This window comes from Apium graveolens, chromosome 11 (genome assembly GCF_009905375.1).
Source record: "Apium graveolens cultivar Ventura chromosome 11, ASM990537v1, whole genome shotgun sequence".
In the NCBI taxonomy this organism is placed as follows: Eukaryota; Viridiplantae; Streptophyta; class Magnoliopsida; order Apiales; family Apiaceae; genus Apium; species Apium graveolens.
Genome location: NC_133657.1, coordinates 153,059,267 through 153,131,355, shown reverse-complemented (window position 1 = coordinate 153,131,355; position 72,089 = coordinate 153,059,267).

Genomic DNA, 72,089 nt, shown 5'->3' with positions numbered 1-72,089 from the left:
GTTGGGAGTTGTTCCTAGCATTGAGGAGCCTATTGTGTTGTATTGTGATAACAACACAACAATAGCACAAGCCAAGGAACCTAGGTCTCATAAAAATTCCAAACATGTTTTGCGACGCTTTCATTTGATTAGGGAAATCATTGAAAGAGGAGATGTCAAGATTGAGAGAGTTGACACACATAACAACGTAGCAGACCCACTCACAAAGTCATTGTCTCAGATTCACTTTGATCGTCATAAAGAGAAGATGGGTATTAGATACCAGGGTGATTGGCTTTAGTTCAAGTGGAAGATTAAAAGTGTTTATCCTAAATCCAATCATGTATGATGAGTTAGGAAGAACTTTCTTGTATTCTTATTTGATATCATTGAAATTAATAAAAGACTTGTTTTGGTTTTATTATGGGCTTTATCTATTTAAAGTGTTTTAAATTAGATGCTCCATAGTTTAGAGTAAAGCTTCTAGAATTATAATGGTTTTATTATGGGCTTTATCTATTTAAAGTGTTTTAAATTAGATGCTCCATAGTTTAGAGTAAAGCTTCTAGAATTATAATGAGATTATAATAGTGAGATCTAGAAGATGATAACTCTAGACTTAAACAGTTCCTGATCATAGGATAACTAATCGGATGTTAGTAGATCTGCAAAGATTGTTACATACTATGCTTGCTCCCTTCAGGAGGATGTTTGTTCTCATAGGCATTTGTGTGGTGACACTATAGCTAGCATGCAGGTGCTTATTAGGGAATAAGTTCACTGAACATGACTCGATAAGTTGAACAACTAATGGAGATTACTCACGTGTCAATAGTTATTCACTCAGTGATAGTTGCACAGGTGTCCTTAGACTTGAGATCGTTAAAGTTATCTTGTATATAATGAACTGTGCTTTGGTTTAGTCCTTAGTCTCAAGGACATCCATTAGGTCTATTCTGGGCATAGGGATTTGTGTATAGAGATAGTTAACGTTAATAGAGGATCTACCCCTTCCAGTATAGGAAGAGAATATCCTATGGTATTCTTAGTATGCGAATTCTGGAATCTCTGGCCAGAGTGTATGAAATTAGAAAGGAGTTTCTAATTTGCATTAATATGAACTTTGCATTATGAATAAGAAATCATAAGATTAAATTTGATAGGCCTGACACGAGATCCATGCCTTGTATTTAATCAGGATATTATAAGGGTAGAAGGAGTTCATTGTACGGTAACTAGTCACTGACAGGTTCTTGGTATTCTAAGCAGTGAATTCATATTATTCGGATAGTCGCGATATGTTGAGAAGCATCACTCACAATGTAGAATAAATATAATTAGTCAGTTAATTATATTTAGTGAATTTTAGTATTCATGTAAATAATTAATAAAAGTTTATTATTATTTATTTCTACTACCGGCATAATATTGAACCTACAGGGTCACACTATAGAAGAATATTTTCTTTGATAAAATAATGTGAGAGAGGATTATTTTCTAAATAGTTTAGAAAAAGAAATAATGATTAAAATAGTTTTAATTATTATTAAAGCATTTTATAAAGATAAAATGTGGGGCTAATATGTATATATATATTGATATATTATAAAAACCCTAGAAGAGCCCTATAAATAGAATGAGATGGCTCATTCTAAATATACACTTGGTTTTTGTGAAAAACTTAAGAAGAAGCTAGCCTCCATCTTCTCTTCCTCTCTCTCTCTCTCTCCCAAAACTCGATTTTTATAAAAGCTTGGTTTTATAAAAAGCTTCATCGAAGAGGATTATTCTTGGTGGATACCGGTAGAGTGCTTCACACACTGAGAAGCAACTGCTAGCAACCATTTTATAAAGCTCCGATTTTAAGGTATGGTTACGGTTCCTCCGTTATTTTAATTTATACATTTTTCAATATGTGCGATACATGGTTTTTACGGAATAATTGTTATATCACGCTTCCGCTCATCCGTAAATTCCAACATAATTAACCCCTTGAATCTGGATCGTTTACACGTTATGGTATGAACCAAGAACCTAACCTTCTACAATTCACAACAACTACCATACCAGTGTAAATGCCTTTATGCTAATGCTCTTGTCTCATTTTTCTAACATCTCCATCCTCTCGCAGCGGAGATCTCTCTAACTTCTGCTGTCTACCAAAAGCTATTTACTTTTATCATTATCTGCTTCTGGAAGAAATAAGAGTTACAAAGCAAGAGTGAGCCAAAAATGCCCGGCAAGTATATAATTTGAGTTTCAAATATTAATAACAAAGGAAAATTTCAGGACAAAATCTTTAAACAATTTTATTTATTTGAGTGAGTTGAGCGGATAAACGTCGGTTGTCACCAGCCTTTAATTATAAATTCAAAAGTGACAAGCGATTCCCCGATTCATCTCCTGAATCAGGGTTTTGTCCGGTTTTGGAATCATAAAGTTTTCGAGAGAGAATGCCATTAATGGCGATCAACAATAAATTAGGCTGGACACTAGTTCGCACCTATATCCTGCTGATCAGCCAGGATATAGTGTAGATCTATACCTACCTGTATAGATCCAGTCGAGTACCCAGGCTTTACGGCCCATCTCAAGGATCCGGTTATGTCCTGGTCCTTAGAATTAAGAACACTTAATCCCACACATCACTATCCAGCCCGTGGAGTATTTTGATGTCAAATCATTTTGAATTCAAAACATCCCAATTCAGGGTTCGCAAATAACCCGAAAGAATAGGTATTTGCTCAAGAGAGCAATCGATAATATAGGAACAATAATGAAAAGAACATGCATAACAAGAGTAATTGCCGCGAAATATAAAACATTTAACTATTCTAAACTTAGAATAGGAACGAGGAAATAATTGCAGTATTTTAAAAGAAAGTTCAGGAATACTTGCTTCAATAAGCTTTAATCGTTATTACTGGTTGACTTTGGTTCGACTTGAACGTTCGGCTTTATCGTCAAACTAATATCGTCAAATTACTTTAAAAATGAATTAAATTCATATAGCTCGATAATTAATTATAAAATTAATCTTCGCATCCAACAAATCACAAACAATTAATAATACAGTAAAACATAGCTGACAGAACCATCACATATTTTATTTATATAATAATTCAGTAATTACATTTATATATCGGATCCGAAAATAGGTTACTTAGCCGCCAAGTAACTATATAACGATACAATTTTAATACCAGATTTGGATAATTATCAAAACAGGGCTTCATATAAAACACTTTACACGAAAATAAGGTAATAATATCTCGCCTTTTGGGAATACGGATTTTTATCGATCTATAAAATGATTTGCGTATCAAAAATTTCACGTCGGGATTCGTACAGGTCAAACTGTACCCCGGATCGAGAAAGTCAAAACACAAAAAGTGTTCAGAACTATCATATTAGGTTAGGAAGGAGTTTTTGAAATAGTTTCGGGCTGTAAAATGCAAAAACGGTTGAAGTGGGACGATTTCTGGTTCTAAAAAGTAATTTTATAATTACGTGAAATAATCATTATTAATTCTATAAATCCTTATAAAATTATACGATAATCCAAAAATTACCAGAAAAATACCAAAATTATCTAGATTTAATTCTGGATAATTAAAAATTAAAATATCGTAATTTTATCAGATATCAACACCCAAATATTAATACCAATCATCAAATAATTCACCAAAATTCACATAATAATCACATAATAATTATTTATTAATACAAATAATTACATAATATTTCCCGGACGTTACACTTCCCTTCACACTCCCCTCTTGGTTTTTAGTGGATTTTACAACTAGCTTCTGTTGAGAGAAACTAGAGGGGGAATTCTTTGACCTTTATTTTGAAACTTTTGGTTTTGTGGCTTGGGTAGGCATCTGTTTGGTCACATTCACAGATGCCATTGCCACAATTGATGGAAAAGAAACAGGTGGTTGAGAAATAGTGGTAGAGACATCAACATTTACCTCACTTATTTGAGGCAACTCCATGATTGGCATGTACACAAGTGTAACATCCTTGTGATAATTTGCCCTATTCAAGTCAGCAATAATTCTCCTCTCTTGTACCCAACAAGCTAACTTGTTTGTTGGGTTCTCGATGGTGAGATTCTCAGAAACAAAATTAGCTAGCATCATGAAAAATCTAGCATAATAGATATTCTTAGACCTCTTCTTAATATCCCCTAATTTGCTCCCTAACTCATATATAACAGAAGTACTGAAATTAAACTACTTATCACTAAGAAGCATGTATAGCATGTGAACAAGTGAATAAGATACAGCATCAAAATTACTAATCTTTCCAGAAAACACTTTGATAAATGAATCACACAGAAAACTCCATTCTTTTCTAAGAGATTGTAACACCCCCAAATCCGGGGTCGGGAATTCGGGTTGTCATGAGTTCCATTTCCCTAAATAATACTTAACCTTAACAATCAACCAACTGCTGCGTACTGTGACCCCACATTATACACACACACACCACAAGTTATAGTCTCAGAGATGAATACCAAAATAACACAAGTCATTTTACTCCACAATTATAAACCATTTCACCTCAAAAGGGATTCTGAATAATTTACATATTCTTTGCCATTATTACAATTCATAATATACATAAGTCTGGTTCATCAATAGTTGAAAGCCTAGCCTATTGGTAGTTCCTACCTCAGCTACGGCGGCATCAACACTTCCAGAAAACTGCGGAACGTTTCCTAACCGCTTGCGAATTGGAAGCTTGGTCCTGTTCATCTTTTCTATCTGTTGTTGTATGATGAAAGAAGAAAGCAAGGGTGAGCAATAAGCCCACCGAAATAGTATGTATAATAATTAAAAATATTTGAGCATTCTCATAGTACTCATGAAAGTCTTGGTCAAGAAGAAATGAACTAAGTTGATATCTTAACGCGACCAAGTCGCAAAATATTCAGTATATATATACATATATACTTTTCACAATCTTTGAAATCCTCTGACATGTATAATATACACAGAGTTCCAGTTTATAACTGTATAAAAATATCGTTGCAAGGTGATCTCATATATCTAACTTTGTCTCAACGTTTTTTTGAAAATCTTTGTCATTCATAAGATAATCATTAACTGGATATAAGTTGAAAAGATGAAGTTACAAGATACTCCAATATACTTATATCTTTTCCGAATACTACTTGAACCACCACCGTTCAAGGTATAAACAGTTTCGAAAGTTCATCACATAGATGAGACTACAAGATAAGACTTGAATAGATTCAATCCTTGAAATGTTGTTTAAAAGAAATGAAGTTACGAGATACTTCATTTGAGGGAAACATCATTATAACCGTTTTACCCTATCATTGCCTCAGTAATCACCCATCCGTAGCCTTTCGATCGAATGCTCCGGGTAGTGTTGCAGAAATATCCAAACTGGATGATGAACTCATTACGGGAGTTTGTCGCGCCAGGAAGACCACTTACGATGATCAGTTGCAGTAGTGCAACCCCACCATTTTCTACATGTAGAGGAGAACCTGTCGGATTTACTTGTCAACCGAACACTGGACTCCTAAGGAATGGATCGTCTTAGCGGAACTTCCAGGCCATTTGGGCCAATATAATAAGGCTGGGCCGGCGCCACTCGACCACTTACGCCACTCCTAGTTCAGATGAAATCCATGACTCTGAAACATAAAGCTTGTCCCCCCTTTCCCCAAGTAGAAAATTGTTGATACGGCTCCAACAAGAAGTCGTATCTAGTTGGAAAGGAAAACTCACCGATATTTCCTAGGCGGTGCCTCTTAATGGATTAACTTGTTCTAAGAATTTTACTTCCCGAGTGTTGGGTAAGTAATCAAAACTCTTTTATCAAAACAACAACCTTGTTGCGAATATAAAACACACCACAGAGCCGGATCCCTCAGGTTTTGAGCGAGTATTTAAATCCCCTTCGAAAGGAGGATCTTAAATATAAAAATGAGTTTTGGGATCCGCCTTAACTTTTAAAATCATTTTGAAGACTCGAAAACATTTTAAAGAATGTTTAGAGTAACGCTGCTTTAATAAAATAAATCAGTCCCGATATGTTAGAAAGTATCTGAATATTATTATTTAAATAATATTCCCATAAGGATGATCCTTATAAAAATAATCGAGGTAGGAGTTTTAAAACTCATACTTGAAATGAATAATAAATAACCAAAGATATACTTATACGAAAGTATGATCTTTATTTGAATAATCGAAAATAAGTTTGATTATCGACACATTATTCTTTAATAAAATAAAGAATATTATTTAGTAAATAAGCAGAGTCATAAGTCCTCGAATGAATATTCAAAATAGTATTCATTAAATAGAATAAACGGAGTCATAAGCCCTCGAATGAATATTCAAATTAATATTCATTATTCGATTAATAGTTTTGAAAACTATATATATATATATATAAATATATATAATACTCGGGAACATCGAATCCCGGTTTTAGAAAATGTTCACCTTTGGGTCCCCTATACTAAGGGTATACACAATTACTGCTTATCTCTAACATAGGTATTATGCAACTATAAGCATTGGAATCAACAGATAGATATCAAGATTACGAAACAGACATGCATATATCCCATATCAGCATGCTCCAATATATCACAAGATTTGCTAATTAACCATCATGCATCTATCACAAGATAATGCATATACATATATACATCACAACAACAGTATAACGGGTAGAAAACTTGCCTGAGTGTTCCCGGATAGACTTAAGCTTAGAGTGGGTCCGATAACCTATGAAAAATAACATAAGTTGGAATTAAACCCCGGTCGCTTAAGAATCTATACTTTAACCAACTAGACTCTAACGCTCGCTTTTACGCTTAACGATTTAGTTAAGTCGCTCGAGTACCCTCGGCTCCACCATTTTTAATAAATTAACCATTACGAATTTTAAGGCGATTCTTTCGTGAGTACTTTACCAACTTCATAATCCACATTAAATATTTGTTTTTTAATCCAATTAGTCTTTTAGGGGCCTTAACCAAGGTTTCAAAGTAAGGCGAGGGGTAATAGTCCGTTCGTGAAACACCGTTACTTAAAACGGTCGTTTCTCCTAAACCGTACATCGGATTCAAGCGAACCACATATCAAAATGAAGCTCGTAACATGAACTATCTAATCATGGAAATGGTCAAAACCTAACAGTGAGTTCACGGGTCCTGATGTTAAAAACAAAAGCAGTCTAAGATAAATCGGGCATTACGACGGCTATGTTTACGCGATTACCAAATTTAAACCATTCCAATCAATTCACAATTCAACCCACAATCACCACTACAACCAAACTTCATCCATTCTTTACTACAACAGACCCAACAACTCAAGATTTCCAATTTATACTACTTCTCAATCATGAACTAAGAGCTTACTTAAGTTCATTAACTAATAATCAAGATTTACCATTCCAAAAACATTACAAAACCAACCAATCTCTAAATATTCAATAACCATGCTTCTCATGAACTATACTACTCATAACAAGCTCTTAACATTCAATAACTATGCTAGGTTAAGAGATTATACCTTCCTTGTGAGTAGGAGTAAGTAATGAGCTTGGAACAACCTTGGAAAATCCTTACGAAAGCTTTATCTAAGCAAAAACACAAGATCAAAATTTCAAGTTCGTGAAAAACACTATTCACTCTCTTCTTCCATGAATTATTGGAAGAGATTGTGAAGGAATTGGAAGCTTAGATTTATAGGATATCTATATCTATGTACAAGGAACCTTAGATAATTACCTCACTAATTAACAAGGCTTGGAACTTGGTTTTTGAATTTTATTCTTCCTTGAAATGGAAAAGGCCGAGAGCTTCTTCATGAAATGGAGAAAGTCAACTTGTGTTTTGTGTTTTTGATTTGTTTTGCTTGGTTGTTTTCTTTTGTTTTGCTTAATTACCTTTTAACCATGGTAAAATTTGTATGGCTTGTTATCAACAAACAATCCCTCCATTTGTCATGCTTATGTCACCATGTCTATGTCATCCATTTGCCACATGTCTCTTCCTTGTGGTTTGATGATGTCACAATCATTGGCTTCTTGTACAAGCTTGTCTCTTGGTCACTTATTTGTTTTACGGTTCGCTTAACTTTCGTTCTCGTTTATCGTTTGAGAGATCATACCCGGGATCTTATTACTTGGGTTCCCCTAAACCCTTCTTAATAATATATATTCCTTTTATGATCCTCTCTTATAATCCTTGAATTTAAATCCTTTTAATCATGTTACCTTATACTCAATTCTTTCGGTATCTGGTGGATTTTCAGGAAAAATCAAAGTGTTCGGATTTGGATTCTGACGATCTTTACATACACTTATATACCATATAGAGTACTAATAAGACCTCTGAATATCAATAAAAGAACTGCTACATTGTGTGGCATGAAAAAGTTTCTTATTCAGCATAATCAGCAAAATCACTATTCATAAGGTTTACAAAAAGTCCAAAATTTTTGGGTTATTACAGAGATAGTCTCCTAACATTACCTAATTTAGTGGCATCAAGAGCATAGCCCATAGAAACTAACATGTTACTCACATCAGTGTCTGTATGTGAAGCAAGTGTGTTATTTTCAGGCAGTTTAAAACACTTTTCAATTGCATCACAGTTAACACAATGCTCAGTACCTTTGAGAGTGAAGGTAATGGTCTTGTCCCTTGAATTAAACACAGTTGTAGTCCAAATTTCCTTGACAACTTCACAGTAAATGGTTGGGGACTCAAGCATGGCATACCTCAATTTGCAGTTCAGTATGAAGTCCATCATCTTGTGATAGTCTTCTGATATATTCAGCTTCAGCTGAATATATTACAACAACTACCAGCTGTAATATATTCAGCTTCAGCTGTAAAAGTAGAAACTGAATTTTGCTTTTTACTCAACCAGGATAATAGCTTATTTCCTAGGTTCCTATTGTTAGGTCACACACACTGTAGAAGGGGGTTGAATACAGTGTTTACTACAATCAAATCGAATTAAAGAACACAAGTAACAGAACACAGATTTTATTCAACACAATAAACTCTGTTACAATATGGAACTGTCCTCTCTCAGTGATGAACAAATTATCACGAGAGCTGTCAGGGTTACAATGAATAATAACTTCGATAATGATAACACATATAGTGTAAACCCTATGTCTGTGTTTATATACTACACAGTTACAAGATAATATTTAATTGATATTAAATATAATTCTGCTTCCTAAAATATATCAATCAGTTAACTTTTCTTCCAAGTATTCTATTCTTCATAGAATTCTTTCTTCATGCATATCTCTTCTTGCATTTGTCTTGATCTTCTTTCCTTTCAATCAGACGCCTGCCTTATCTGAAAGTCTCCTTAAGTCCTGATATTATCTCCTGATAAATATCTCCTGATAACTTAAGTTCTGATAACTTAAGTTCTGATATCTTAAGTTCTGACTTCAGTATAAGCTCTGATTTCCAGTTAAGTCCTGATTTATCCTGTTAGTTAAGATCTGAAAACTAAACACAAATCATCATAGATATGACATCACAAATATATCTAGCAATCTCCCCCAACTTGTAAATTAGCATAATATACAAGGTTAACAAATATTAGATGATGTCAAAAACATTAAGTACAAATGCATCAGAATTTGACTAGATAACTACAACTTATAGTCATTTCAGCTTTACCATCCTTAAGATTTGATATCAGCTTCAGTCTGTATACACTTCAGAATTTAAGCAGTTGTAGATCTTCGACTTGGCTTCAATTTTTGATCTCTATGATGTCAGGAGTTGTTCTGAGATAGTTTTTCAACAAACATCTCTCAGCATATTCAAGTTCATTGACCATCCTCCTTTTAGCATTTTTCAATTCAGCTGTATCTTCACCAGTTTGAAAGATAGCTGCTCTGAGATCATTTATCTTAGCTTTCCTTATGTCCTGATCTAGTCTGATCAGATATTCCTTGTCAGACTCTAGATTGAATTCCATAGCCTTATAACCCAGAAAAATAGTTATGATCTTAGCAGTGTTAGGCTTCATTTCAACAATATCACCTTTGTGATCTCTGTACTTGGGACAATATGGGCTGTCAGACTTTACAGAGTAAAGCTTCTCCTGTCTTTGAATTTGTGACTTTAAATAACCTGCAGCACCATCTGTTAATCTATTTTTTACTTGAAGTAGGAATAGAACATGTTCCAGTTCTTCAAAATACTTCAATGGAATAGCATTTTTCCTGATATGGAATACCCTTCCATCTGTCATAAAATATAAAAAGATATGTTCTTTCAAAACATAATGGTAAACCATTTGTACAGATTCAAGTTGATTCAATCTTTCAGGAGTTGCTCCTACTCCTGGTTCACTTAAGGAAGTTGGATCATTTGTAGTGTTGTGTACTCTTCTTTCATTAGAACTACCCAATCCAGATTTATCTCTTGCTTCCTTTCCTGTAACAACTCTTGCTTCAAAACCACTTGATGTAGTCTTCAAAGGTTGAGTCTGTTGAGCTTTGGTGAATCCTGGTAGGAGTATCTTTGAAGGTTTAACATGAGCAATGTTAGAGGTTTCCTTTTCCTTATCTTCTGATATCAAGCCAACTTGAGCTATGTCAGAGGTTGCTTGCTTCACTGTCTTATCAGAGTTTACTAAGTCTTGACTCTGAACAACATGAGCCATGTCAGAGGTTGTTTGAGAAATATTCTTTTTCATCAGAGTTAGACTAACATCTTCTTCATCAATTATTTCTTCATCCATGACTGGTATATAAACCTTTACAGGTTCATCAACTTTTTCTTTGCCCTTGGACCTTGGATCTACTTGCACTTGTGATTTAGCTTTAGTTGCCTCAGAATTTGTTCTTTCTTTTATCACAATCCCCTTAAGCTTTGGAAGTTTCTTTTCAACAACAGAAGCTTTAGATTTTGTCTTGACACTTTCTGCTTTGAGTCTAGCTTCTTCTTCCTTTAGACTCTCAAATTCCATTCCTGGATTTTCTTTAAGAAATAATTTCTTTGAAATTTCTTCATCAAGTTCCAGATGTTCACCAGAACTTATCCTTTTACCAGTATCAGAACTTATTCTTCTCCCAGTATCAGAACTTGTTCCTTGACTTGTAATTCTAGCTTTACTTGATGAAAATCCTTTGCCTTGACCTTGACCTCTACCCTTATCAGAGTTTCCATGGTCATCATTTCCATCATCCTTACCCTTCAGTGATTGAGTAGATTTGCATTTGGACTTAATTACTTTCTCCCCCTTTTTGGCATCAGCAGGTTAAAGAAGAGAGACAAGCAATTCCACTGAGGATTGGATCTCATTGAGTTGAGTTTGATGAGAAGCTTGATTCTTTAGAATTTCATCAATCTGAGTTTGTTGCTTCTCCTGAGTTTTCTCAATGTAGGAAATTCTGTCAATGGCAGGCTTGAAAAATCTGTTCTTTTCAAGTTTCACATTCATATCTTGCTGGATCAAGGTTTCTTGAATTTTATTCACCTTGGCATGAGTCGTTGAGTGTTGACCTTGAAGGTGCCTAGTACTCAATGCAGTAACTCTCAGTTGTGCCTTAAAATTATCATTTATCAGCATTTCATCAGCTTTTGCCAGATGCTCAGCAAGAATCTTTTCAGAAGGAACAAAACTAATTGTGTTCCATTCCTTAGTCCACTCCTTTCCTCTCGGAGTTTCACTTCAAGGTATTGGTGCTTCCTCTCTAACAAACTTCTTGACTAAATCAGCTTTATTTGGAGCTTGTTGAGGTGCATGTCCTGATGGACCAGCTACATCAGCATCTAGATTAGTAGAAGCTTCACCAGTAGTTTCAGAATTATCAGCATCAGAACTTATAAATCCAGCAGTATCAGCATCCTCTGATAGGATAGCAGTATGTGAGGCAATAGAGGCTTCAACATCATCGTCTAAATTCTGATCTGCATCTAAGTTCTGGTCACCAGACAAATCTTGATGTCCACCTAAAATCTGGTTCTCATCATCCAGATTCGGAATTGGTGTTAATGGGCACGGGATATAATAACAATTACTGTGCGCATGCAGTTTTTCAAGACATACACGATGACCGCTATCCCATAATGATTATGACTGTTTTATCTCACATAAACCAATATTCTGAAAAAATATGATCGTTCAAGTAATGACCAAAAATAAATCAAGTAAATAAATACTGCCATGTCAGCATCAGAACTTGATTATTATCAGAATTTAAAAGTCATCAGAATATGGCTTCTTAACTCGAAAAGTGAATGTTTATTCCTGTAATTCTTCACACAAATACTGATATGGGTTCAACAGAACTTAATCATCAGAACTTTCATCTGAACTTGTCCTCAGAATTTATGCAACTGACACTTAAACTATTCATCAAAAATAACATTTATCACCATAGTAATTTTCATCATTCATATGGAGTGTATGTGTGTGTATTAAGCTAAATATCAGACAAAGAGTAAAGTCTGATTCACTTCAATACATCTTAGAAATAAGGCATAACTAAGAACTTTGCTCAAAATCTGTCATTATTTTGAAGTCTACTATAGAATGAGTCCATACATGAGTTCACCTCAACTGTTTTGTGCTCATTTTATGCATCTTTTGTAATTCCATTTTACAGTGGCTTCTCAGTGTAAGTGAGTCACGACTGCATATCAGAATTTATGTTGTTATCAGAGTATTTCTCCAGTAATCATAGAGTGTGAAAAGTCACCAAGAATTTTTTTTGCTTTTCTAATGCATATTACTTAATACCAGCAATGCACTTGGGTCTTCCCTTCCACATTTTTACTCTAGATCTTCAAGGAGTACCTGATATTTATTTCTTTTCTTTTTCTTTTTCTTTTGATAAGTGAGGCTTATCAGCACTTAGTACATCCATCAGATTTACTAACATCAGAACTTAACAGATAAGAAGCACCATTCTAGTTTTTGACTTAGTAATAAGATACACAAAGTAAACTTCAACTATATCTGCATTAGCTTGGCAAACTTCTTAAAAAGTCTGTCATTTGTAGAACCAAAAATGATATCATCAACATATATCTGCACCAAAAGTAAGTCCTTTCCATGGTTGAGATAAAATAGTGTTTTGTCAATAGTCCCTCTGTTAAATCCACTTTCCAGAAGAAACTGAGCTAATGTCTCATACCATGCTCTTGGAGCTTGCTTAAGGCTATGAAGTGCTTTATCAAGTCTGTAGACATGATTAGGAAATTTTGAATCTACAAAACCTGGAGGTTGTTCAACATATACCTCTTCTTCCAATTCTCCATTGAGAAAAGCACTTTTCACATCCATTTGAAAGACTGTAAACTTTTTGTGAGCGACATAAGCCAAAAATATCCTTATGGCTTCCAATCTAGCAACTGGTGCAAATGTTTCATCATAATCAATTTCACCCTGTTGAGAGTATCCTTTTGCAACCAGCCTTGCTTTATTCCTTGTAATTATGCCATCACTATCAGTTTTATTTCTGAACACCCACTTTGTACCAACAACAGATTTGTTCTTTGGTCTTGGCACTAGGGTCCAGACTTAATTTCTTTCAAATTCATTTAACTCTTCCTGTATTGCTTGCACCCAATCAGCATCTTGAAGAGCTTCTTCCACTTTCTTTGATTCAGTCTGAGAAAGAAAAGAATGATAGAGACATTCATTTGATGTAGTTGTTCTAGTTCTGACACCTGCATCAGGATTTCCAATAATTAAGTCAGGTGTATGTGCTTTAGTCCACTTCCTTGCAGATGGAAGGTTATCTCTAGAATTGGATGCTCCCCCATGATCCATGCTATCTCCATCAACATTTTCTGATGCTCCCCCTGAAATTATACAATCTGAGTTGGATCCTTCAGAATTTGAGTTTCCAGAAATATCAGTACATGAGTTTCCAGAATTATTAGAACTTGGCTCATCAGAACTTGATGAATCAGAACTTGAAGAGCCTGTTGTAGGTTCTGATGCTTCTTGAGATGTGGTTGTATCTTCAGTATGCTCCCCCTGTACAGGTGCATTTTCCCTTGATGTAGTCACCACAGTTTCAATAACATCAGAGTTTAATCCATCTGAGTTTGCAGTATCAGGATTTAGACTGTCAAGATTTACAGGATCAGAATTTAAAACTTCATTTTCAAATCTCCGCTGATCATGATCATTGAAATCTTCAAGTCCAGTAATCTTCTTATCATCAAAAGAGACATTGATAGATTTCATGACAACCCTTGTTCTTAAATTGTAGACTCTGAAGGCTTTTATGGAAAGTGGATATCCAACAAAAATTCTTCATCAGCTTTTAGATCAAATTTGGATAGTTGTTCAGGATGAGTCTTAAGAATAAAACACTTGCATCCAAATACATGAAAGTACTTCAGATTTGGCTTCTTTTTCTTCACCATCTCATATGGTGTCTTTCCATGCTTGTTGATAAGTGTTGCATTCTGAGTAAAACAAGCAGTCTGAACAGCTTCAACCCAAAAATAGGTTGGTAATTTTGCTTCATCAAGCATAGTTCGTGCAGCTTCAATAAGAGTTCTATTCTTTCTTTCAACAACTCCATTTTGCTGTGGAGTTCCAGGAGCAGAGAATGCCTGCTTTATTCCATGGTGTTTGCAGAACTCTTCCATAATCAAATTCTTGAACTCAGTGCCATTATCACTTCTTATGATTTTCACAGAGTCTTTGACCAATTTATCCAGTTGTTTGACATGATCAATCAAGATAGATGCAGTTTCACTTGTTGTGTGCAAGAAATACACCCATGTGTATCTGGTGAACTCATCCACTATGACCATAGCATATTTCTTATTTCTAATAGACATGACATTCACTGGACCAAATAGATCAACATGTAGTAGGTGATAAGGCTCAAAAAGTGATGATTCAGTTTTGCTCTTGAATGAAGATTTTCTTTGTTTTGCCTTCTGACACGAATCACAAAGGCCATCAGGAGCAAATACTGATTTTGGCAGTCCTCTCACAAGATGTTTCTTGACTAGTTCATTTATATTGTTGAAATTTAAATGAGAGAGTTTCTTGTGCCAATTCCAGCTTTCTTCAATTGATGCTCTACTTAACAGACAGATTGCAGAACCATCAGTACTTGTTGAAAGCTTGGCTTCATAAATGTTACCATGCCTGTATCCTTTCAGAACAACTTTTCCTGTAGATTTGCTTACAACTTCACAGTGTTCTTCAAAGAAATCCACATGATAACCTCTATCACATATTTGACTAACACTCAACAAATTGTGTTTAAGTCCTGAGACAAGAGCTACTTTTTCAATGATGACATTCCCAAGATTAATATTGCCATATCCCAGAGTTTTTCCAATGTTGCCATCTCCATAAGAAACACCTGGGCTAGCTTTCTCCACAAAGTTTGATAGCAGGGCTTTATTTCCAGTCATATATCCTGAACATCCACTGTCCAGAACGAGGATGTTTTTCCTGTTGCTCTGCAATCACAAAGACCACTAATGATTAGTTTTAAGGACCCAGACTTGCTTGGATCCTTTGGCCTTATTAAGTTTGTTAACATTTGCAGCGGATTTAGTATCAAAATTTATGTTAACAGTTTTCTTATCAGAATTTGCAATATCAGACTTTGCATCAGAGCTTATGTAACACCCCCAAATCCGGGGTCGGGGATCCGGGTTGTCACGAGTTCCATTTCTCTTAATAATACTTAATCTTAATAATCAACCAACTACTGCGTACCGTGACCTCACAATATACACACACCCACAAGTTATAGTCTCAGAGATGAATATCTAAAAATCACACAAGTCATTTTATTCCACAATTATAAGCCATTACACCTCAAAAGGGTTTTTGAATAAATTTACATATTCCTTGCCATTATTATAATTCATAAATATACATAAGTCTGGCACAACAAAGTTGAAATCCTAGCCTATTGGTGGTTCCTACCTCAGCTACAACGGCATCAACGCCTACAGGAAATTACGGAACATTTCCTAACCGCTCACGAATTGGGAGCTTGATCCTGTTCATCTTGTCAATCTGTTGTTGTGTGATGAAAGAAGAAAGCAAGGGAGAGCAACCAGCCCACCGAAATAATATATATAATAATTAGCAATATATGAGCATTCTCGTAGTACTCATGAAAGTCTTGGTCAAGAAGAAATGAACCAAATTTGATATCTTAATGCGACGAAGTCATAAAATATTCAGTATATATATACATATATACTTCTCAAATCTTTGAAATCCTCTAACATGTATAATATACACAGAGTTCCAGTTTATAACTGTATAAAATATCGTTGCAAGGTGATCTCATATATCTAACCTTGTCTCGACGTTTTTCTGAAAATCTTTGTCATGCATAAGATAATCATTTACTAGATATAAGTTGAAAAGATGAAGTTACAAGATACTCCAATGTACTTATATCTTTTTCGATCAGTACTTGAACTACCACCGTTCAAGGTATAAATAGTTCATCCTACAGATGAAGTTACAAGACAAAACTTGTATAGAATCAATCTCTGAAATATCATCAAAATGAAATGAAGTTATGAGATTCTTCATTTGATAAAAACATCATTTTGAAAACTCGACCCTGCCAACACTCGACAATCGCCCAACCGTAGCCTTTCTATCGAAGTGCTCTGGTTAGTATTACAGAAATAATTAACTGGATGATGAACTCATTACGGGAGTTTGCCGCGCCAGGAAGACCACTCATGATGATCAATCGCAGTAGTGCAACCCCACTATTTTCTAAATTTAGAGGAGAACAGTCGGATTTACTTGTCAACCGAACGCTGGACTCCTAAGGAATGGACCGTCTTAGCGGAACTTTCGGGCCATTTGGGCCAATAAATAAGGCTGGGCCGGCGCCACTCGACCACTTACGCCACTCCTAGTTCAGATGAAATCCATGACTCTGAAACGTAAAGTTCGTCCCCCTTTCCCCAAGTAGCAACTTGTTGATACGACTCCACCAAGAAGCCATATCTAGTTGGAAAGGAAAGCTCACCGATATTTCCCAGGCGATGCCTGTTAATGGATTAAACTCATTCCAAGAATTTTACTTCCCGAGTGTTGGGTAAGTAATCAAAAACCTTTTTTATCAAAACAGCAACCTTGTTGCGAATATAAAAATATATCACGGAGCCGGATCCCTCAGATTTTTAAGCGAGTATTTAAATCCCCTTCAAAAGGAATATCTTAAATCTAAAAACGAGTTTTGGGATCCGTTCTAACTTTTAAAATCATTTTGAAGACTCGAAAACATTTTTAAGAATATTTGGAGTAATACTGATTTAATAAAATAAATCAGTCCCAATATATTAGAAAATATCTGAATATTATTGTTTAAGTAATATTCCCATAAAGGATAATCTTTATAAAAATAGTTGAAGTAGAAGTTTTAAAACTCATACTTGAAATAAATAATAATAATTAACCAAAGATATACTTATACGAAAGTACGATCTTTATTTGAATAATCGAAAATAAGTTTGATTATCTAAACATTATTCTTTAATAAAATAAAGAATATTATTTAATAAAATAAGTGGAGTCATAAGTCCTCGAATGAATATTCAAAATAATATTCATTATGTTAGATATATTTGATAATGTCATGGCTAATATGATTTATGTTTAGTTTTCAGATCTTACTTAAACAGGATAAATCAGTACTTACTGGAAGTCAGGACTTAAGGATATCAGTACTTATATTATCAGGAGATAATCATCAGAAGATGGATATCAGAACTTAAGTGCTGAAGGACGTTCAGATAAGCACAGTAGCTGAGTAAAGGAAAGAAGATCGAGATAAACATAAGAAGAGATATGCATGAAGAAGGAATTCTATGAAGAATAGAATACTTGGAAGAAAAGATATCTGATTGATATATTTTAGGAAGCAGAATTATATTCCATATCAATTAGCGATTATCTTGTAACTGTGTAGTATATAAACACAGACATAGGGTTCACACTATAAGTGTTATAATATTCAAGAAGATTATTCATTGTAACCCTAACAGCTCTCATGATATTTGTTCATCACTGAGAGATAACAGTTCCATACTGTAACAGAGTTTATTGTTTCAATAAAGTTTGTTTTCTGTTACTTGAAATATTAAAAGTTCGATTTGATTGTATTTTTACACTGTATTCACCCCCTCTACAGTGTATGTGACCTAACAAGTGGTATCAGAGCTTATCTGTTAACGCACATACAGTTAAAGATCCAAACACAATCATGTCTGACACAGAAACTCCAACTAAGCCTACCAAAACTGAAGAACCTCCAAAGACACAAATTCAAAGTCGGTATGAAACCATCAGAGTTCCCATACTGAGACCATCTGAATATGCCATATGGAAGGTGAGGATGACCATGTTTCTGGAAGCTACAGATCCAGAATATCTTGATAGAATCAAGGAAGGACCTCACAAACCAACCAAGCTCGCTGTTGCAGTTGCAGGTGAAACAACAAAGACCGTACCAAAGGAGAAGAGTGATTATACTGCTGAAGATATCGCATCAATTGCTAAGGATGCTAAGGTACGATACTTACTGCATAGTGCCATTGATAATGTAATGTCAAACAGGGTAATTAACTGCAAGACTGCTAAGGAGATATGGGATGCTCTAGAAACAAGGTGTCAGGAAATCGATACAATTAAGAAGAACAGGAAGACAATACTCACTCAAGAGTATGAACACTTTGACTCAAAATCTAATGAGTCATTGACTGATTTATATGATAGATTTGTCAAACTCTTGAATGATTTGTCATTGGTTGATAAGGAATATGATCTTGAAGATTCAAACCTTAAATTCCTGTTAGCTCTTCCTGAATGCTGGGATTTGAAGGCAACAACAATAAGAGACAACTACAATCTTGATGAAACAACTCTTGATAAAATTTATAGAATGCTCAAGACTCATGAACTTGAGATGGAACAAAAAAGCAAGAGGAAAGGAGGAAAGTCAAGGACAGTTGCTCTTAGGGCTGAAGAAGAATCCCCCAAGGAAGCTACCTCAAGGAAATACAAGGGTAAAGCTCTTTTCACAAAGTCTGATACTGAGTCATCAAGTTCTGAAAGTGATGATGACTCAGATTCTGAAAGCTTGCCTGAGACTGATGCTGATGAGGAGATGATGAAGCTGTGTGCTCTTATGGTGAAAGGGATCACAAGGATTGCATACAGGAAGTTCAGGAAGGGAAAGAAGTTTTCCAGGAAAGGCACAAGTTCTGATAAAAAGAATTTCAGAAGATCTGAGGGCAGAGGAGGAAAGTATGATAGAGGAGATTATACCAATGTCAAATGTTATAACTTTGGTGAGAAAGGCCACATATCTCCTGATTGCAAGAAAGTGAAGGGTGACAAAGGCAAGGCTCTGGTCACAAAGAAGAAAAGTTGGATAGATACCTCAGACTCTGAAAGTGAGGAGAACTATGCTTTGATGGCAAATACTGATAAAGAAAGTGTTGAGAGCAGTTCTGAAGCTTCTGAAACAAAGGTACCTCAGACTACTTATGCTTTTCATACTGATGATATTAATGAGTTGAGAAGATATCTTAAAACCATGTTTGTTAGTTATAGAGATCAAACTTTAACATGTGAAAGATTAACTTCTGAAAATCTTGCTTTTAAGAAAAGAAATGATTTCTTAGAAAAAGAGTTAGTTATGTTCCATCAAACTCAAAAGGATAGAGATGATGTTTTTTATGTTAGGGATGAAGTGTTAAAAATGAATGAATCTCTAAAAACTGAGTTAGAAAAGGAAAGAGAGATTATCAGGACTTGGACTAACTCAGGCAGAACAACTCAAAATTTGCTAAGTAGTGAAAATTGGAAAGAAGGCTTAGGTTATGGAGAGGATAAGAATGATAAAGGAACTGTAGAAATTAAGCCTGTTGTTAAGCAAAAGCCAAAGTTAAAACCTGTTAAGTTTGTAACTGTAAAGTCTGATAATGAGAAATCAGAAGTTAAAGAGGAATTAACTTCTGACAACCTAAAACAGGAAAAGACAGATGAAGTAAACATAGGCTTAATGACTAAGAAGCAGCTTAAGCATAAGCTAAAAGATGTTAAGAATGCAAACAAGGTAAAATCACCTAGAAAAAATAGGAATGGAAATGAAGGTGTGAATAAAAGCAATGATTATAAATCTGTTCCTGATGCTTCTAGGAAAACATGTCATAACTGTGGAAGTTCTAACCATCTGGCTTCTTTTTGCAGGAAGAATAAGAACATAAACTCCTTACCTTCAAAATCAGGAGCTAAGAGTCAGTCTGTTAGATATAAACCACAAAATCCTTGTTTTCATTGTGGTAGTTTATGGCATTCCATTTATACTTGTAAGGAATATCATAGTTTGTACTATGATTATTATCAAATAAAACCTTCTTTGAAGAAAGTTTCCATTGTTCCTTCTAGTGTTAATTCTGATTCAAAGTCTGATAGTGTAAGTTCTGATAAGAAAAATGTTAACAAACTTAATAAGGCCAAAGGATCCAAGCAAGTCTGGGTCCTTAAAACTAATCATTAGTGGTCTTTGTGATTGCAGGGCAACAGGAAAAATATTCTAGTTCTGGACAGTGGATGTTCAAGACATATGATTGGAAATAAAGCCCTGCTATCAGAATTTGTAGAGAAAGCTGGCCCAAGTGTTTCTTATGGAGATGGGAACATTGGAAAAACATTGGGATATGGCAATATTAATCTTGGGAATGTCATCATTAGAGAAGTAGCTCTGGTATCATGTTGATTTCTTTGAAGAACACTGTGAAGTTGTGAGTAAATCCAAAGGCAAAGTTGTTCTAAAAGGATACAGGCGTGGTAACATTTATGAAGCTAAGCTTTCAACAAGTACTGATGGTTCTGCAATTTGTCTGATGAGTAGAGCATCAATTGAAGAAAGCTGGAATTGGCACAAGAAACTCTCTCATTTAAATTTCAACAATATAAATGAACTAGTCAAGAAAGATCTTGTGAGAGGACTGCCAAAGTCAGTATTTGCTCCTGATGGCCTTTGTGATTCTTGTCAGAAGGCCAAACAAAGAAAATCTTCATTCAAGAGCAAGACTGAATCATCAATTCTTGAGTCTTATCATCTACTTCATGTTGATCTATTTGGTCCAGTGAATGTCATGTCTATTGCAAAGAAGAAATATGCGTTGGTCATAGTGGATTAGTTCACCAGATACACATGGGTGTATTTCTTGCACACAAAAAGTGAAACTGCATCTATCTTGATTGATCATGTCAAACATCTGGATAAATTGGTCAAAGATTCTGTGAAAACCATAAGGAGTGATAATGGCACTGAGTTTAAGAATTTGATAATGGAAGAGTTCTGCAAAAACCATGGAATTAAGCAGGAATTTTCTGCTCCTGGAACTCCACAGCAAAATGGAGTTGTTGAAAGGAAGAATAGAACTCTCATTAAAGCTGCACGTACAATGCTTGAAGAAGCAAAGCTTCCAACCTATTTCTGGGCTGAAGCTGTGCAGACTGCTTGTTTTACTCAAAATGCAACACTCATTAACAAGCAAGGAAAAACACCATATGAGATGGTGAAGAAAAAGAAGCCAAATCTTAAGTACTTTCATGTATTTGGATTCAAGTGTTTTGTTCTCAAGACTCATCTTGAACAACTATCTAAATTTGATCTAAAAGCTGATGAAGGAATCTTTGTTGGATATCCACTTTCCACAAAAGCCTTCAGAGTCTATAATTTGAGAACAAGAGTGGTCATGGAATCTATCAATGTCTCTTTTGATGACAAGAATATTACTGGCCTTGAAGATTTTATTGATCATGATCAGCTGAGATTTGAAAATGAAGACTCAAGTTCTGATACTGAAAATCCTGACAGTCTAAGTCCTGATACTGTAAACTCTGATGGATTAAACTCTGATGTTATTGAAACTGTGGTGACTACGCTAAAGGAAGATGCACCTATGCAGGGGGAGCATACTCAAGAACACACCACATCTCAAGAAGCATCAGAACATACATCTGGCTCTTCAAGTTCTGATTCGTCAAGTTCTGATAAGCCAAGTTCTGATAGTTCTGAAAATCTAAATTCTGAAGAATCCAACTCAGAGAGCATAGTTTCAGGGGGAGCATCAGAAAATGAAAATAAAGAAAGCATGGATCATGGGGGAGCATCCAGTTCTAGAGAAAACCTTCCATCTGCTAGGAAGTGGACTAAATCACATACACCTGATTTGATAATTGGAAATCCTGATGCAGGTGTCAGAACTAGAACAGGTACTTCAAACGAATGTCTTTACAATTCTTTTCTCTCTCAGACTGAGCCAAAGAAAGTGGAAGAAGCTCTTCAAGATGCTGATTGGGTGCAAGCAATGCAGGAAGAGTTAAATGAATTTGAAAGAAACAAAGTCTGGACCCTAGTGCCAAGACCAAAGAATAGATCTGTTGTTGGTATAAAGTGGGTGTTCAGAAACAAAACTGACAGTGATTGCATAATTACAAGGAATAAGGCAAGGCTGGTTGCAAAAGGATATTCTCAACAAGAGGGAATTGATTATGATGAAACATTTGCACCAGTTGCTAGGTTAGAAGCCATAAGGATATTTTTGGCTTATGCTACTCACAAAAAGTCTACTGTCTTTCAAATGGATGTGAAAAGTGCTTTTCTCAATGGAGAATTGGAGAAGGAAGTATATGTTGAACAACCTCCAGGCTTTGTAGATTCCAAACATCCAGATTATGTCTACAGGTTTGATAAAGCACTTTATGGACTTAAGCAAACTCCTAGAGCATGGTATGAGACCTTAGCTCAATTTCTTCTGGAGAGTGGATTTAAAAGAGGGACTATAGACAAAACACTGTTCTACCTCAACCGTGGAAAGGACTTACTTCTGGTCCAGATTTAAGTTGATGATATCATTTTTGGGTCTACAAATAACAGACTTTGCAAGAAGTTTGCCAAACTGATGCAGTCAAGGTATCGGATGAGTATGATGGGGGAACTTAGCTATTTTCTGGGCCTTCAAGTCAAGCAGAATGAAGAACGCACTTTTATTTGTCAAACTAAGTACACCAGAAACTTGCTGAAGAAATTTGGAATGCAAGATTGTTCAAGTGCATCCACTCCCATGGCCACTGCAACAAAACTAGATAAGGATACTGGTAAATTAGTAGATATTACTGATTACAGAGGTATGATTGGCTCTCTACTCTATCTAACTACTAGTAGACCTGATATCATGTATGCTTCCTGTCTTTGTGCAAGATTTCAAGCAGATCCAAGAGAACCTCACTTAACAGTTGTGAAAAGAATTTTCAAATATCTTAAGGGAATAGCTGATCTGGGATTATGGTATCCCAGAGAATCAGATTTTAAACCAATAGGTTACTCAGATGCAGATTTTGCAGGTTGCAAAATTGACAGGAAAAGCACAAGTGGAAGCTGCCAATTTCTTGGAGGCAGATTGGTTTCTTGGTTTAGCAAGAAACAAAAGTTAATTTCCATATCAACAACAGAAGCATAATATATTGTTGCAGGAAGCTGTTGTGCACAGATTCTTTGGATGAAGAATCAGTTACTGGATTATGGGTTAACATATTTCAAAATCCCTTTTTACTGTAATAATCAAAGTGCTATTGCTATGACAGGTAATCCAGTTCAACACTCTATGAAAAAGCACATCAGCATTAGGTACCACTTCATCAGGGAACATGTAGATGAAGGTACAGTGGAATTGCACTTTGTTCCAACAGATCAACAACTAGCAGATATCTTCACAAAACCATTGTGTGAAGCTACTTTTACAAGATTGGTAAATGAACTGGGAATGGTTTCATGTTCTTTCTTTAAATCTGCTTAGTTTTGTTCTGTTGTATCAGACTTTATGATTAGTATTTACAGAATTCAATCTCTTTGTGTATTCTGTGCTTAATTGAAAAATATGTTTAAGTACTGACTGTTGTCTGATCAATGTTTCTAAACTCTGATAGAGATATGTCTGTTTAGGTAACTATTCAATTCTATGAGGATAACTGTGCTAGATGCTGACCTAGTAGTCTTCAATAAATAAGGGATCCCATGTAAGAAGTAATTATTTCTGTGAAAATCTATTGACACAAGCAAATTCTGATAATTGAGCTTAGTTGAGTTTACTTTGTCTATCTTATTACTAAGTCACAAACTAGAATAATGCAACTCATCTATTAAGTTCTGATGCTAGTAAATCTATTGAATGAACTAAGTGCTGATAAACCTCACTTATCAAGAGAAAAAGAAAGCGAAACAAGGATTAAAAAATCAGGTACTCCTTTGAGATCTAGAGTAAAAATGTGGAAGGGAAGACCCAAGTGCATTGTTGGTATTAAGTAATATGCATCAGAAAAGTAAATAAAATATTTTCTTGGTGACTTTTCACACTCTATGATTACTGGAGAAATACTCTGATAATAGCACAAATTCTGATAAGCAGTCGTGACTCACTTACACTGAAGAAGCCACTGTAAAATAGAATTTAAAAAGATGCACAAAATTAGCACAAGATAGTTGAGGTGGACTCAAGCATGAATTCATTCAATAGTAGGTTTCAGAATATTGACAGGTTTTTAGCAAAGTTTTAGTTATGCCTTATTTCTAAGATGTACTGAAGTGAATCAAACTTTACTCTTTGTCTGATATTTAGCTTAATGCACACACTAACCACTCCATATGAATGATGAAAATCACTGTGGTGATCTATGTTGTTTTAGATGAACAGTCATTGTGTCACATTGCACAAATTCTGAGGACAAGTTCTGATTGCATGTTCTGATGATTAAGTTCTGAAGAATATAAATCAGAATTTGTGTAAGGACTTACTAAGATAGGCATTTCTTTTTCGAGTTAAAAAATTATGTTCTGATGACTGTTAAGTTCTGATATAAGTCTAAGTTCTGATATTACAGTCTGATTCTTTACTTGACTTATTTGTGGATAAAATTTAACAACAGTCTCAGTTTAAACCAGAATATGTTGAAGTGGAAGATTAATAGTCACTATAGTTAGGGATAGTGGTACTCGTACATGAACAGTCAACTTTTACTTGCTTCTTGTGCGCATTAAACCATGTTTTCTCTTTCCAATGAATGTTTTTCTTTTTCCAAGTCTGGGGAGACGAGGTAGAATTAATTCTACCTGTAAGCATTAAATTTCCTTGCGTCTCCTGGCATTCTCTTGCCTATATAAATAACGACTTCACATCAGCCTTCTCATCAACTCTTTTATCATAAACTCACCTTCATACTTTTTGTATCAAAAACACCATGGTCAGATACAATATGTTTTTGAACTACGAAACCTTCAACATGGAGCTGAGCTGTGCCGATTGGCAGCAGGAATGGCACGTCACTGCCATTCCTGATGAGATATGGGACTCTGTTCCCCAGGAGGTACTTACCCACCTCCTGTTCTTCTATATGGATTACCATCGCCATCTGGAGCGATTGGAGGAGGAAAGGCTGGAAGCTCTCCGCCAGCAAGAGCGAATCATACGACTCGCTATTCTGTTTGTCGAGAGTAGGAAGAAGAAATGATTTATTTTCTTCTTCCTGTTTTTCTTCATCATCAGCCTTGCCCTGCTTCTTGAGCTAGGACAAAGGCTGTTGACGTTAGGTTTAGCAGCTTAGGGAAATCTTGTACAAGTTCTGATGTAATTTAAATTTCATGAATGTATTTTCTTGATATATTAATGAAATTTGTTTTTGTTTCAAGATCTTGTCTCTGAGATATTTTGTAATGCATTGATAAATCCTGATACATATTCATATTCTGATGACCATATAAATTCTGTTTTAACTTAAGTTCTGATTTTATTTTATCAGTACTTGCTCATCTGATTTATTATGGTCATTTTCACTCGGATTTTTTTTTCAGAATATTGATGTTACAGTGAAAAATAATTAAATAAGTGGGAACAGTTTCAATTTTGAATTAAAACTGTTTCACCTTGATTAATGGAATAACTTGGTAAGTGGAACGGTTTTTTCTTGAAAAACTGCAAGTGGGTAAGTAATGATTACTGTTTTCTCGTGCCCATTAACTATTCGTTTTTACTGCATGTCTGACAGGTGTCCAACGGTTACATTTTTTTTCAAAAGTATAAGTAAGACAGAGAGAGGATTTTTTTTATCTTTTATTTCCTTTCACACTTTTTCTCTCTATTTGCTTTTACTCTCTTTCTTCTTCTAACGTTGGTTTTTCATATAGACATTCTATCAAACACCTAACAGGCACTTACACATCTCGATTAATTTCATGGCACGAAAGGATTTAATCATTGATGGAGCTAAGTTTGTTCCAAACAACTATGCTGCAATTCTTGATAATGCTGAAGCTCCGTCTGAATTGCATTTTGTGCAAGATCTTCTTGCACACAGTGAAATCGGGTATGCATTGACCCAACCTTCCGTCTTCTCAAGCCAACAAGTTCTGACACTTTGGAGGACGGGAAACTTTGATAATGGTGGTCCAAATGGTACTCCTAGTATTGTTTTCAAAGTGGGTGATTCTTCATATGCAGTCACTCCTGGTACAATACGCAAGGCTCTACATCTCCCAGAAGGATGTACTTTTTCAATTCCAGAGGAATCGGCTCTTCAGGAGTTAATGGTCAGTTTGGGGTATGAACAAAGTTTGGTAAAGCTTGGGCAGTTGAAACGGGCTCATATCAGAAGGGAATGGAGCTTCTTTTTCGACTACATCACTAAAGCTTTTGGGAGCAAGTGTTCGAATTTTGATGCCATCCCCATAATGAGTCAGCATATCGGGTATACCATTATACACCAAACTCATTTTGATTTTGCAACGGCTATAATTGGTTTTATTGGGGATAGGATGACAGAGGATAGAAATGTTATCTACTTTGCTAGATTCTGTCAACTTATATATACTTTTTGTACTGATGAACCTCAACTAACCAGTACCTCAACTCCACCTTTTAAAGTTGCAAAACGATACTTTAATGACCTGGTAAATGCTGACACTAAGAAATCAGTGGTTAGACCTTTACAGATTCCTCAGTCTGTGAAGCAGATCTTAGTAAATGCTGATCCTGATTCCTATAGATCTGTTTATCCTGATGTTCATCCAACAACAACCTCCCAAACACCACAACAACCATCAGCACCTACCACCCATACTACTCAACCTACACTAAGGCAATATCTTAGATCATATCTCTCAACTTCACAGACAGTTCAACCCTCATCCTCAGAACCTCTTGTGAAGCCTTCATCTTCCAAGCCTAAGAGGACAAAGACTGTTCCTCAAACACCTCAGAAGAGAAGGAGGATTGTTTTGAGAGATGAATCTGACAGTGAGGAACAGGTTTTTACATTAGAACTTGTTGTCAAAGAAGCTGAGAAAGTGACTTCTCGGAAGGATTCTGAAATTGGGGGATCTAGGCTTCTCAAGAGACTTAGAAGAATGACTGTTCCTGACACTCCCAGGGAATCCATATCTACAAAGAGATACAAGAAACAGAGGGCAAAAAGGCCAGTTTCAGATGATGAAGAAGCAGCAGCTAAGGAAGGAGATCAGGAATCTCTGATCTCACAAGAAAAGGAATCTGCTCCAGTCCCTACTTCTCCATCAACTCCATCTCAGGAAGCTGTTACTGAAAAGGCCCACACACCATCTGTGTCTCCTGTTCAAAAGTCTGTATCTCCTGTTGTTCCAGGCACAAGTGCTGAAATTGATATCCAGACTTTGGTTGTGCCTGAAGTACTTTACTTAGAAGCTCCTACAACAACTAATCCATCAACAACACCTGTTACTGATGCTGCTCAAACTCCAGAATTATCTACTACACCTTCTCTGCATCTAGATGCTGATCAGAATATAGGTGAGCATCAGGATATGGCTGTTGATCAGAACTTGGAACCAGATCAGCAATTAGAGGATGCTGAAGCCTCCATTGCTACTCACACTGTTGTTCTATCAGAAGATACTGATTCTGTAATTCTGATGCTACAAATGCTGGTGATACTGGTGATGCTGCTCTACAAGCAGATACTGATGAAGCAGGTCCTTCAGGACATGCCTCTCAACTTCTTAAATCTGAACTTGTTAAGAAGTTTGTTACCAGAGAAGCATCAGTGCCTTGGAGTGAAACTCCTGCTGGTCAGGAGTGGACTAAGGAATGGAACTCAATTACTTGTGTTCCATCTGCAAAGAATCTGGCTGAGCAATTGACAAAAGCTGATGAGATGTTACATACTGATGATTTCAAAACTCAGCTTAGAGTCACTGCATTGAGTACTAAACATCTTCAAGGTCTTCATTCAACTACTCATACAGAGCTACACAAGATTCAGGAAGAATTCATCAAACAGGAACAAGTTCAAAAGATTGATAAGAAAAAGTTCTTCCAACCTACCTTTGACAGGATTGCTTATATTAAGAAGACTCAAGAGAAACAACAAGCTCAGATTGATGATATTATGAAAAATCAAGCTTCTCAGCAATCTCAACTTCGTGAAATCCAAGCCTCAGTGGAATTGCTTGTCTCTCTTCTACTACCTGCTGATGCCAAAAAGGGGGAGAAAGTAATTAAGTCCAAATGCAAGATTTCCAAGACACTGAAAAGGAAGGATGATAAAAAGGATGATCAAGGAAATTCTGGAATGGGTAGATGTCATAGTCAAGGTAGAGGTTTCTCATCAAGAAAAGCTGAAATCACAAGTTACAGGACAAGTTCTGATACTGGGAAAAGAATTAGTTCTGCTATTGGTAAAAGGATAAGTTCTGATGAACTTTTAGATCTTGATGAAGAAATGTCAAGACAGTTATTTCTTCGGGAAAATCCAGGAATGGACTTGGAGAGTTTAATGGAAGAAGAAGCCAGACTTAAATCAGAGAAAGTCACATCTAAATCTGAAGCTTCTGGTAAAAAGACACTTCCAAAACTCAAATGGATTGTGATAAAAGAAAGGACAAATACTGAAGCAACATTGGCTAAATCACAACCGCAGATAGATCCAAAATCCAAGGGTAAAGAAAAGGTTGGTGAACCTATCAAAGTTTATGTGCCTCCTGAGAATGAAGAAATCACTGATGAAAAGGATGATCTTGCTCTGACTTCAAAAAAAGTTCTTAAAACAACCTCTGACATGGCTCAAGTTGTTCAGAGTCAAGAGACAGTAAGTTCTGATATTCCAAAGAAGCAAGTAACCTCTGACATAGCTCAAGTTAACTTGATATCAGAAGATAGATCAAAGACACTCCTACCAGGATTCACTAAAGCAAAACAGACTCAACCTTTGAAGACTGCTGCAAGTGGTTTTGAAGCAAGATTAGTTACTGGAAAGGAAGCAAGAGATAAAACTGGATTGAGAAGTGCTGATGAAAGAAGAATACAGAACACTACCAATGATCCAACTTCCTTGAGTGAACCAGGTATTGGAGCAACTCCTGAGAGATTGAATCAACTGGAATCTGTACAAATGGTTTACCATACCTACTTGAAAGAACACATCTTGTTGTACTTCATGACAGATGGTAGGGTTTATCATATAAGGCAAAATGCCATTCCATTGAAGTATTTTGAAGAACTGGAGCATGTACTATTCTTACTTCAAGTGAATGACAGATTGACAGAAAGTGCTATAAACTATTTGAAGGATCAGATTCAGAGACAGAAAAGGCTTTATTCTGCTAAGTCTGACAGCACATATGTTCCAAAGTACAGAGATCACAATGGTGATATAGTTGAAATGAAACCCAACACTACTCAAATTATAACTACCTTTCTGGGTTACAGGGCTGTGGAATTCAATCTTGAGTCTGATAAAGCTTATTTGATCAGACTAGATCAGGATATAAGAAAAGCAAAGTTTAATGATCTCAGGGCTGCAATCTTTCAAATTGATGAAGATAATGCAGAGCTTAAAGATGCTAAAAGGAGGATGATTGATGAACTTAGATATTCTGAGAGATGTTTGTTGAAGAACTATCTCAGATCTACTCCTGACATCAGAGAGATCAGAAGATGAAGCCAAGTCAAGATCTACAACTGATTAAATTCTGATATTTGTACAGACTGAAGCTGTTATCAGAAGTTAAATGTTGGTAAAGCTTTAAGGACTGTAAGTTGTAGTTATCTAGTCTAATTCTCATGCATTTGTACTTAATGTTTTTCACATCATCAAATATCTGTTAAACTTGTATATTATTCTAATTTACAAGTTGAGGGAGATTATTAGATATATTTGATAATGTCATGGCTAATATGATTTATGTTTAGTTTTCAGATCTTACTTAAACAGGATAAATCAGTACTTACTGGAAGTCAGGACTTAAGGATATCAGTACTTATATTATCAGGAGATAATCATCAGAAGATGGATATCAGAACTTAAGTGCTGAAGGACGTTCAGATAAGGACAATAGCTGAGTAAAGGAAAGAAGATCGAGATAAACATAAGAAGAGATATGCATGAAGAAGGAATTCTATGAAGAATAGAATACTTGGAAGAAAAGATATCTGATTGATATATTTTAGGAAGCAGAATTATATTCCATATCAATTAGTGATTATCTTGTAACTGTGTAGTATATAAACACAGACATAGGGTTTACACTATAAGTGTTATAATATTCGAGAAGATTATTCATTGTAACCCTAGCAGCTCTCGTGATATTTGTTCATCACTGAGAGGTAACAGTTCCATACTGTAACAGAGTTTATTATTTCAATAAAGTTTGTTTTCTGTTACTTGAAATATTAAAAGTTCGATTTGATTATATTTTTACACTGTATTCACCCCCTCTACAGTGTGTGTGACCTAACACATTAAGTAAAATAAAGTTATCGAATAAACCTTATTCGATTAATAGTTTTGAAAACTATTCATATATATATATATATTATACTCGGGAACATCGACTCCCGGTTTAAAAAATGTTCACCTTTGGGTCCCCTATAATAAGGGTATACGCAACTATTGCTTATCTCTAGCATAGGTATTATGCAACTTGTAAGCATTTGAATCAACAATTAGATATCAAGATTATGAAACAGACATGCATATATACCATATCAACATGCTCCAATATATCGTAAGATTTGCTAATAACAATCATGCACTTATCACAAGATAATGCATTTACATATATACATCACAACAACATTATAACGGGTAGAAAACTTGCCTGAGTATTCCCGGATAGACTTAAGCTTAGAGTGGGTCCGATAACCTATGAACAACAACATAAGTCAGAAGTAAACCCCGATCACTTAAGAAACTAGACTTTAACCAATTGAACCCTAATATTCGCTTATGGTCACTCCTACGCTTAACAAATCACATAAGTCGTTCGAGTACCCTTGGCTCCACCATTTTTAATAAATTAACCATTAAGAATTTTAAGGCAATTCTTTCTCGAGTACTCTACCAACTGCCTAATCCACTTTACATAATTTTTTCATACTCCAATTAGTCATTTAAGGGCCTTAACCAAGGTTTCAAAGTAAGGCGAGGGGTAATGGTTCGTTCGTGAAACGCCGTTATTTAAAACGGTCATTTCTCCTAAATCGTACATCGGATTCAAGCGAACCACATATCAAAACGAAGCTCGTAACATGAAATATCTAATCATGGAAATGGTCAGAATCTAACAGTGAGTTCACGGGTCCTGAAGTTAAGAACAAAAACAGTCTAAGGTAAATCGGACATTACGACGGCTATGTTTACGCGATTACCAAATTTCTCACAACACCAAAACCTCACCAAACAACCCACAATTATTAACACATCAAAACCTCAACTAAATAATACTATATCAGTCCTTATTCTCCAGATTCTTCATCTCAACCAACCACAATCAAGTTCTATTAACTATAACAAGATTCATTCACCAAATCACTCCAAATTCAAATCAAACTACTAATAATCAAAGATCATGTTTCTCATTTAGAAAACCAACCATCAAACTTACTAATAATCAAGTTAAAGGCTAGGGTTTGAATTTTATACCTTCCTTGGGAGGTGTTAAGTTTCTAGGAAGCCTTAGGGAGCCTCCTACAAGCTTGATCTTTCCAAAGAAATCAAGAACACAAAGTTAGGCTTTGAAGTTTCTAAAAGTCCAATTGAAAGAACTGTAAAACTGAGGGTCTTACCATGTTTATTTGGACGAGACTTGTGAATAAGAGTTGTAGGCCATCTCAATACCTTTCCAACGAGCTATAGAACACAACATTTGAGTGAGTATTGAAGGAGATATGGCAATTTGAAGTTTCTGGGTATGTTTTGGCCGAGAGCTTTGTTCTTGGAAGCAAAAGTCACCTCTCCTTCTTTTTGTTTTATGAAATAATGCTTGGTTGCTTCTCTTTTTGTCTTAGCAAATGATTTAAATTTTTTTTTACCATGGTTAATTTTGCATGGTCCAAAATCAACCAACAAAACAAAATTCCTTTGTCATGCTTATGTCATCAAGCTTATGTGTCATTTTTTTACACTTGTCTTCCCTTTGTGGTGTGATGACATCATCACCCACTAACCTCTTTGATTAACCCTTAATTACTTGGCTAATGACCGCTTACCTGTTATACGGTTTGCTTAACTTTCGTTCTCGTTCGTCGTATGAGGGATCATATCCGAGATCTTATTACTTGGGTTCCCCTAAACCTTTCTAAATATTTTATATTCCTTTTATGATCCTCTCTTATAATCCTTGAATTTAAATCCTTTTAATCATGTTACCTTATACTCAATTCTTTCGGTATCTGGTGGATTTTCGGAAAAAATCAAACTGTTCGAATTTTGATTCTGACGATCTTTACATACACTCATTTACTTTATGGAATACTAATACGATCTTAGAATTTCCATAACAGTACTCCTATATAGCATGGTCTGATAATTTTTCTTAATCAGCATCATCAGCAAAAAGTTACTATTCATCAGTGTTTCAAAAATTCAGAAAATTGGGGTTATTACAGTCTCCCCTCCTTAAAAGGATTCCGTCCCGGAATCAGATAGAAAATGAATAGGGATACTTTCTTAGCATTGCACTTTCTAACTCTCAAGTCAATTTTCCCACATTGTGGTTCTACCACCAACTCCGACTAGTTTGATAACCCTTCTCCTAAGCACTTGTCCCTTTTCGATCTATAACCCTTCCTGGTTGCTCCATATAGGTTACGTCTGGTTGCATGTCTATGCGCTCATACGCCCCTATTTGTCTGGCATCCGAATTACACTTCCTTAACATTGCTACATGGAACACGTTATGAACTTTCTACAGGTTCGGGGTAGGGCTAGCTCATATGCTAACTTCCCAATACATCTTAATACCTTAAAGGGTCCAACAATTCGAGGGCTTAGCTTTCCTTTCTTTCTGAACCTCATTTATCCTTTCCAAGGGAATACCTATAACTGCCCTCGGTCCCCTACTTTCTACTTTTTGTCCTTTCGTGTCAAATCAACATACTTCTTATGTCCATCTTGGGATACTACCAGCCGTCCTCTGATTAGATCTATTATATCCCTGATCCTTTGGACCACTGCTGGTCCGAGCATCTAGCACTCTGCAACTTCATCCTAACATAAGGGAGATCGACATTGCATTCCCTCAAGGATCTCATAAGGCGACATCTCGATAATGACATATGATCTATTATCGTAAGAAAACTCAATCCGCGTTAAGTGATCATTCAAAATTCTTTCAAGTCTATTGCACAGACTCTCATAATAGCTTCTAGCATTATAGCTTTTGCTTCTCAATACCCATTCTTTTCCAGTTCGTAATCGGTACTATCTTCCGTACAAAATATTATTCTAGATATACCTTTACTCGCTAGAGTTTTATAACCTTTTAATAATCGCGTCAACCTTAGTATCACGAACGTATTAGAATCGGAATACCACCATACTTGGTACCACTTCATCTCTAGCTGCCTCCAACTTCGAAAGCTTGGTCCTTCGTATAGAAGTAAAAAAATTTATTGAGAGATCACTATGATCATGAACACTTGTTCAATTGCATAATTAGTGCAGAAGGTGTCCAGCCTTTAGTACTTGACAATCAATTAAACAACATGTGGTATCCTACTAGGCTTCTATCACACAGATAGATAGTCATTCGGCAATACCTCCCCTTCTGGAAGGGTTGTTCTTCTCAGCTTACATGAAATGACAAGAAGAGAAAAGAACGAACTGAAGAGAATTGTATATATGAAAAAAATACTGCCATAAAATATCTGGCTTGGAATATACCTCTGAACTATAGAGGTTTGTCACAGGAGAACAAAACTTATACGTATATATATCAACATCAAGTATTATAGCATCGCATTTCACCTGCTTAAATATTTTTGCTATTCCGTCCATCATTCTATAGACCCATGCTCTTGCTCGAGCTTATACACAATCACCTTTGAAATTCCCTTGACATCGAAAATCGAATCTGGGATCTCATTCTAGACATCATCGTTACTAGAATTCTATGCTTGCACTGCAACCTTCCTCGTATAGTAATACGACTCTCTATTCATAAGAAGGAATAAATATATCATAGGTAAATGTTTTGCTTAGTCGGTCTATCATTAATAACTTATACATAACCACGACCCGATTAGTTGTACTCAATCTCAACATCCATTCCGATACAACTCTAACGGTTGTAATCAGCTCATTACTCGCAGAATCATTGCTGCATTACTATGGTCCACCGCTGACCTACTGTCGTCTTTCATTTTCCATGAAATCTTAATAGCTAACCATACGGAGTCCATACATGTCGTATAGAATTCTTCTAAGGAGGTAACATAATCACCATTCATGATTCATGAAGAACACTCCTGAACTTGGCGTACATATGACATGAAGCAGATAAAATTGCAGAAGAGTTTCAATTAAAGAAATGATAACAGGTTAATACCATTCTTAACCATATGTCTTTATTAGGAAACATGAAGCTCAAAGGTTCATTTAGTCCTCTCGTAACATGGTCTTGGCTTATCTCAAGATAGTACCTTCTAAGATAGGTAGCCCGCTCACAGCGATAACATGAATTAAATCTTTACCAGACTGCTATTATGGTTGAGTATCGCACAATCATCAGAAGGAATGTCAATCTTTCACACCATAATACCACCTTCACGGCTTTAACTATCATTACTGTATTCCTCTGGAACGAGCGCCTATAATTTCTCTTTTATAATTAGAGTGTCGGCCACCTCATTGGCCTTTCCTGATAGTAATAGTTCCTTATAATCAATGTCTTTTGAACGATCTCCAACTAAATTTTCTACATCAATCCCAATCAATGCTTGTGTGAAAATTCTCTTCCTTAAACTTTGGTGAGAAAAAAAAAATCACCATTTTTCCATAAATTATTGCCTCGGTCTTTAGAGGCTAACATTGTCACGACTGACTCTCGATCATACTTAGGACGTCTCTTATCTTGAGTATTTCTTGTTTTCACCAATCTCGACCCTCATTGGACCGATCTATACTTTCTTATGGTTCAACACATGCCCCACCTGGCATTATTATAATTACGTAATATTTCCTTTATCAAAATTTCTATGCTTGAGAACTTTGAATACTACCTTTCTCCTTGTAAAACCTCTAAGGTTATCCTTAAATCCTTCATCTTGTACTCCCTAGGTACATGGCATATCAAGATACCATTTACTAATACTAGAACCATTGTCTATATAGTTCTGAAAACTTTCTACACTGATCTTTAAAGGTTGTTGTTGCCTTAGTCCTTCATTCTGTACCACACAAACTCATAATGTCCCCATTAAGGGTGAAATGCCAACCTTTATGCATTCCCCCCATGGTTCATCTCAATTTATCGAGATTCTATCCTTAATTCCACCACATCCTTCCATGGATAAATCAAGTTATATATCCCTGATAAGGGTATCTTATTCAATCATTCCCACCTCGATAGTCTATACCTAATTTTACAATAGCATCCTTATTCAAACTGCGGTCAATCCATATGGCTTCCAAAAGATAACAACGGTTATCCACACTTTTTTTGCCTGATTTGGTAATGATGACATGGATATTCTGGAAGATATTGGTCATGTTTAACGTGAACTTCTTTTTATTAAATCCTCATTTACTTTTGTTGTTGATCTCAACAGTTATCTCAATGTTGAGATATCTTCTATAATTGGTGTCTCCCTTTTGGGCATCAAGTCACAGGTCTTACATATACTTCACATTATTGAAGGTCACTTCCTTCATCCCATTTTCTTAATTTCTTGTTATCATGTCTCCTCAGCCCATTTGTGTTTCCTTATTAATCCATCGGTATATCTCAAAGTTTCATCGAATACTCTCAACTTAAGGAGATTAATTATACGTATCGCTTACGCCTTCAAACCTTGACTTTATCTCAAGATCAGTCACCATCGCGTTGATGATGACACACTTCTCTATATATTTATTGCTAGGGTTTCTTAGGGTTTCACATACCTAACTCCCTTATCGCTTCTCAACTCTATTTCCTTTATATCCCTTTATACTCCTTCCCCTTTCAGTCTTTTATTTTCGTTTCTATTACAACCATTTCATGAACACACACAACATAACCATTGGTTTCAAACATCCCGTCATTCTGGATTCGTGCCCTTCAGACGAACCTTGACGACTTTCACAACCTAGATTCATGATTCATCATACTTGTCCGCCTCTAGCCTGGTTTTAAAACTTCTACATTATCTCTCTATCTTCTTTAGCCTTCCACCAGCGGGTGGCCTCTCTCTTAGGAAGGTAAGTGGCAAAAGCAGTCTTTTGCACTTTGTCAATCATTTAGAATCTCAAATGACTCCTCTATTTCCTTTAGCCAGGATCTTGCCTCGGCTGGGTCAATTTGTTCCTTGGAACTCTGAGAGCTTAGTGACTTAAAGGTCCTGAAAGAATTTCCCACCGCATTGTTTTCTCAAGGTAGTGGTTGGGGATAAAAGTATAAGTTTTGTTTAGGCAGGTCCATGGATTGCCCAATAGGAGTACCATCCTGGTTCCTCCTATCTTGCTTGACTTCTGTTTTCTCATTATGAAATGTTTCATCCTTCTCCCATAATCGGGGTTATTTTATACGTTAAAATCCTTGATTTCCACTTCATTATGTTATGGGTTCCTTCTATCTTGATGGCGACCTCCCTGACTATCAAACTCAGAGTTTGCCCTAAAACTTATTCCTCAAACTATGGCTTTCATCTAAGATCTCATGTTTAAGCTCTTGAACGTTTGGAACCCAAATTCTGTAGGAATACCTCATTATTCCCTTATCATCTTTCTCGGAACTTAGTGAACTTATCATTTTAACGACGCATCATCTCTGAGGTTTATAACTCTTAGCTCTGATACCATTTCTGTAACACCCCCAAATCCGGGGTCGGGGATCCGGGTTGTCACAAGTTCCATTTCCCTTAATAATACTTAATCTTAATAATCAACAAACTACTGCGTACTGTGACCCCACAATATACATACACACCACAAGTTATAGTCTCAGAGATGAATATCCAAAAATAACACAAGTCATTTTATTCCACAATTATAAGCCATTACACCTCAAAAGGGTTTCTGAATAAATTTACATATTCCTTGCCATCATTATAATTCATAAATATACATAAGTCTGGCACAACAAAGTTGAAATCCTAGCCTATTGGTAGTTCCTACCTCAGCTATAGTGGCATCAACGCCTACAGAAAACTGCGGAAACGTTTCCTAACGGCTCACGAATTGGGAGCTTGATCCTGTTCATCTTGTCAATCTGTTGTTGTGTGATGAAACAAGAAAGCAAGGGTGAGCAACCAGCCCACCGAAATAATATGTATAATAATTAACAATATATGAGCATTCTCGTAGTACTCATGAAAGTCTTGGTCAAGAAGAAATGAACCAAGTTTGATATCTTAATGCGACGAAGTCGCAAAAATATTCAGTACATATATACATATATACTTCTCAAATCTTTGAAATCCTCTAACATGTATAATATACACAGAGTTCCAGTTTATAACTGTATAAAATATCGTTGCAAGGTGATCTCATATATCTAACCTTGTCTCAACGTTTTTCAGAAAATCTTTGTCATGCATAAGATAATCATTTACTAGATATAAGTTGAAAAGATGAAGTTACAAGATACTCCAATGTACTTATATCTTTTTCGATTACTACTTGAACTACCACCGTTCAAGGTATAAATAGATCATCCCACAGATGAAGTTACAAGACAAAACTTGTATAGAATCAATCTCTGAAATATCATCAAAATGAAATGAAGTTACTAGATACTTCATTTGATGAAAACATCATTTTGAAAACTCGACCCTGCAAACACTCGACAATCGCCCAACCGCAGCCTTTCTATCGAAGTGCTCTGGATAGTGTTACAGAAATATCCAACTGGATAATGAACTCATTACGGGAGTTTGCCGCGCCAGGAAGACCACTCACGATGATCAGTCGCAGTAGAGCAACCCCACCATTTTCTACATGTAGAGGAGAACAGTCGGATTTACTTGTTAACCGAACGCTGGACTCCTAAGGAATGGACCGTCTTAGCGGAACTTCCGGGCCATTTGGGCCAATAAATAAGGCTGGGCCGGTGCCACTCGACCACTTACGCCACTCCTAGTTCAGATGAAATCCATGACTCTGAAACGTAAAGTTCGTCCCCCCTTTTCCCAAGTAGCAACTTGTTGATACGGCTCCACCAAGAAGCCATATCTAGTTGGAAAGGAAAGCTCACCGATATTTTCCAGGCGATGCCTGTTAATGGATTAAACTCATTCCAAGAATTTTACTTCCCGAGTGTTGGGTAAGTAATCAAAAACCCTTTTTATCAAAACAGCAACCTTGTTGCGAATATAAAAATATATCACGGAGCCGGATCCCTCAGATTTTTAAGCGAGTATTTAAATCCCCTTCGAAAGGAAGATCTTAAATCTAAAAACGAGTTTTGGGATCCGTTCTAACTTTTAAAATCATTTTGAAGACTCGAAAACATTTTTAAAAATGTTTGGAGTAATGCTGATTTTATAAAATAAATCAGTCCCAATATATTAGAAAATATCTGAATATTAAATAATATTCCCATAAAGGATAATCTTTATAAAAATAGTTGAAGTAGAAGTTTTAAAACTCATACTTGAAATGAATAATAATAATTAAACAAAGATATACTTATACGAAAGTACGATCTTTATTTGAATAATCGAAAATAAGTTTGATTATCGAAACATTATTCTTTAATAAAATAAAGAATATTATTTAATAAAATAAGTGGAGTCATAAGTCCTCGAATGAATATTCAAAATAATATTCATTAAGTAAAATAAAGTTATCGAATAAACCTTATTCGATTAATAGTTTTGAAAACTATTCATATATATATATATAAATATATATATTATACTCGGGAACATCGACTCCCGGTTTAGAAAATGTTCACCTTTGGGTCCCCTATACTAAGGGTATACGCAACTACTGCTTATCTCTAGCATAGGTATTATGCAACTTGTAAGCATTTGAATCAACAATTAGATATCAAGATTATGAAACAGACATGCATATATACCATATCAGCATGCTCCAATATATCGCAAGATTTGCTAATAACAATCATGCACTTATCACAAGATAATGCATTTACATAAATACATCATAACAACAGTATAACGGGTAGAAAACTTGCCTAAGTGTTCCCGGATAGACTTAAGCTTAGAGTGGATCCGATAACCTATGAACAACAACATAAGTCGGAATTAAACCCCGGTCGCTTAATAAACTAGACATTAACCAATTGAACCCTAACGTTCGCTTATGGTAACTCTCATGCTTAACGAATCACATAAGTCGTTCGAGTACCCTTGGCTCCACCATTTTTAATAAATTAACCATTAAGAATTTTAAGGCGATTCTTTCGCGAGTACTCTACCAACTTCCTAATCCACTTTACATAATTGTTTCATACTCCAATTAGTCATTTAAGGGCATTAACCAAGGTTTCAAAGTAAGGCGAGGGGTAATGGTTCGTTCGCGAAATGCTGTTACTTAAAATGGTCGTTTTTCCTAAACCGTACATCGGATTCAAGCGAACCACATATCAAAACGAAGCTCGTAACATGAACTATCTAATCATGGCAATGGTCAGAATCTAACAGTGAGTTCACGGGTCCTGAAGTTAAGAACAAAAACAGTCTAAAGTAAATCGGGCAGTACGACGGCTATGTTTACGCGATTACCAAATTTCTCACTACACCAAAACCTCACCAAGCAACCCACAATAATTAACACATCAAAACCTCAAATAAATAATACTATACCAGTCCTTATTCTCCAGATTCTTTATCTCAACCAACCACAATCAAGTTCTATTAACTATAACAAGATTCATTCACCAAATCACTCCAAATTCAAATCAAACTACTAATAATCAAAGATCATACTTCTCATTTAGAAAACCAACCATCAAACTTATTAATAATCAAAATAAGGCTAGGGTTTCAAGTTTATACCTTCCTTGGGAGGTGTTAAGTTTCTAGGAAGTCTTAGGGAACCTCCTACAAGCTTGATCTTTCCAAAGAAATCAAGATCACAAGGTTAGGCTTTGAAGTTTTTAAAAGTCCGATTGAAAGAACTGTAAAAATTAGGGTCTTAACCTGTGTATTTGGATGAGACTTGCGAACAAGAGTTGTAGGCCATCTCAATACCTTTCCAACTAGCTATAGAACACAACATTTGAGTGAGTATTGAAGGAGATATGGCAGTTTGAAGTTGCTGGGTTTATTTTGGCCGAGAGCTTTGTTCTTGGAAGCAAAAGTCAACTCTCCTTATTTTTGTTTTATGAAATAATGCTTGGTTGGTTCTCTTTTTGTCTTAGCAAATAATTTAATTTTTTTTACCATGGTTAATTTTGCATGGTCCAAAATCAACCAACAAAACAAAATCCCTTTGTCATGCTTATGTCATCAAGCTTGTGTCATCTTTTTACACTTGTCTTCCTTTTGTGGTGTGATGACATCATCACCCACTAACCTCTTTGATTAACCCTTAATTACTTGGCTAATGACCGCTTATCTGTTATACGGTTTGCTTAACTTTCGTTCTCGTTCGTCGTATGAGGGATCATATCCGGGATCTTATTACTTGGGTTCCCCTAAACCTTTCTCAATATTTTATATTCCTTTTATGATCCTCTCTTATAATCCTTGAATTTAAATCCTTTTAATCATGTTACCTTATACTCAATTCTTTCGGTATCTAGTGGATTTTCGGGAAAAATCAAACTGTTCGAATTTTGATTCTGACGATCTTTACATACACTCATTTGCTTTATGGAATACTAATACGATCTTAGAATTTCCATAACAGTACTCCTATATAGCGTGGTCTGATAATTTTCCTTAATCAGTATCATCAGCAAAAAGTTACTATTAATCAGTGTTTCAAAAATTCCAAAAATTGGGGTTATTACAGCTTACACTAGAAGGAATAATGCTAACTTTCTTCAAAGAAGGCTTTATTTGATAATAATTATAGTACAAACTATGATATTCCTTATAAGTATAAATGGAATGCCATAAATTACCACAATTAAAACAAGGATTTTGTGGCCTATATCTAACAAACTGACTCTTAACTCCTGATTTTGAAGGTAAGGAGTTTATGTTCTTATTCTTCCTGCAAAAAGAAGCCAGATGGTTAGAGTTTCCACAGTTATAACATTTCTTTCTAGGAGCATTAGGAACAGGCTTATAATCATTGCTTTTATTCACACCTTCCTTTCCATTCCTATTTTTCCTAGGTGGCTTTACCTTGTTTACATTCTTAACATCTTTCGGCTTATGCTTAAGTTGCTTCTTAGTCATTAAGCCTATGTTAACTTCATTTGGCTTATCCTGTTTTGGTTTGTCAGAAGTTAATTTCTCTTTAACTTCTGATTTATCAATATCAAACTTTACAGCTACAAACTTAACAGGATTTACCTTTGGATTTTGTTTAACAACTATAGGCTCAATTTTTACCGTTCCCTTATCATTCTTATCATCTCCATAACCTAAGCCCTCTTTCCAGTTTCCACCACTTACAAATTCTGAGTTATTATGCCAGAGTTAGTCCAAGTCCTGATAATCTCTCTTTCCTTTTCTAACTCAGTTTTTAAAGATTCATTCATTTTAAGTACTTCATCCCTAACATAAAAGGCATCATCTCTATCTTTCTGAGTTCGATGGAACATGACTAACTCTTTTTCTAAATAATCATTCCTCTTTTTATAAGCAAGATTTTCAGAAGTTAATCTTTCACATGTTAAAGTTTGATCTCTATAACTAATGAACATGGTTTTAAGATACCTTCTTAACTCAGTAATATCATCAGTATGAAAGGCATAAGTAGTTTGAGGTACCTTTAACTCAACAGCATCAGAACTGCTATCAGCATTTTCCATTAAGGCATAGTTCACCTCACTTTCAAAATCTGAAGTGTATATCCATCTTTTCTTCTTTATGACAAATGCTTTGCCTTTGTCACTCTTCACTTTCTTGCAATCAGTAGATATGTGGCCTTTCTCACCACAGTTGTAGCATTTAACATTTGAGTAATCTCCTATGTCAGACTTTCCTCCTTTGCCTTCAGATTTTCTGAAACCCTTCTTATCAGAACTTGCACCTTTCTTGGAAAACTTCTTTCCCTTTCTGAATTTCCAGTATGCAATCCTTGTGATTTCTTTCACCATAAGAGCACACAGCTTTATCATCTCTTCATCAAGATCCATCTCAGGTAAGCTTTCAGTTTCTGAGTCATCATCACTATCAGAACTTGATGACTCAATATCAGACTTTGTGATGAGAGCTTTTCCTTTGCCTTTTCTTGAGGCAGCTACTTTGGGGATATCCTCCTCAGCCTTAAGAGCCACTGTCCTTGACTTCCTTCCATTCCTCTTGCTCCTTTGTTCCATCTCAAGTTCATGAGTCTTGAGCATCCCATAAATTTCATCAAGAGTTGTTTCATCAAGATTATAGTTGTCTCTTATAGTGGTGGCCTTCAAATCCCAACTTTCAGGAAGAGCTAATAGGAATTTAAGATTTGAATCTTCAAGAATATATTCCTTGTCAACTAGTGACAAATCATTCAAGAGTTTGACAAATCTGTCATATAAACCAGTTAATGACTCATCAGGCTTTGAGTCAAAGTGTTCATACTCTTGAGTGAGTATAGTCATCTTGTTCTTCTTAATTGAATCAGTTCCCTGACATCTTGTTTCCAAGGCATCCCATGTCTCTTTTGCAGTCTTGCAGTTGATTACCCTGTTTGACATGACATTATCAATGGCACTATGTAGCAAATGTTGTACCTTTGCATCCTTAGAAATAGATGAGATATCTTCAATTGTATATTCACTTTTCTCCTTTGGTACTGTATGTGCTGGCTGATCAGCAACTACAACAAAGAGCTTGGTTGGCTTATATGGTCCTTCATTGATTCTGTCAAGGTATTCTGGATCTGTAGCTTCCAGAAACATAGACATCATCACCTTCCATATGGGATATTGAGATGGTTTCAGTATGGGAACCCTAATAGTCTTATATCGATTATGGATTTGAGTCTTTGGAGGTTCTTCAATTTTGGTGGGCTTGGTTGGAGTTTGTGCTTCTTCAGACATGATTGTTTTTGGATCTTTACTATATGTATGTTAACAGATTACTCTGATACCACTTGTTAGGTCACACACACTGTAGAAGGGGTTGAATACAGTGTTTACTACAATCAAATCGAATTAAAGAACACAAGTAACAGAACACAGATTTTATTCAACACAATAAACTCTGTTACAATATGGAACTGTCCTCTCTCAGTGATGAACAAATTATCACGAGAGCTGCTAGGGTTACAATGAATAATATTTTTGATAATGATAACACGTATACTGTAAACCCTATATCTGCGTTTATATACTACATAGTTACAAGATAATGTTCTAATTGATATTGAATAAAATTCTGCTTCCTTAAATATATCAATCAGTTATCTTTTCTTCCAAGTATTCTAATCTTCATAGAATTCTTTCTTCATGCATATCTCTTCTTGCGTTTGTCTTGATCTTTTTTCCTTTCAATCAGCCGCCTGCCTTATCTGAAAGTCTCCTTAAGTCCTGATATTATCTCCTGATAAATATCTCCTGATAACTTAAGTTCTGATAACTTAAGTTCTGATATCTTAAGTTCTGACTTCAGTATAAGTAATGATTTCCAGTTAAGTCATGATTTGTCCTATTAGTTAAGATCTGAAAACTAAACACAAATCATCATAGACATGACATCACAAATATATCAAATACCTGTTGTACTTTTTCTATCAATTTTACAACCTGCATAATCTGCATCTGAATAACCAGTTAGATCAAAACTAGAATCTCTAGGATACCAAATGCCAAGTTTTGGTGTTCCTTTGAGATATCTGAAAATTCTCTTTATAGCTATTAAATGAGATTCTCTAGGATCAGCCTGAAATCTAGCATAGAGATAAGTAGCAAATATTATATCTGGTCTACTAGCTGTTAAATATAAAAGTGAGCCAACCATGCCTCTATAGCTTGAAATATCCACAGACTTTTCAGTTGTGTTTAATTCAAGTTTAGTTGCAGTGGCCATGGGACTTTTTGCAGGTGTGCAATCCATTAGATCAAACTTCTTCAAAAGATCATAAATATATTTGGTTTAACTAATAAATATTCCAACACAAACTTGCTTAACTTGTAAACCGAAAAAGTAAGTTAGTTCTCCCATCATGCTCATTTTATATTTACTTTGCATCAATTTGGCAAACTTTTTGCAAAGTTTTTCATATGTAGATCCAAATATATTATTATCTACATAAATTTGAACAAGTATACTAGAGTGTTAGATATATTTGATAATGTCATGGCTAATATGATTTATGTTTAGTTTTCAGATCTTACTTAAACAGGATAAATCAGTACTTACTGGAAGTCAGGACTTAAGGATATCAATACTTATATTATCAGGAGATAATCATCAGAAGATGGATATTAAAACTTAAGTGCTGAAGGACGTTCAGATAAGAACAGTAGCTGATTAAAGGAAAGAAGATTGAGATAAACATAAGAAGAGATATGCATGAAGAAGGAATTCTATAAAAAATAGAATACTTGGAAGAAAAGATATTTGATTGATATATTTTAGGAAGAAGAATTATATTTCATATCAATTAGCGATTATCTTGTAACTGTGTAGTATATAAACACAGACATAGGGTTTACACTATAAGTGTTATCATATTCGAGAAGATTATTTGTAGTAACCCTAGCAGCTCTCGTGATATTTGTTCATCACTGAGAGGTAACAGTTCCATACTGTAATAGAGTTTATTGTTTCAATAAAGTTTGTTTTCTGTTACTTGAGATATTAAAGTTCGATTTGATTGTACTTTACACTTTATTCACCCCCTCTACAGTGTGTGTGACCTAACAAGTGGTATCAGAGCCTATCTGTTAACGCACATACAGTTAAAGATCCAAACACAATCATGTCTGACACAGAAACTCCAACTAAGCCTACCAAAACTGAAGAACCACCGAAGACACAAATTCAAAGTAGGTATGAGACCATCAGAGTTCCCATACTGAGACCATCTGAATATCCCATATGGAAGGTGAGGATGACCATGTTCCTGGAAGCAACAGATCCAGAATATCTTGATAGAATCAAGGAAGGGCCTCACAAACCAACCAAGCTCGCTGTTGCAGTTGCAGGTGAAGCAGCAAAGACCGTACCAAAGGAGAAGAGTGATTATACTGCTGAAGATATAGCATCAATTGCTAAGGATGCTAAGGTACGACACTTACAGCATAGTGCCATTGATAATGTAATGTCAAATAGGGTAATTAACTGCAAGACTGCTAAGGAGATATGGGATGCTCTGGAAACAAGGTGTCAGGGAACCGATACAATTAAGAAGAACAGGAAGACAATACTCACTCAAGAGTATGAACACTTTGACTCAAAGGCTAATGAGTCATTGACTGATTTATACGATAGATTTGTCAAACTCTTGAATGATTTGTCATTGGTTGATAAGGAGTATGATCTTGAAGATTCAAACCTTAAATTCCTATTAGCTCTTACTGAATGCTGGGATTTGAAGGCAACAACAATAAGAGACAACTACAATCTTGATGAAACAACTCTTGATAAAATTTATGGAATGCTCAAGACTCATGAACTTGAGATGGAACAAAGAAGCAAGAGGAAAGGAGGAAAGTCAAGGACAGTTGCTCTTAAGGCTGAAGAAGAATTCCCCAAGGCAGCTACCTCAAGGAAAGACAAGGGTAAAGCTCTTTTCACAAAGTCTGATACTGCGTCATCAAGTTCTGAAAGTGATGATGACTAGGATTCTGAAAGCTTGCCTGAGACTGATGCTGATGAGGAGATGATGAAGTTGTGTGCTCTTATGGTGAAAGGGATCACAAAGATTGCATACAGGAAGTTCAGGAAGGGAAAGAAGTTTTCCAGAAAAGGCACAAGTTCTGATAAGAAGAATTTCAGAAGATCTGAGGGCAGAGGAGGAAAGTCTGATAGAGGAGATTATACTAATGTCAAATGCTATAACTGTGGTGAGAAAGGCCACATATCTCCTGATTGCAAGAAAGTAAAGGGTGACAAAGGCAAGGCTCTTATCACAAAGAAGAAAAGCTGGACAAACACCTCAGACTCTGAAAGTGAGGAGAACTATGCGTTGATGGCAAATGTTGATAAAGAAAGTGCTGAGAGCAGTTCTGAAGCTGCTGAAATAAAGGTACCTCGGACTACTTATGCTTTTCATACTGATGATATTAATGAGTTGAGAAGATATCTTAAAACCATGTTTGTTAGTTATAGAGATCAAACTTTAACATGTGAAAGATTAACTTCTGAAAATCTTGCTTTTAAGAAAAGAAATGATTTCTTAGAAAAAGAGTTAGTTATGTTCTATCAAACTCAGAAGGATAGAGATGATGCTTTTTATGTTAAGGATGAAGTGCTAAAAATGAATGAATCTCTAAAAACTGAGTTAGAAAAGGAAAAAGAGATTATCAGGACTTGGACTAACTCTGGCAGAATAACTCAAAATTTGCTAAGTAGTGAAAATTGGAAAGAGGGCTTAGGTTATGGAGAGGATAAGAATGATAAAGGAACTGTAGAAATTAAGTCTGTTGTTAAGCAAAAGCCAAAATTAAAACCTGTTAAGTTTGTAACTGTAAAGTCTGATAATGAGAAATCAGAAGTTAAAGAGGAATTAACTTCTGACAAACTAAAACTGGAAAAGACAGTTGAAGTAAACATAGGCTTAATGACTAAGAAGCAGCTTAAGCATAAGCTGAAAGATGTTAAGAATGCAAATAAGGTAAAATCACCTAGGAAAAATAGGAATGGAAAGGAAAGTGTGAATAAAAGCAATTATTATAAACCTGTTCCTGATGCTCCTAGGAAAATGTGTCATAACTGTGGAAGTTCTAACCATCTGTTTCTTTTTGCAGGAAGAATAAGAACATAAACTCCTTACCTTCAAAATCAGGAGTTAAGAGTCACTCTGTTAGATATAAACCACAAAATCCTTGTTTTCATTGTGGTAGTTTATGGCATTCCATTTATAATTGTAAGGAATATCATAGTTTGTACTATGATTATTATCAAATAAAACCTTCTTTGAAGAAAGTTTCCATTATTCCTTCTAGTGTAAATTCTGATTCAAAGTCTGATAGTGTAAGTTCTGATAAGAAAAATGTTAACATAAACTCTGATGCTAAATCCGCTGCAAATGTTAACAAACTTGATAAGGCCAAAGGATCCAAGCAAGTATGGGTCCTTAAAACTAATCATTAGTGGTCTTTGTGATTGCAGGGCAACACGAAAAATATTCTAGTTCTGGACAGTGGATGTTCAGGACATATGACTGGAAATAAAGCCCTGCTATCAGACTTTGTGGAGAAAGCTGGCCCAAGTGTTTCTTATGGAGATGGCGACATTGGAAAAACATTGGGATATGGCAATATTAATCTTGGGAATGTCATCATTAGAGAAGTAGCTCTGGTCTCAGGACTTAAACACAATCTGCTGAGTATAAGTCAAATCTGTGACAGAGGTTATCATGTTGATTTCTTTGAAAAACACTGTGAAGTTGTGAGTAAATCCAAAGGCAAAGTTGTTCTAAAAGGATACAGGCGTGATAACATTTATGAAGCTAAGCTTTCAACAAGTACTGATGGTTCTGCAATCTGTCTGATGAGTAGAGCATCAATTGAAGAAAGCTGGAATTTGCACAAGAAACTCTCTCATTTAAATTTCAACAATATAAATGAACTAGTCAAGAAAGATCTTGTGAGAGGACTGCCAAAGTCAGTATTTACTCCTGATGGCCTTTGTGATTCTTGTCAGAAGGCCAAACAAAGAAAATCTTCACTCAAGAGCAAGACTGAATCATCAATTCTTGAGCCTTATCATCTACTACAAGTTGATCTATTTGGTCCAGTGAATGTCATGTCTATTGCAAAGAAGAAATATGCGTTGGTCATAGTGGATGAGTTCACCAGATACACATGGGTGTATTTCTTGCACACAAAAAGTGAAACTGCATCTATCTTGATTGATCATGTCAAACATCTGGATAAATTGGTCAAAGATTCTGTGAAAACCATAAGGAGTGATAATGGCACTGAGTTCAAGAATTTGATAATGGAAGAGTTCTGCAAAACCATGGAATTAAGCAGGAATTTTCTGCTCCTGGAACTCCACAGCAAAATGGAGTTGTTGAAAGGAAGAATAGAACTCTCATTGAAGCTGCACGTACAATGCTTGAAGAAGCAAAGCTTCCAACCTATTTCTGGGCTGAAGCTGTGTAGACTGCTTATTTTACTCAAAATGCAACACTCATTAACAAGCAAGGAAAAACACCATATGAGATGGTGAAGAAAAAGAACCCATATCTGAAGTACTTTCATGTATTTGGATGCAAGTGTTTTGTTCTCAAGACTCATCCTGAACAGCTATCTAAATTTGATCTAAAAGCTGATAAAGGAATCTTTGTTGGATATCCACTTTCCACAAAAGCCTTCAGAGTCTATAATTTGAGAACAAGAGTGGTCATGGAATCTATCAATGTCTCTTTTGATGACAAGAATATTACTAGTCTTGAAGATTTTATTGATCATGATCAGCTGAGATTTGAAAATGAATTCTGATACTGAAAATCCTGACAGTCTAAGTCCTGATACTGTAATCTCTGATGGATTAAACTCTGATGTTATTGAAACTGTGGTGACTACGCCAAAGGAAGATGCACCTATGCAGGGGGAGCATACTCAAGAACATACCACATCTCAAGAAGCATCAGAACATACATCTGGCTCTTCAAGTTCTGATTCGTCAAGTTCTGATAAGCCAAGTTCTGATAGTTCTGAAAATCTAAATTCTGAAGAATCCAACTCATAGAGCATAGTTTCAGTGGGAGCATCGGAAAATAAAAATGAAGACAACATGGATCATGGGGGAGCATCCAGTTCTAGAGAAAACCTTCCATCTGCAAGGAAGTGGACTAAATCACATACACCTGATTTGATAATTGGAAATCCTGATGCAGGTGTCAGAACTAGAACAGGTACTTCAAACGAATGTCTTTACAATTCTTTTCTCTCTCAGACTGAGCCAAAGAAAGTGGAAGAAGCTCTTCAAGATTCTGATTGGGTGCAAGCAATGCAGGAAGAGTTAAATGAATTTGAAAGAAACAAACTCTGGACCCTAGAGCCAAGACCAAAGAATAGATCTGTTGTTGGTACAAAGTGGGTATTCAGAAATAAAATTGACAGTGATGGCATAATTACAAGGAATAAGGCAAGGCTGGTTGCAAAAGGATATTCTCAACAAGAGGGAATTGATTATGATGAAACATTTGCACCAGTTGCTAGGTTAGAAGCCATAAGAATATTTTTGGCTTATGCTGCTCACAAAAAGTTTACTGTCTTTCAAATGGATGTGAAAAGTGCTTTTCTCAATGGAGAATTGGAGGAGGAAGTATATGTTGAACAACCTCCAGGCTTTGTAGATTCCAAACATCCAGATTATGTCTACAGGATTGATAAAGCACCTTATGGACTTAAGCAAGCTCCCAAAGCATGGTATGAGACTTTAGCTCAGTTTCTTCTGGAAAGTGGATTCAACAGAGGAACTATAGACAAAACACTGTTCTACCTCAACCATGGAAATGACTTACTTTTGGTCCAGATTTATGTTGATGCTATCATTTTTGGGTCTACAAATGACAGACTTTGCAAGAAGTTTGCCAAACTGATGCAGTCAAGGTATCAGATGAGTATGATGGGGGAACTTAGCTATTTTTTGGGCCTTCAAGTCAAGAAAAATGAAGAAGGCACCTTTATTTGTCAAACTAAGTACACCAGAAACTTGCTGAAGAAATTTGGAATGCAAGATTGTTCAAGTGCATCCACTCCCATGGCCACTGTAATAAAACTAGATAAGGATACTGGTAAATCAGTAGATATTACTGATTACAGAGGTATGATTGGCTCTCTACTCTATCTAACTGCTAGTAGACCTGATATCATGTATGCTACCTGTCTTTGTGTAAGATTTCAAGCAAATCCAAGAGAACCTCACTTAACAGCTGTGAAAAGAATTTTCAAGTATCTTAAGGGAACAGCTGATCTGGGATTATGGTATCCCAGAGAATCAGATTTTAAACTAATAGGTTACTCAGATGCAGATTTTGCAGGTTGCAAAATTGACAGGAAAAGCACAAGTGGAAGCTGCCAATTTCTTGGAGGCAGATTGGTTTCTTGGTTTAGCAAGAAACAAAAGTCAATTTCCATATCAACTGCAGAAGCAGAATATATTGCTGCAGGAAGCTGTTGTGCACAGATTCTTTGGATGAAGAATCAGTTACTGGATTATGGGTTAACATATTTCAAAATCCCTATTTACTGTGATAATCAAAGTGCTATTGCTATGACAGGTAATCCAGTTCAACACTCTATGACAAAGCACATCAGCATCAGGTACCACTTCATCAGGGACATGTAGATGAAGGTACAGTGGAATTGCACTTTGTTCCAACAGATCAACAACTAGCAGATATCTTCACAAAACCATTGTGTGAAGCTACTTTTACAAGATTGGTAAATGAACTTGGAATGGTTTCAGGTTCTTTCTCTAAATCTGCTTAGTTTTGTTCTGTTGCATCAGACTTTATGATCAGTATTTACAGAATTCAATCTCTTTATGTATTCTGTGTTTAATTGAAAAATATGTTTAAGTACTGACTGTTGTCTGATCAATGTTTCTAAACTCTGATAGTGATATGTCTGTTTAGGTAACTATTCAATCCTATGAGGATAACTGTGCTAGATGCTGACCTAGTAGTCATCAATAAACAAGGGATCCCATGTAAGAAGTAATTATTTCTGTGGAAATCTATTGACACAAGCAAATTCTGATAATTGAGCTTAGTTGAGTTTACTTTGTCTATCTTATTACTAAGTCACAAACTAGAATAATGCTACTCATCTGTTAAGTTCTGATGCTAGTAAATCTATTGAATGTACTAAGTGCTGATAAACCTCACTTATCAAAAGAAAAAGAAAGAGAAACAAGGATTAAAAATCAGGTACTCCTTTGAGATCTAGAGTAAAAATGTGGAAGGGAAGACCCAAGTGCATTGCTGATATTAAGTAATATGCATCAGAAAAGCAAATAAAATATTTTCTTGGTGACTTTTCACACTCTATGATTATTGGAGAAATACTCTGATAATAGCATAAATTCTGATATGTAGTCGTGACTCACTTACACTGAGAAGCCACTGTAAAATAGAATTTAAAAAGATGCACAAAATTAGCACAAAATAGTTGAGGTGGACTCAAGCATGAATTCATTCAATAGTAGGTTTCAGAATATTGACAGGTTATTAGTAAAGTTTTAGTTATGCCTTATTTCTAAGATGTACTGAAGTGAATCAGATTTTTCTCTTTGTCTGAAATTTAGCTTAATGCACACACTAACCACTCCATATGAATGATGAAAATCACTGTGGGGATCTATGTTGTTTTAGATGAACAGTCATTGTGTCACATTGCACAAATTCTGAGGACAAGTTCTGATTGCATGTTCTGATGATTAAGTCTTGAAGAATATAAATCAGAATTTGTGTGAGGACTTACTAAAATAGGCATTCCTTTTTCGAGTTAAGAAATTATGTTCTTATGACTGTTAAGTTCTGATATAAGTCTAAGTTATGATATTACAGTCTGATTCTTTACTTGACTTATTTTTGGATAAAAAATGTTCCTCAAACACCTTAAAAGCGAAGGAGGATTGCTTTGAGAGATGAGTCTGACAGTGAGGAACAGGTTTCTACATCAGAACCTGTTGTCCAAGAAGCTGAGACAGTGACTTCTCAGAAGGATTCTGAAATTGGGGGATCTAGGCTTCTCAAGAGGCTTAGAAGAATGATTGTTCCTGAAACTCCCAAGGAATCCATATCTTCAAAGAGATACAAGAAACAGAGGACAAAAAGGCCAGTTTCAGATGAAGAAGCAGCAGCTAAGGAAGGAGATCAGGAATCTCTGATCTCATAAGAAAAGGAATTTGCTAAAGTCACTTCTTCTTCATCAACTCCATCTCAGAAGGTTGTTCCTGAACAGGCCAACACACCATATATGTCTCCTGTTCAAAAGTCTGTATCTCCTGTTAATACAGGCACCAGTATTGAAATTGATGTTCAGAACTTGGTTGTGCCTGAAGTAATTCTCCTAGAAGCTCCAACAGCAACTTATCCATCAATAATACATGTTACTGATGCTGCTCAAATTTCAGACTTCTCTTCTACACCTTCTCTGCATCTCGTTGCTGATGATCAAAATATAGGTGAGCATCAGGATATGGCTGTTGATCAGAACTTAAAACCAGATCAGCACTTAGAGGATGCTGAAGCCTCCATTTCTACTCACACTGTTGTTTTATCAGAAGATACTGATTCTGTAAGTTCTGATGCTGCAAATGCTGGATATACTGGTGATGTTGCTCCAAATGTAGATGCTGATGAAGCAGGTCCTTCAGGACATGCTCCTTAACAAACTATTCTTAAATCTGAACTTGTTAAGAAGTTTGTTACCAGAGAAGCACCAGTGCCTTGGAGTGAAACTCCTGCAAGACAGGAGTGGACTAAGGAATGGAACTCAGTTTCCTGTGTTCCAAATGCAAAGCATCTTGCTGAGCACTTGACAAAAGCTGATGAAATGTTAATTTCTGATGATTTCAAAACCTAGCTTAGAGTCACTGCATTGAGTACTAAACATCTACAAGGTCTCCATTCAACTACTCATGCAGAGCTACACAAGATTCATGAAGAATTCATCAAACAGGACCAAATTTAGAAAATTGACAAGAAAAAGTTCTTCCAACCTACCTTTGACAGGATTGCTTATATTGAGAAGACTCAAGAGAAACAACAAGCTCAAATTGATGATATTCTAAAAAATCAAGCTTCTCAGCAATCTCAACTTACTGAAATCCAAGCCTCAGTGGAATTGCTTGTCTCTCTTCTCCTACCTGTTGATGCCAAAAAGGGGGAGAAAGTAATTAAGTTCAAATGCAAGACTGGAAAGACACTGAAAGGGAAGGATGATGAAAAGGATGATCAAGGAAACTTTGGAATGGGTAGAGGTCATAGTCAAGGTAGAGGTTTCTCATCAAGAAAAGCTGAAATCACAAGTTACAGGACAAGTTCTGATACTGGGAAAAGAATTAGTTCTGCTACTGGTAAAAGGATAAGTTCTGATGAACTTTTAGATCTTGATGAAGAAATGTCAAGACAGTTATTTCTTCAGGAAAATCCAGGAATGGACTTGGAGAGTTTAATGGAAGAAGAAACCAGACTTAAATCAGAGAAAGTCACATCTAAATCTGAAGCTTCTGGTAAAAAGACACTTCCAAAACTCAAAGGCATTGTGATAAAAGAAAGGACAAATACTGAAGCAACATTGGCTAAATCACAACCACAGATAGATCCAAGATCCAAGGGTAAAGAAAAGGTTGGTAAACCTATCAAGGTTTATGTGCCTCCTGAGAATGAAGAAATCACTGATGAAAAGGATGATCTTGCTCTGACTTCAAGAAAAGTTCTTAAAACAACCTCTGACATGGCTCAAGTTGTTCAGAGTCAAGAGACAGTAAGTTCTGATATTCCAAAGAAGCAAGTAACCTCTGACATAGCTCAAGTTAACTTGATATCAGAAGATAGATCAAAGACACTCCTACCAGGATTCACTAAAGCAAAATAGACTCAACCTTTGAAGACTGCTGCAAGTGGTTTTGAAGCAAGAGTTGTTACTGGAAAGGAAGCAAGAGATAAAACTGGATTGGGAAGTGCTGAAGAAAGAAGAATACAGAACACTACCAATGATCCAACTTCCTTGAGTGAACCAGGTATTGGAGCAACTCCTGAGAGATTGAATCAACTGAAATCTGTACAAATGGTTTACCATACCTACTTGAAAGAACACATCTTGTTGTACTTCATGACAGATGGTAGGGTTTATCATATAAGGCAAAATGCCATTCCATTGAAGTATTTTGAAGAATTGGAGCATGTACTATTCTTACTTCAAGTGGATGACAGATTGACAGGATGTGCTGTAAACTATTTGAAGGATCAGATTTAGAGACAGAAAAGGCTTTATTCTGTTAAGTCTGACAGCACATATGTTCCAAAGTATAGAGATCACAAGGGTGATATAGTTGAAATGAAGCCCAACACTGCTAAAATTATAACTACCTTTCTGGGTTACAGGGCTGTGGAATTCAATCTTGAGTCTGATAAAGCTTATTTGATCAGACTAGATCAGGATATAAGAAAAGCAAAGATTAATGATCTCAGGGCTGCAATCTTTCAAATTGGTGAAGATAATGCAGAGCTTAAAGATGCTAAAAGGAGGATGATTGATGAACTTAGATATGCTGAGAGATGTTTGTTAAAGAACTATCTCAGAACAACTCCTGATATCAGAGAGATCAGAAGATGAAGCCAAGTCAAGATCTACAACTGATTAAATTCTGATATTTGTATAGACTGAAGCTGTTATCAGAAGTTAAATGTTGGTAAAGCTTTAAGGACTGTAAGTTGTAGTTATCTGGTATAATTCTCATGCATTTGTACTTAATGTTTTTGACATCATCAAATATCTGTTAAACTTGTATATTATGCTAATTTACAAGTTGGGGGAGATTGTTAGATATATTTGATAATGTCATGGCTAATATGATTTATGTTTAGTTTTCAGATCTTACTTAAACAGGATAAATCAGTACTTACCGAAAGTCAGGACTTAAGGATATCAGTACTTATATTATCAGGAGATAATCATCAGAAGATGGATATCAGAACTTAAGTGCTGAAGGACATTCAAATAAGGATAGTAGCTGATTAAAGGAAAGAAGATCGAGATAAACATAAGAAGAGATATGCATGAAGAAGGAATTCTATAAAGAATAGAATACTTGGAAGAAAAGATATTTGATTGATATATTTTAGGAAGCAGAATTATATTCCATATCAATTAGCGATTATCTTGTAACTGTGTAGTATATAAACACAGACATAGGGTTTACACTATAAGTGTTATCATATTCGAGAAGATTATTTGTAGTAACCCTAGCAGCTCTCGTGATATTTGTTCATCACTAAGAGGTAACAGTTCCATACTGTAACAGAGTTTATTGTTTTAATAAAGTGTGTTTCCTGTTACTTGAGATATTAAAGTTCGATTTGATTGTACTTTACACTGTATTCACCCCCTCTACAGTGTGTGTGACCTAACATAGAGCCATTAATATTTTTAAAGAATAAGTTTTTGTCAACAATACCTCTAGTGAAGTTATTTCCTAAGAGAAACTTTGACAAAATATCATACCAGGCTCTAGGTGCTTGCTTCAATCCATAAAGTGTTTTCAAAAGATAGTAGACATATTCTGGAAAATTTGGGTCTTCAAAACCAGGAGGCTGACTGACATATACTTTCTCCTCCAATCTCCATTTAGAAAGGCACTTTTAACATCCATTTGATAGATTTTGAAATTGGCATGGGCTGCGTAGGCTAAGAAGATTTTGATGGCTTCAAGTCTTGCAACAGGAGCAAAGGTTTCATCGAAATCAATTCCTTCTTATTGATAGTAGCCCTTAGCAACAAATCTAGCTTTTTTCCTGACTACTATGCCATTTTCATCCATCTTATTTCTGAATACCCACTTAGTGTCAATAGGATTCTTTCCTCTAGGCTTGGGTACCAGCTTCTATACTTTATTCCTTTCAAATTGGTTTAGCTCCTCCTGCATAGTTAAAACCCAATCAAGATCCAACAGAGCTTCCTCTACCTTTTTAGGCTCTTCCTGAGATAGAAAGCTGCTATATAGACATTCTACTTGAGTTGCTTTTCTTGTTTGAACTCTTGAATATGCATTACCAATGATCAATTCAAATGGATGATCTCTAGTCCATTTTCTCTATTGAGGTAGATTAGCTCTAGATGAAGAGGCCTCATTGTTGTCTTGATGTGTGACAGAGTTTTGATTTAAAGAAACTCCCCCTGAGTTTGTGGATCTTTGACTTGTAGTTGGGGTCCTTTCTGATTGTGATCCGTATTGGCCCTTAATTTCTATTGATGATTCAACGAATGTTGAATTTTGCCTTTCGACGGATGATACAGATTGTCTTCCAACGGATGACGCACTTGGTCTTTCGATGGATGTTGAATTATGTGCTTCATTAGTTGTAGATTTTTCTGCATTTCCCTTAGACATTTGTTCTTGATCACTTTCATCATCACCTTCTTCACAAACCATCTCAACATTGTCAAATTTGAGGCTTTCATGGAAATCTCCATCTTGCAGTCCTTCAATCTTTTTGTCAACAAACACAACATGTACAGATTCCATAACAATGTTGGTTCTGAGATTGTAGACTCTATATTTTTTTCCAACAGCATATCCAACAAAAATGCCTTCATCTGCTTTGGCATCAAACTTCCCATGTTGATCAGTTTGATTCCTTAAGATGTAATATTTACAGCCAAAGACATGAAGAAAATTCAGTGTTGGCTTCCTATTCTTGAACAATTGGTAGGGTGTCATGCATTTTGCTTGATTGACCAAAAAAATATTCTACAGTATTTACAACTTCAGTCCAAAAGTATGTTGGTAACTTTGATTCTTCTAGAATTGTCCTTGCAGCTTCAATTAGAGATCTGTTTTTCCTTTCCACCACACCATTTTGTTGTGGGGTTCTTGCTGCTGAGAATTCATGCATGATCCCATTCTCTTCACAAAATGATCTCATCACAGAATTCTTGAACTCAGTTCCATTGTCACTCCTGATTCTTCTTACTTTGAAATTATAATGATTATTGACTTGTCTTATGTGATTGATGATGATTTCACTAGCTTCATCTTTGGACTTGAGAAAATATGTCCAAGAGAACTTTGAGAAATCATCCAAAATTACTAAACAGTACCTTTTCCTTGAGATTTACAACACATTAACTGGTCCAAATAAATCCATGAGCAATAGTTATAGATGTTCTTCAATTGTTGAATCAAGCTTCTTTCTGAATGATGCCTTGATTTGCATTCCTTTCTGACAAGCATCACACAGTCCATCCTTTGAGAATTCCACTTGAGGAATACCTCTCACCAAGTCTTTCCTGACTAGCTCATTCATAGTCTTGAAGTTAAGATGGGATAGTTTCTTGTGCCACAGCCAACTTTTATCTTGACTTGCCTTGTTGAATAGGCAAGTAACAGATTCTGCATTAGATGAGTTGAAGTCAGCTAGGTACACATTCCCTTTTCTCACTCCAGTGAGAACCAACTTATTGCTTCTTTTGTTAGTCACAACATAGGCTTCAAAATTAAATGTTATTGAGTTTTCCTTGTCACAAAGCTGGCTGATACTCAATAAATTGTGCTTGAGTCCATCCACTAGGGAAACTTCTTCAATGATGACATTATCCTTTAAAATCAAGCCATAGTCCACAGTATAACCCTTGCTGTCATTTCCAAAAGTGATACTTGGGCCAGCTCTTTCCTTGAACTCAGTGAGCAGGGTAGAATCTCCAGTCATGTGCCTTGAGCACCCACTATCCAAATACCAAAGATTCTTTCTATTTCCATACACACAGCAAAATCAAATCAAGTTGATTTTGGTACCCAAGTTTCCTTGGGTCCTATTTTGTTAGCCTTTTTTTTAGGTTTCTTAGGTTTGTCCTCATTTGACTTAGGTACTTGAAGTTCATCCTTAGTCAATTGAGTAGAACCCTTAAAACCATTTATCATTGCAGAATTATCATGCACAGGCTGATTAACATGGAAAGGCATATTTTGAGAAAACATGGTATTCTAGTATGGCATGCTAAATGGAATTTGTGGCATACTAAATGGAGCATAGTAAGGATTTTGTGCAAATGGCATATTAGCAAACTGTGCATTCAAATTATGTGCAGGCATAACATTAACAAGCATTGTGGGCATGCTGGGAAATGAAGGAGGTGCAGACATGGAAGCAGGCATAACAAGTTTGCAATTAATAGACAAATGATTAACACTACCACACTTAACACAGATATTTCTTGGTGTATATTTATCAGGTGTGTAGTTTTTATGTTTGTTAATTCCTACTTTCCTAATTCTATTGCATTCCCTTTTTGACTCTATTCTCACTTCAATTTTCTCCAATATGTCATTTAATTTCTTAATCGATAAGTGCCCTACAGTGACTCTCTTATTTTGTTTCACTTGACTTGTTTTTCCTGGAACAAAGTTCTTAAAAACTGATCCATATTTATCATTCAATTTAGCTAGCTTAGCTTTGCTAACTGGTTTACTTGCACTCAACGGATGTGGCTCATTGTCTTTCGACGGATAATCTTTTTGATTATTTGACGGATAATATTCATCATCCGTTGAATCCACATCCGTTGAAAGTCCTCCAACCAGATTGGAATCAAGCTTCTCCTTGTTCTTTTTTCCAGGATGCATCACAAAAAGATTCTATACCCTGAACTTTAGTAATTTGAGCATGGACATCTCTAGATGATTTCCATGCCTTGATTACTTCCTGTTCTCGTTCAAGCTGCTTTCTTAAAATCTCATCTTTCATTAGGGATTTAGTCAATTCATCTTTAGCAATCTTGCATTCTATTTTTAGTTTTTCAAGCTCAATAAATTGAGTTTCTAACACAATATTTCTTTCACTTAAAAACAGATTATTCTCTTTAAGATTAGTATTTTCTTTAGTGAGAGACTTGAGTGTAACTCGAAGATGATATAATTCAGTAGACATATCATTTATAGCATCATTACACTCAGATTTAGAAAAATATGATAGATTAGTGGTGATTACATGATTACTTGATGAACTGAACTATGTTTCATCTGATTTGGCCATAAGTGCTAGATTGACATAGCTTGTATCTTCATCATCTTCTAATCCATCTGCAGCCCAGTCATTTTCCTGTGTGATGAAAGCCCTTTCCTTTTGTTTGAGTAACTCAAAATTTTTTTGTTTGTAATCAACAGTCTCAAACTTCTTTTTACCAGAATCAAACTTTCTGCATTCACTAGCAAAATGACCTGCCAAGCCACACTTGAAACATTTGAATTTAGACTTATCAACCATGTTTCTATTTGACTTGGTTGCTCCAAAATTCTTCTTGAATTTGAGCTTGGCAAATGTCCTGGATAGAAAAGCAAGATGCTGATCTATGTCATCCATGTCATCCTGACTAAGGTTGTCTTCATGTTCAGCTACTAGGTCTTTTCCCTTGCCTTCACAAATTCTATGGTTTGGTGCAGATTCAACAGCTTCAACCTTTGTCTCCTCATTTTCTTGCTCAGCAACTAGTGTAATGCACCCTCCCTTCTTTCTTCCTTTCTCTAGATTTTCATCTTTTTCTATTTCAAGCTCACAGGTCTTTAAAATTCCATACAGTCTATCCAAGGTTAATTTCTTGTAGTCTTGAGAGTTTCTTAGTGAGACTGTCATGGGTTTTCAGTCCTTTGGTAGAGATCTAAGGAATTTGAGGTTTGAGTCCTTTATTTGATAGACTCTTCCATGCAATTTTAGAGCATTTAGTAGCTTTTAAAATCTACTAAATATATCAGTGAGTGACTCACTTTCTTTACTGTGAAAATGCTCATATTGCTGAATCAAGAGTTGTATTTTGTTTTCCCTTACCTGCTCAGTTCTATCACATATGACTTGAATAGTTTCCCAAATATCCTTAGCAGTTTTGCAGTTTATGATGTTATCAAACATGTCACCATCAACACATTAAATAAAATATTCATGGCCTTCAGATCTTTTAAAACTTGTTTGATGTATGGATCAGACCATTTTGCTCTAGGCTTTGGGACAGATGCTTCATTTCCTGTAGAAGCTCTCATAGGGACATATGGACCTTTCTCAATACAGTCCACATATGCTTCATCTTGATATAGGAGATGCAGGTTCATCTTCACCTTCCAATGGTGATAGTCGTCTTTGTCCAGAAATGGGATCTTTACTCCAACATCCTTTTTGCTCATCTTGTTAGTTGTTGTGATCTTTAAACTCTTCGTGCTTCAAGAGCTTGCTCTGATGCCAATTGTTATTTCCAAACAATCTAAACAAGAATTACAAAGGGGGTTGAATGTAATTCTGGCTGCTTTTCCAATTTCAAGAACTGTTTTTCTATAAATATATAATTGTATTTGATTTAGCAAAGGTGCGGAATGAAAGTAATATTGAAATCAAAGCACAAAGTAAATAAATACTAGTATTTAAAAACTTTCTGGTGGATTGAACTTTTCCACCAGAGATATATATTAAGTAGAGAACTTTGTGTTACAAGTGTACACAGCTGCTTACAAGTTGAAAAACAAGAACAGAGAAATTCTTAACAGATTTTGCCTTATCTATTTCTCTGATAAAATGCTTTCTAACTTGGATACTTTTCTACTTGCTACACTTGGTTTATATATGACCAAGCTATATGATAAAAAGACAAGATAATAAGAAAACTATATCTAGTCTAACTTCATGCTGCTACACTTCTCTTTCCAGCATCTTTGAATATCATCTATTTAGCATGGAAATGGAAATGCTTCTTTGTTCTCTAAATCCTTCAAACAGGCTGCCACATTCCATTTGCATACAACCAACGCATGTGACTGTCAAGTCACTATCAACTATTCTTTTGAATTTGAACATCCGTTGGAACTTAGATTTATCATCCGTTGGAAATCTGTATGATCATCTGTTGAAACTCTGGTTGATCACCCGTCGAGACTTATGTTGATCATCCGTTGAAGCTTTGTGAATCATCTGTTGAGACTGTCTTTTTGGCACTTAACTCTATTTCATTTATACAAGATTACAAGGCATCTAATATTTATAATTTACCATCATATCTTGCATATCAATTTAGTAGTCAACATGACTTAAACATTCTACAGCACCTAGTTCACCAAGCCATTTAAGTATGCAGAAATGTGCTACTAGTCTTATTGTATATAAGCTACTCTTTCAACGGATGTTGAAATAATCATTCGTTGAAAGCTACAAATTCACCTAAATAAAATCTACTAAGTGTTTTGTTCAAGTTATCATCAAGTACACAACATATTCCTAACAGATCAAGGTCCTCATCAAACTCAAAAGTACACATACGGAACCCAGGAAGTGTCCTGCACTTCCGGATAAACATCGCTCTGATACCATTTATAACATATAATCCCACAACCGAATTCATATTGGACCTAATAACTCACCATAAGCTAGTCCGTAAAAAGCTAGTAATTCGATATACATTAGTTGTTGACTTGTATCTCCAAGACCCCAAATACCCTTTTTATTATCGATGTGGGATGTTACATGCATACTCTATTTACTTGTGTGTTTGAGAAATTAATTTGAGCTGATGTGGTACTTCAAAAACTTATACATGTACTACCAAATGAAAAGATGTTTCACATGCTTAACATGGTGTTTGTTACGTGCACAACTGAGCAGATGGTATTTGTAGTAGTTTTTTGTTGGAGCTTGTAAAATCATTGCAACAAATGAGTATGAAATTGAGTTAATATGCTCATATTTAGTATGAAAAAACATCGATTTTAAATCTGTTGTTAGATTTTGAGAAAGGCTCAACAAGACGTTAAGAAGTCCAACTTGCTATCAAATTTGAAGACCAGATGTTAGACTGCACCACCAGTATGATGGGTGAAGGTCAATATTGATGCATCTTAGAACATGGTTTAATTGGTATTGGGTGCATCTTTCGGGATCAAAATTGTTAGTTTTATGAGCAAGAAGCTGAAGGATGGAGTCATTGATAAAAGAGAGGCAGAAGCATTAAACATGAAGGAAGTTCTCTCCCGTGTGATAGAATTTGGATCCAGGAGGTCTAGATTAGAAATGGATGCCAAGTTACATGCGGACGCCTGTAAAGAAACCCAAAAATCAGGCCCGATCTTCAACGTAGTTTAGATGGTTAATGAGTTAGGGCCAAAAATTGGAATGGGCCCCAAATATTGAAAATTTTATAAATATAGTAAAAAAATTAAATTGACTTATGAGAAAAGAATTTTTTTTGTATTCATCTTCATTAAATCATTTGTGTCACATTAAATTCACAACTTTTCGCCTTCTCCCATTTCTTAGTTTCTCTTCTCAAATAGTTAATCCTCGAAATTATTTACATGACTCCATTATTTACTAAATTTAATTACTTTCCGAGAAAAATCAACTGTCTTTTATATTAATTTTTAACTTATAAGAGTATCTCCCACGGTAATAATCAGAATGGTTACCTAATTCATCATCATATACAAATTTGTTGAATCTGTAAGGACAGATACTCTAGTGCTATTAGCTATAATGATTAGTTATATTCAAGAATATTATTTTATTAAAAATTTCGAATTCTTATATATATATATGAAAATTTTATATGTCAAAATAAATTTAGTTAATATTTAATTAAATTAAAAATTAAAATATGATAAAAATAATTATTGAAAAATTATTGAAATTAAATAATAACATATATAAGAACTTATATATATTATAAAAAGTTATTATATTATATTTTAGTATATTTTATTAAATTATTAGTGCATTTATAATATGCTATATATCTTAAAATAATTAATAAATTTTGTTAATAAACGAACCATATATATTTTGAGACTTAAGATTACATAAAATTAAATGTTTTAAATATAAAATAAGAATTTTAATACATATGGATTAAATATAATATAAATATATGTATGTATTCATATGTAGAGTTAGGTTTAAAGAAGGTATAAAGTTTGAAGTGGATCGTTTAGCTAATGGCTAAAGACTCAACATATATAGAAGACGGGATAAAGGATATCTAAAATCATTACTAACAGATATCATGGTTGGAAGGCTATCTTTTTTAACTAATATGTAAATTATAGTCTCACGTAGATTTTTTACTTAACATGTGGTGATGATTGGATATACTCTAATCAACATATATAAGTTGTAAGTTATGCTTATAAATTGGATTAAGTTTGGTCACATACTTAGAGCATCTCCAACCACGTTAGCTATAATGGTTGGCTAAAATAATATAAAATAATAGTTAACTATATTATAGAGAATGAAAACATACTTTATCTCCAATGTTGTTAATTATATTTGTAAGCTATATATTAAAATATACATTTTATCATTATTAATTAAAGGCAAGTTGTGAGGTGGTAATACAAGAGATCTTATATATGAGTTAACAAATGGTAAGGTGATGAGGTGGTGCATTATAGAGAATTGTAATGGTTCAACAAATATAGTCAAATAACCTAGATTATGTAAAACAAATTAGCTAAGGGCATATGGTTGGAGATGGTCGTTATGCAAATTGGTTGACTATATATCACGTCACATATAATTTAGCTAAGGTTTTTGAATGAATTGGAAAGCTCTTATAAGAGATAACTTAATAATTTACTAAAGTGAAATCAAATATTTCATTCATTTTCTGATACAACTGAACTTCAGCTACTTAAGTATACACGAGCACATATATTTATATACAACAGCTCAACAACAGAAGTTAAACTATATTCCTAACTAACAGGAGATAAACTATACAATATGACTAGATAAGATATATAAAACAAACAGCTTGAAAACATATCTAAAAAATTGTTTGTAATCTTGATATGCGGGATTTCTTGAAGAGTCGAACTCTTTGTGTAGCGAATAATGTATAATAGATTTAATACTAATATTAGAACGTACGCCCAACTTGGACAAAAAATGTCGAAATTGATGAACCCCGAGGGGCTTAGTTAATATGTTCGCGTATTGATCAACCCTAATAAAAGTTTGAGATTTTATTAGATGAAGAGATATATGTTGGAGAGATTAACCTTGATTAAAGTTTTTCACAAACAAAATAACAATCGGGTTCGATATATTTTGTCCGTTCATGAAAAACTGGATTTTCTATAATGTGAATCGCAACTTGATTATTTCAATAAAGTGGTATTGGTTTTTTTAATCTGGATACCAAGATTAGATACTAAAGCCATTGAAACTATGCAGCAAGGTTGGGCAAGGCTCTATACTCTGCCTTAGCAGATGAACGTGAGATAGTTAGTTGTTTCTTATATTTTCAAGAGATTGGGCTAATACCATGCATGGTGAAATAGCCGATTGTAGAGCTTTGAGTGGTCAGTTATAACACCCTCCAAATCCGGGGTATAGATTTGGGGCATTATTAACATTATCTATACACTAAACCTGCACAAGCGGAATATAAATATGATAATTACCCCGAACTACTGCTACTCAGGATCTTTTAAGGTTAAGAGTTGAAAACAAGAACAACACACTAACTTTATTACAAACCCAAATAAAACAATCTGTCTCAAGAACTCTCTTTGTTACAAAACTTTATTCTATCTACATTCTCACCACACAACTTTTATTCAAACCACACAAAACTTTTATTCAACCCAACATTACTGCTTATCCTGTTACACCTGATCCGGTAACTCAAAGCTCTCTTCTGGAATAGGGAGGAAAACCCTTGGTATAAGAGGGTCCCGCTGCTTGACTCGCTTCTTGACCACGCGGGTCCTGATGGGTTTCATTTTCTACCTTAACTGTAAAACAATAGGAATAACAATAAAAGGGGATGAGCCAAAATTGCTCAACAAGCCTGCAATAATATATATAGTATAAAGAGAGAAGAATAAATGAATCGATAATCTGGTGGTTTGAACAACCATATGTTTCTGAGTAGAATAATAATTTGACATTGCTGGCGAGTGCCAAATGAACAAGACTGGAAACAAGAACTAACTATGCACTATAACCTGTTGATCAGTCAGGATACAGTGCGGATCTATACCCAACTGCATAGACCCGACCAACATAAAAAGTACTCAGGCAACCACGACCTATTAATTAATGGTCTGGATAAAATCCAGCCCGTATAGTAACCATCCAGTCCAAAGCGTAGCATCCGGAACAATCGGAATGCTTTAGATGTATCCCAATACCAGGATAAATCAGAGTATAATAATAAGGGTAAAAGTATTGGAATATGAATAGGGATTCAATAAATTGGGAGAAATCAAGAATCGAAATGAAATAGAAACAAGAATCAATAATTGGGTACAGTGTATATGAACAAGAATTATCAAAGTGTAACTGATATAGAAAATGGGGTAAAATTCAATATTCTGGATTTAGAATAGGGGAAAAACTTGCCTTGCGCATACTTAACCTGGTTCAACTCACCGCCTTCGGTCTCTAGCTTGATCTTCCTTGCTGACACTGAACCAATCATAGAAAGATAGTCGTTTAGATAACTTACTACATACACGTATCTCGAATTGATACTATGAAACCCTATCAATCTACCCAGGCGTTTCTATCTGACTCGTATATACACATATATAATTATATAGCACATAAGGTTCATATAACCACGTAAAGCACATAGCACATAAAGCACATAATTGATTTTTGGAGTTATAAATATTTTTAGAAGGGATGCTAGACTCATACATGTATTAACTAACCCTATTTGATTTTATTATAATTTTTCAGGATTTATTTGACTCGATTCTACCCCTATTAGGGCATATAAACAATTAACTATCACAAGACCACTCTCTTTCGGAGGAAATTATGACTTACAATTATTTTTATTGGATTCGTTTCATTTTTCTGAGTCTAGAGGTCTTCGTTTCACTCAATTCGGACTAACGGTTTAATTATTATGAGTTAAACAATATTTAATTAATTACTAATCAATTATAAATAATTAATTATAATTAAATAATCCACAATTATATTTTTAAATAATTAATAATTATTGTATTTTAAAATAATTAATCCTTAATTATTAGGATTAATTACAATTTATTACACTTATTTACAAATTATTATCACTTACTCGATCAGATCGATTATTTACAAATAATCAATCAATACAATTAACTGATACGCTATTTATCGAATAAATAATAATTACTCGAATCATAATCTAACTCAACGAGCAACCACTCGTATAAACAGGAGCTACTCGCGATCCTTGCATATCTATCGAACTATTATTATTACGATCATAGCTTATACGATTTATTAATCAATTAACTATCGGTATTTAATTATTCGGTACGAATAATCAGTACGTCATCCTTCGAATAATTAATGCTCGATTCCTAACTCTAACTTATCGAATTACTACTCATATAGGTACGAGTTACTCGTAATATTTAATTAATTATCGAATTATTATTCATATTATTCGATTATTTTTAATCCTTATTTATTAATTAATTACCTAATTATTAATTAATTACTTAATTAATTAATAATTAATTAAATAACTAATAAATAATTAGATAAATGATTAAATAATTAACTAAATAATTAAATTCGAATTCCTAAATTAATAAATTAATTTAGAAATTAATTATAATATTTATCAGAATTTAAAACAGATTTTTAATTAATTTTTAGAGTTACTAAAATCTGATTTTTGGATTTTACAAAATAAAATTAATACAATTAAATAATTAAAACCCAGAAACAGAAAACAGGGAATGTAAATCAGGTTTTGAAGATCAAACCCGGGTCGAATTCCGGGTTGAAACCGGGTCGAACCCGGGTCCTCAAGAACATCCAGAATCCGACAATTACTCCGACGACGGCGGCCGGAACCGGCGAAGCAACGACGATGCAACAACGTGATTCCAAGCTCGTTTTTCAGCGATTAAACTCCCCGTACTCACAGCCTTGGACCTCCCTCCTTCCTTCGTCTGTCCCCCCCGTCAAACCCAACCGGAGAACCAAGAACAGCGGCGGCGACGCCGCGTTTCCGGCAACCTCAAAACGACGCCCAAAATCAACGAAACCTACACGAATCGACTGCAAACACGACGATCTAATCATTTCCAACAACAACAACATCAAACAATCAACAAATCAAGCAACCCGAATTCAAAATAAAAACCCGAAAATATAAATTTAAAATCGAATAATCAGGCAACAAACCGAATAAAAAATCAGAAACTACGATTCCTGGGCTTCAAAATGGTTACTTACATGATCGATTTGGATGCCGGAATCACCTTCAAATCTGTGATTGATTCTCTGCCCTGTTCTTCACCCACAAACCCTAATTCCTAATTTTCTGAATTTTTATGATTAATTAACTAATTAATTAATAAAAATTAGGCTATTTATATTATGGAAAATAATACCCCTAAATAAAATTAAGGGGCTAATTACACTCCTAATAAAAATATTTGGCCCCAATTTTTATAATTTTTGGGTATTAATAATGAATTTTTAAATATTCAATAAATACCAAATAAATGTCAAAAATCCCAAAAATTGTGAATATTACAAAAATACAAAGAAAAATGATGTATGATATTTTTCATGATCATATAAAAATAAAAATGTGATTTTTGTGGGGGTTTTGGTACCCGAAGGGGTCCGAAAAAGTCGTTTTTTGCGAAAAAGGTAAATTTGTAAAACGTCTAGGGGTTCAGAATAACGATATGGTATAGGGCACTTTTGACAAATTAGGGCCAATGATTTTTTTTTGATATACAGGCTTTTAAAACACTATTTGAGTTGTACGGGTTTTGATATAAAATATATAACTTACGATAAAACACTCAATAAATATCCAAAACATGTTTGGTTCAAAACAGACAACACGTAGCACATAACGATTAGGGTTTAATGACTCAACACTGTTAATCACATAATAATACACATAATTTATCTTTATTATAATATAATACAAGCAAAATTTCTCGGTCGTTACATTCTCCCCCTTAACAGGATTATGTCCTCAGAATCACACTATGTAAATAACTGAGGATACTTTTCTAACATATCACTCTCGAGCTCCCAAGTTGATTCTTCAACCATTGGGTTTCTCCAGGAAACTCTCACTAATGATACAGACTTATTTCTTAATACCCTCTCTTGCCGATCTAGAATTCTTATCGGCTGCTCTACATACGACAAATCTTCCTGAAGTTCTATTGGCTCATATTCTATTACATGCCTTGTATCTGGGTTGTACTTCTTAAGCATAGATACATGAAATACGTTATGAATATGCTGCATATGGGGTGATAAAGCTAACTCGTACGCAACCTTCCCGACTTTGTTCAAAATTTTAAATGGCCCAACGTAGCGAGGTTTCAATTTGCTTTTGTTTCCAAACCTGGTTAGTCCCTTCCATGGTGATACCCTTAGCAGTACATGTTCCCCTTCCTGATAGTCCACATCCTTTCTGGATAGATCTGCATATTTACGCTGTCAATTCTGCGCTGCTTCAAGTCGCTTTCGTATAAGTTCTACTTTTTCCTTGGTCTGCTGAATCAATTCTGGACCTAGAATCTTGCGTTCTCCAACTTTATCCCAACATGTAGGTGATTTGCACTTTCTTCCATATAAGGCTTCATATGGTGGCATTCCAATATATGCTTGATAGCTGTTATCGTAGGAAAATTCTACTAGTGGTAGATGTTCGTCCCAATTGCCTTCAAAGTCTATTGCGCATACACGTAGCATATCTTCGATCGTTTGGATTGTCCTTTCACTTTGCCCATCCGTTTGGGGATGATAAGCAGTACTCATGTTCAACTTGGTTCCTAGACATTCTTGGAATTGTCTCCAAAATCTCAAATTGAAACATGGATCTCGATCCGATACAATCGATACGGGTACTCCATGACGCATTACGATTTCCTTGAGATATAAGTGCACTAACTTGTCCAGTGAAAATTTTTCGTTGATCGGAAGGAAATGTGCTGACTTCGTTAATCGATCAATGATAACCCAAATTGCATCATGATTTGCTTTCGTCCTTGGAAGTCCCACTATAAAATCCATGGCTAAGTGCTCCCATTTCCATTCTGGAATATCTAGTGGTTGTAGTAGTCCGCTCGGACGTTGATGTTCAGCTTTCACTCTTTGGAACGTATAACACTTGCTGACCCATTCCGCTATCTCTTTCTTCATATTTGGCCAGTAAAAATTTTCCTTCAGGTCTCTGTACATCTTTGTGCTTCCGGGATGAATGGAATATCTTGAACTATGAGCGTCTTGCAAACGCTTTCAATTCCGGTACGTTAGGTATCCAGATCCTCGAAGCAACACGAAAAATTCCTTTCGCATCCTTCTGACTGGTAATCTCTTCTCCAGTCAAATTGTCGATTTCTTGGTCCATTACTTCTTCCTGACACCTTCTTATTTTCTCCAATAGTTCCGGCTGAAAAGTTATAGCATAAATCATTTCAGTAGAGTTTTCTGGAACACGAACTTCAATCTCCAATTTATTGAATTCCTTAATTAAGCCTTCTGAAGATGTTAACAAGTTCAATCGTTCCTTTCGACTTAACGCATCTGCTACTACATTGTCCTTGCCTGGATGATAATTGATTGAAACGTCATAATCCTTGATTAACTCTAGACAAAGTCGTTGTCGCATGTTAAGTTCCTTCTGGGTTAAAATGTACTTCAAGCTCTTATGGTCCGGATAAATTTCACATTTTTCGCCGTATAAATAGTGTCTCCAAAGCTTCAATGCGAACACAATTGCTGCTAGTTCGAGATCGTGCGTCGGATATTTCTGTTCATGCGGCTTTAACTGTCTGGAAGCATATGCGATCACGTTTCCATGTTGCATCAAAACACATCCGAGCCCTCGATATGAAGCATCGCTGTATATGACAAATTCTCCTTGATCATCAGGTAAAACAAGCACAGGTGCGGTTACTAGTCGATTTTTCAATTCTTGGAAACTTGCTTCACATTTCTCGTTCCATTCGAACTTTTCATTCTTTTGCATCAACTTCGTCAATGGTGTGGCTATCTTTGCAAAATCTTTAACGAATCTTCTGTAATAACCAGCTAATCCCAAGAAACTTCTGACTTCCGTTGGCGTCTTTGGTCTTTCCCAATTTAAAATAGCTTCAATCTTCGCTGGGTCCACTTGAATTCCTTCAATACTGATGATGTGTCCTAGAAATTGCACTTCCTTTAACCAAAATTTACATTTTGAAAATTTTGCATAAAGCTGCTCCTTTCGTAACGTCACCAATATCGTTCTTAAGTGTGCTACATGTTCTTATTCCGTCTTCGAATAAATCAAGATTTCATCAATAAATACAATGATAAACTTATCCAAGTACTTCTTGAATACTCGATTCATCAAATCCATAAATGCTGCAGGTGCATTCGTCAGTCCAAAAGCCATCACGAGAAATTCATAATGTCCGTACCTCGTTTTGAACGCAGTCTTTGGAATATCTTCTGCCTTGATCTTTAACTGATGATAACCTGATCGTAAGTCGATTTTTGAAAACCATGCTGCTCCTTTCAGTTGATAAAATAAGTCATCGATGTGAGACAAAGGATATTTATTCTTGATAGTTAACTTATTCAGCTCAACGATAATCAATACACAGTCGCATGCTACCGTCCTTCTTTTTCACAAACAATACTGGTGCGCCCCATGGGGATACACTTGGCCTTATATTTTCTTTGTCGAGAAGTTCTTGCAACTGCTTTGCTAATTCCTTCATTTCAACAGGTGCCATTCGATATGGAGCTTTCGAAATTGGTTCAGTCCCTGGCGCCAAATCAATAGTGAACTTGATTTCTTGATCCGGTGGAAGTCCTGGAAGTTCATCTGGAAAAACATCGGGAAACTCAAAAACTACAGGAATATCTTCAATCTTCAAACTTTCTTTGTTGGTATATAACACGTAAGCTAAGTAAGCTTGACATCCTTGATGTATCAATCGTTTCATCTGCATCATTGTTAAAAATCTCTGCCTTTGCTTTTCACCTTTAAATATTACCGTTGTATTTTCTTCTGTCTGCAATTTCACTTTCTTATTTGCACAATCAATCTGAGCATTATTACTAGCTAGCCAATCCATTCCTAAAATAACATCAAATTCTCCTAACCAGAAAGGTATCAATTCAACTGAGAAATGACATCTCCCTATCTCAATATCACAATCTGGGCATACTCGATCTACCATAACCTGATCATCATTTGCTAATTTTATGACTAGCACTTCATCTAACCACTGAACCTCATAATCTATCTTAGAGATAAAATTTTCAGAAATAAAAGATCTAGTAGCTCATGAATCAATCAATACTAGAGCATTTACGGAATTCACAGGGAGCGTACCTGCAACCACATTCGGACTTTGTACAACTTCCTTCATTGACATGTTTAAAGTCCTTGCCCTGGTCTGATTTTGCGGTGGTAGAGGAGGTGGAGGTAATATTAAAACCCTTGGAATGCTAGCGGCCATTGCAACTCCTCTGCAGTCTTTGGCGATATATCCCTTTCTTCCGCATTGGAAACAAGTGATCTCTGTCTTTCTCATCGGACATTCTCCAGAATAGTGTCCCTTTTGCTTGCACTTGAAACACGTGATAT